The sequence below is a fragment of the Coregonus lavaretus genome (assembly GCF_964263955.1).
Source record: "Coregonus lavaretus genome assembly, contig: HAP1_SCAFFOLD_253, whole genome shotgun sequence".
In the NCBI taxonomy this organism is placed as follows: domain Eukaryota; kingdom Metazoa; phylum Chordata; class Actinopteri; order Salmoniformes; family Salmonidae; genus Coregonus; species Coregonus lavaretus.
The window spans coordinates 1-72,089 of NW_028164325.1; the positions used below are offsets into that span (position 1 = coordinate 1).

Sequence of the window (72,089 nt, forward strand, 5' to 3'; positions counted from 1 at the left end):
TAGGACCAGTAAAGGCTATGGCATTGAGCCACTATTTAGCAATGTGAGTAAGAGTCAGGCCAGACAACAAAGACAACTGAGAAACTAAGATAAAGAGGCCTCCCAATTTAGGGAGGGGAGAAACTGTTATGAAAACATGGTGCAGAATATTGTGAGAACGGCAATAACTGAGTAAAGCAGGGAGTAGGATATGTGTGTGTGTGTGTGTATGTATGTGTGTATGCATGTGTGTATATGTGTGTGTGTGTGAACTGAAGGTCAGTAGAGCAGTTTTAGAGTGGAAAACTACAGCCCGCCTACAGAGGGAAGGGATTTCTTTTTGTATGACGTATTAGTATAAAAGATGGACTCTGAAATTGTGATGGCAGAATTCTCAATGAATAAATATCTCTGACCATGCAGACCGGGACTCTGGCCGTTACTTAAATCCCAAAAGACTTACAACCTTTTGGGAGACGCACAGAGACACTAAAATAGTTTGTTAAATAATTCACTTAACAAAATATCAAGGCAGTTGTCATTAAATGTTACAATATGTTTTATTTATTGTGATTTGTGTAGAGCAAAACATTATATTCTATTCAATTATAAAGCCCTTTGTAAAAAAAATACTGCATTACCTAAAATGGTTACTAACCTATAGAAGTATGAGATACCATGCCCGGTCACAGGGATGGAGAACTCCTTCCTTCTGTCACTACAGATTTAGATGGATAACTCCTTCCTTCTGTCACTACAGATTTAGATGGATAACTCCTTCCTTCTGTCACTACAGATTTAGATGGATAACTCCTTCCTTCTGTCACTACAGATTTAGATGGAGAACTCCTTCCTTCTGTCACTACAGATTTAGATGGAGAACTCCTTCCTTCTGTCACTACAGATTTAGATGGAGAACTCCTTCCTTCTGTCACTACAGATTTAGATGGAGAACTCCTTCCTTCTGTCACTACAGATTTAGATGGATAACTCCTTCCTTCTGTCACTACAGATTTAGATGGAGAACTCCTTCCTTCTGTCACTACAGATTTAGATGGAGAACTCCTTCCTTCTGTCACTACAGATTTAGATGGAGAACTCCTTCCTTCTGTCACTACAGATTTAGATGGAGAACTCCTTCCTTCTGTCACTACAGATTTAGATGGAGAACTCCTTCCTTCTGTCACTACAGATTTAGATGGATAACTCCTTCCTTCTGTCACTACAGATTTAGATGGAGAACTCCTTCCTTCTGTCACTACAGATTTAGATGGAGAACTCCTTCCTTCTGTCACTACAGATTTAGATGGATAACTCCTTCCTTCTGTCACTACAGATTTAGATGGAGAACTCCTTCCTTCTGTCACTACAGATTTCGATGGATAACTCCTTCCTTCTGTCACTACAGATTTAGATGGAGAACTCCTTCCTTCTGTCACTACAGATTTAGATGGAGAACTCCTTCCTTCTGTCACTACAGATTTAGATGGAGAACTCCTTCCTTCTGTCACTACAGATTTAGATGGAGAACTCCTTCCTTCTGTCACTACAGATTTAGATGGAGAACTCCTTCCTTCTGTCACTACAGATTTAGATGGATAACTCCTTCCTTCTGTCACTACAGATTTAGATGGATAACTCCTTCCTTCTGTCACTACAGATTTAGAAGGAGAACTCCTTCCTTCTGTCACTACAGATTTAGATGGAGAACTCCTTCCTTCTGTCACTACAGATTTAGATGGATAACTCCTTCCTTCTGTCACTACAGATTTAGATGGATAACTCCTTCCTTCTGTCACTACAGATTTAGATGGAGAACTCCTTCCTTCTGTCACTACAGATTTAGATGGAGAACTCCTTCCTTCTGTCACTACAGATTTAGATGGATAACTCCTTCCTTCTGTCACTATAGATTTAGATGGAGAACTCCTTCCTTCTGTCACTACAGATTTAGATGGATAACTCCTTCCTTCTGTCACTACAGATTTAGATGGATAACTCCTTCCTTCTGTCACTACAGATTTAGATGGAGAACTCCTTCCTTCTGTCACTACAGATTTAGATGGATAACTCCTTCCTTCTGTCACTACAGATTTAGATGGAGAACTCCTTCCTTCTGTCACTACAGATTTAGATGGAGAACTCCTTCCTTCTGTCACTACAGATTTAGATGGAGAACTCCTTCCTTCTGTCACTACAGATTTAGATGGATAACTCCTTCCTTCTGTCACTATAGATTTAGATGGATAACTCCTTCCTTCTGTCACTACAGATTTAGAAGGAGAACTCCTTCCTTCTGTCACTACAGATTTAGATGGATAACTCCTTCTTTCTGTCACTACAGATTTAGATGGATAACTCCTTCCTTCTGTCACTACAGATTTCGATGGATAACTCCTTCCTTCTGTCACTACAGATTTCGATGGATAACTCCTTCCTTCTGTCACTACAGATTTCGATGGAGAACTCCTTCCTTCTGTCACTACAGATTTAGATGGAGAACTCCTTCCTTCTGTCACTACAGATTTAGATGGATAACTCCTTCCTTCTGTCACTACAGATTTAGATGGATAACTCCTTCCTTCTGTCACTACAGATTTAGATGGATAACTCCTTCCTTCTGTCACTACAGATTTAGATGGATAACTCCTTCCTTCTGTCACTACAGATTTAGAAGGAGAACTCCTTCCTTCTGTCACTACAGATTTAGATGGATAACTCCTTCTTTCTGTCACTACAGATTTAGATGGATAACTCCTTCCTTCTGTCACTACAGATTTCGATGGATAACTCCTTCCTTCTGTCACTACAGATTTCGATGGATAACTCCTTCCTTCTGTCACTACAGATTTCGATGGAGAACTCCTTCCTTCTGTCACTACAGATTTAGATGGAGAACTCCTTCCTTCTGTCACTACAGATTTAGATGGATAACTCCTTCCTTCTGTCACTACAGATTTAGATGGATAACTCCTTCCTTCTGTCACTACAGATTTAGATGGATAACTCCTTCCTTCTGTCACTACAGATTTAGATGGAGAACTCCTTCCTTCTGTCACTACAGATTTAGATGGAGAACTCCTTCCTTCTGTCACTACAGATTTAGATGGATAACTCCTTCCTTCTGTCACTACAGATTTAGATGGATAACTCCTTCCTTCTGTCACTACAGATTTAGATGGATAACTCCTTCCTTCTGTCACTACAGATTTAGATGGATAACTCCTTCCTTCTGTCACTACAGATTTAGATGGATAACTACTTCCTTCTGTCACTACAGATTTAGATGGAGAACTTCCTTCTGTCACTACAGATTTAGATGGAGAACTCCTTCCTTCTGTCACTACAGATTTAGATGGATAACTCCTTCCTTCTGTCACTACAGATTTAGATGGAGAACTCCTTCCTTCTGTCTCTACAGATTTAGATGGATAACTCCTTCCTTCTGTCACTACAGATTTAGATGGATAACTCCTTCCTTCTGTCACTACAGATTTAGATGGATAACTCCTTCCTTCTGTCACTACAGATTTAGATGGAGAACTCCTTCCTTCTGTCACTACAGATTTAGATGGAGAACTCCTTCCTTCTGTCACTACAGATTTAGATGGATAACTCCTTCCTTCTGTCACTACAGATTTAGATGGATAACTCCTTCCTTCTGTCACTACAGATTTAGATGGATAACTCCTTCCTTCTGTCACTACAGATTTAGATGGATAACTCCTTCCTTCTGTCACTACAGATTTAGATGGATAAGTCCTTCCTTCTGTCACTACAGATTTAGATGGAGAACTCCTTCCTTCTGTCACTACAGATTTAGATGGATAACTCCTTCCTTCTGTCACTACAGATTTAGATGGATAACTCCTTCCTTCTGTCACTACAGATTTAGATGGATAACTCCTTCCTTCTGTCACTACAGATTTAGATGGAGAACTCCTTCCTTCTGTCACTACAGATTTAGATGGAGAACTCCTTCCTTCTGTCACTACAGATTTAGATGGATAACTCCTTCCTTCTGTCACTATAGATTTAGATGGAGAACTCCTTCCTTCTGTCACTACAGATTTAGATGGATAACTCCTTCCTTCTGTCACTACAGATTTAGATGGATAACTCCTTCCTTCTGTCACTACAGATTTAGATGGAGAACTCCTTCCTTCTGTCACTACAGATTTAGATGGATAACTCCTTCCTTCTGTCACTACAGATTTAGATGGAGAACTCCTTCCTTCTGTCACTACAGATTTAGATGGAGAACTCCTTCCTTCTGTCACTACAGATTTAGATGGAGAACTCCTTCCTTCTGTCACTACAGATTTAGATGGATAACTCCTTCCTTCTGTCACTATAGATTTAGATGGATAACTCCTTCCTTCTGTCACTACAGATTTAGAAGGAGAACTCCTTCCTTCTGTCACTACAGATTTAGATGGATAACTCCTTCTTTCTGTCACTACAGATTTCGATGGATAACTCCTTCCTTCTGTCACTACAGATTTCGATGGATAACTCCTTCCTTCTGTCACTACAGATTTCGATGGATAACTCCTTCCTTCTGTCACTACAGATTTAGATGGAGAACTCCTTCCTTCTGTCACTACAGATTTAGATGGAGAACTCCTTCCTTCTGTCACTACAGATTTAGATGGATAACTCCTTCCTTCTGTCACTACAGATTTAGATGGATAACTCCTTCCTTCTGTCACTACAGATTTAGATGGATAACTCCTTCCTTCTGTCACTACAGATTTAGATGGAGAACTCCTTCCTTCTGTCACTACAGATTTAGATGGAGAACTCCTTCCTTCTGTCACTACAGATTTAGATGGATAACTCCTTCCTTCTGTCACTACAGATTTAGATGGATAACTCCTTCCTTCTGTCACTACAGATTTAGATGGATAACTCCTTCCTTCTGTCACTACAGATTTAGATGGATAACTCCTTCCTTCTGTCACTACAGATTTAGATGGATAACTACTTCCTTCTGTCACTACAGATTTAGATGGAGAACTTCCTTCTGTCACTACAGATTTAGATGGAGAACTCCTTCCTTCTGTCACTACAGATTTAGATGGATAACTCCTTCCTTCTGTCACTACAGATTTAGATGGATAACTCCTTCCTTCTGTCTCTACAGATTTAGATGGATAACTCCTTCCTTCTGTCACTACAGATTTAGATGGATAACTCCTTCCTTCTGTCACTACAGATTTAGATGGATAACTCCTTCCTTCTGTCACTACAGATTTAGATGGAGAACTCCTTCCTTCTGTCACTACAGATTTAGATGGAGAACTCCTTCCTTCTGTCACTACAGATTTAGATGGATAACTCCTTCCTTCTGTCACTACAGATTTAGATGGATAACTCCTTCCTTCTGTCACTACAGATTTAGATGGATAACTCCTTCCTTCTGTCACTACAGATTTAGATGGATAACTCCTTCCTTCTGTCACTACAGATTTAGATGGATAACTCCTTCCTTCTGTCACTACAGATTTAGATGGATAACTCCTTCCTTCTGTCACTACAGATTTAGATGGATAACTCCTTCCTTCTGTCACTACAGATTTAGATGGATAACTCCTTCCTTCTGTCACAACAGATTTAGATGGAGAACTCCTTCCTTCTGTCACTACATATTTAGATGGATAACTCCTTCCTTCTGTCACTACAGATTTAGATGGATAACTCCTTCCTTCTGTCACTACAGATTTAGATGGATAACTCATTCCTTCTGTCACTACAGATTTAGATGGAGAACTCCTTCCTTCTGTCACTACAGATTTAGATGGATAACTCCTTCCTTCTGTCACTACAGATTTAGATGGAGAACTCCTTCATTCTGTCACTACAGATTTAGATGGATAACTCCTTCCTTCTGTCACTACAGATTTAGATGGAGAACTCCTTCCTTCTGTCACTACAGATTTAGATGGATAAGTCCTTCCTTCTGTCACTACAGATTTAGATGGAGAACTCCTTCCTTCTGTCACTACAGATTTAGATGGATAACTCCTTCCTTCTGTCACTACAGATTTAGATGGAAAACTCCTTCCTTCTGTCACTACAGATTTAGATGGATAACTCCTTCCTTCTGTCACTACAGATTTAGATGGATAACTCCTTCCTTCTGTCACTACAGATTTAGATGGATAACTCCTTCCTTCTGTCACTACAGATTTAGATGGAGAACTCCTTCCTTCTGTCACTACAGATTTAGATGGAGAACTCCTTCCTTCTGTCACTACAGATTTAGATGGATAACTCCTTCCTTCTGTCACTACAGATTTAGATGGATAACTCCTTCCTTCTGTCACTATAGATTTAGATGGAGAACTCCTTCCTTCTGTCACTACAGATTTAGATGGATAACTCCTTCCTTCTGTCACTACAGATTTAGATGGAGAACTTCCTTCTGTCACTACAGATTTAGATGGAGAACTCCTTCCTTCTGTCACTACAGATTTAGATGGATAACTCCTTCCTTCTGTCACTACAGATTTAGATGGAGAACTCCTTCCTTCTGTCACTACAGATTTAGATGGAGAACTCCTTCCTTCTGTCACTACAGATTTAGATGGATAACTCCTTCCTTCTGTCTCTACAGATTTAGATGGATAACTCCTTCCTTCTGTCACTACAGATTTAGATGGATAACTCCTTCCTTCTGTCACTACAGATTTAGATGGATAACTCCTTCCTTCTGTCACTACAGATTTAGATGGATAACTCCTTCCTTCTGTCACTACAGATTTAGATGGATAACTCCTTCCTTCTGTCACTACAGATTTAGATGGATAACTCCTTCCTTCTGTCACTACAGATTTAGATGGATAACTCCTTCCTTCTGTCACTACAGATTTAGATGGATAACTCCTTCCTTCTGTCACTACAGATTTAGATGGATAACTCCTTCCTTCTGTCACTACAGATTTAGATGGATAACTCCTTCCTTCTGTCACTACAGATTTAGATGGATAACTCCTTCCTTCTGTCACTACAGATTTAGATGGATAACTCCTTCCTTCTGTCACTACAGATTTAGATGGAGAACTCCTTCCTTCTGTCACAACAGATTTAGATGGAGAACTCCTTCCTTCTGTCACTACAGATTTAGATGGAGAACTCCTTCCTTCTGTCACTACAGATTTAGATGGATAACTCCTTCCTTCTGTCACTACAGATTTAGATGGAGAACTCCTTCCTTCTGTCACTACAGATTTAGATGGATAAGTCCTTCCTTCTGTCACTACAGATTTAGATGGAGAACTCCTTCCTTCTGTCACTACAGATTTAGATGGATAACTCCTTCCTTCTGTCACTACAGATTTAGATGGATAACTCCTTCCTTCTGTCACTACAGATTTAGATGGAGAACTCCTTCCTTCTGTCACTACAGATTTAGATGGATAACTCCTTCCTTCTGTCACTACAGATTTAGATGGAGAACTCCTTCCTTCTGTCACTACAGATTTAGATGGATAACTCCTTCCTTCTGTCACTACAGATTTAGATGGATAACTCCTTCCTTCTGTCACTATAGATTTAGATGGAGAACTCCTTCCTTCTGTCACTACAGATTTAGATGGATAACTCCTTCCTTCTGTTACTACAGATTTAGATGGATAACTCCTTCCTTCTGTCACTACAGATTTAGATGGAGAACTCCTTCCTTCTGTCACTACATATTTAGATGGATAACTCCTTCCTTCTGTCACTACAGATTTAGATGGAGAACTCCTTCCTTCTGTCACTACAGATTTAGATGGATAACTCCTTCCTTCTGTCACTATAGATTTAGATGGATAACTCCTTCCTTCTGTCACTACAGATTTAGAAGGAGAACTCCTTCCTTCTGTCACTACAGATTTAGATGGATAACTCCTTCTTTCTGTCACTACAGATTTAGATGGATAACTCCTTCCTTCTGTCACTACAGATTTCGATGGATAACTCCTTCCTTCTGTCACTATAGATTTCGATGGAAAACTCCTTCCTTCTGTCACTACAGATTTAGATGGAGAACTCCTTCCTTCTGTCACTACAGATTTAGATGGAGAACTCCTTCCTTCTGTCACTACAGATTTAGATGGATAACTCCTTCCTTCTGTCACTACAGATTTAGATGGATAACTCCTTCCTTCTGTCACTACAGATTTAGATGGATAACTCCTTCCTTCTGTCACTACAGATTTAGATGGAGAACTCCTTCCTTCTGTCACTACAGATTTAGATGGAGAACTCCTTCCTTCTGTCACTACAGATTTAGATGGAGAACTCCTTCCTTCTGTCACTACAGATTTAGATGGATAACTCCTTCCTTCTGTCACTATAGATTTAGATGGAGAACTCCTTCCTTCTGTCACTACAGATTTAGATGGAGAACTCCTTCCTTCTGTCACTACAGATTTAGATGGAGAACTCCTTCCTTCTGTCACTACAGATTTAGATGGAGAACTCCTTCCTTCTGTCACTACAGATTTAGATGGATAACTCCTTCCTTCTGTCACTACAGATTTAGATGGAGAACTCCTTCCTTCTGTCACTACAGATTTAGATGGAGAACTCCTTCCTTCTGTCACTACAGATTTAGATGGAGAACTCCTTCCTTCTGTCACTACAGATTTAGATGGATAACTCCTTCCTTCTGTCACTACAGATTTAGATGGAGAACTCCTTCCTTCTGTCACTACAGATTTAGATGGATAACTCCTTCTAGATAAAATACATTACATGAAGCAATAAAATATATGCCATTACATAAAGCAAAAAACATACACTGAGTATACAAAACATTAAGAACACCTTCCTAATATTGAGTTTCACCTCCCCTCTCTTTTGCCCTCAGAACAGCCTCAACTCTTCGTGGCATGGACTCTACAAGGTGTCGAAAGCGTCCCACAGGGATGCTGGCCCATGTTGACTCCAATGCGTCCCACAGTTGTGTCAAAATGGCTGGATGTCCTTTGGGTAGTGGACCATTCTTGATACACACAGGAAACTTTTGAGCGTGAACAACCCAGCAGCGTTGCAGTTCTTGACAAAAACCTGTGTGCCTGGTACCTACTACCATACCCCGTTCAAAGACACTTAAATATTTTGTCTTGCCTATTCACCATCTGAATGGCACATTTACACAATCCATGTCTCAATTGTCTCAAGGCTTAAAAATCCTTCATTAACCTGTCTCCTCCCCTTCATCTCCACTGATTGAAGTTGATTTAACAAGTTACATAAATAAGAGATCATATCTTTCACCTGGATTCACCTTATCAATCTATGTCATGGAAAAAGCAGGTGTTCATAATGTTTTCAACACTCAGTGTATTAAAATATATTATATAAACAAATAATTGTAAGCAGATGCCTTATAGTATATACTCAGATACACAAAATACATCTGGTTTCAGATCTAGAAGATTCTCCTCTTCAATAGTAATATCAACAATTCTGACCAGTAACTTACCTAGGGTCAAAGGTCACTGGTCCATCACTAAAATGTATAGGATGATTCATAGAGAAGTCACTCTTCATGGACAGATGACTGGGTACTGGAGAGACTGATCTCAGAGTTTGGTTGGAGATTCTGGAAAACATAAATCCCCATGAAACTACATTTTAAAATATATCAAAACTATATTTCAATAGATAAAATACATTACATGAAGCAATAAAATATATGCCATTACATAAAGCAAAAAACATACACTGAGTATACAAAACATTAAGAACACCATCCTAATATTGAGTTGCACCTCCCCTCTCTTTTGCCCTCAGAACAGCCTCAACTCGTCGGGGCATGGACTCTACAAGGTGTCGAAAGCGTCCCACAGGGATGCTGGCCCATGTTGACTCCAATGCGTAACACAGTTGTGTCAAAATGGCTGGATGTCCTTTGGGTAGTGGACCATTTTTGATACACACAGGAAACTTTTGAGCGTGAACAACCCAGCAGCGTTGCAGTTCTTGACAAAAACCTGTGTGCCTGGTACCTACTACCATACCCCGTTCAAAGGTACTTAAATATTTTGTCTTGCCTATTCACCCTCTGAATGGCACATTTACACAATCCATGTCTCAATTGTCTCAAGGCTTAAAAATCCTTCATTAACCTCTCTCCTCCCCTTCATCTCCACTGATTGAAGTTGATTTAACAACTTACATAAATAAGAGATCATATCTTTCACCTGGATTCACCTCATCAATCTATGTCATGGAAAAAGCAGGTGTTCATAATGTTTTGTACACTCAGAATATTAAAATATATGACATAAACAACTAATTATAAGCAGATGCTTTACAGTATATACTCAGATACACAAAATACATCTGGTTTCAGATCTAGAAGATTCTCCTATTCAATAGTAATATCATCAATTCTGACCAGTAACTTACCTGGGGTCAAAGGTCACTGGTCCATCACTAAAATGTATAGGTTGATCCATAGAGAAGTCACTCTTCATTGACAGATGACTGGGTACTGGAGAGACTGATCTCCGGGTTTGGTTGGAGATTCTGGAAAACATAATAAATCCCCATGAAACTACATTTTAAAATATATCAAAACTATATTTCAAGAGATAAAATACATTACATAAAGCAATAAAAGATATGCCATTACATAAAGCAAAAAACATACACTGAGTATACAAAACATTAAGAACACCTTCCTAATATTGAGTTGCTGCCCCCCCCCCTCCCTTTTCGCCCTCAGAACAGTATCAACTCGTCAAGGCATTGACTCTTCAAGGTGTCGAAAGCGTCCAACAGGGATGCTGGCCCATGTTGACTCCTATGATTCCCACAGTTGTGTCAAGTTGGCTGGATGTCCTTTGGGTGGTGGACCATTTTTGAGACACACAGGAAACTGTTTAGCGCGAAAAGCCCAGCAGCGTTGCAGTTCTTGATACAAATCGGTGCGCCTGGCACTGATTGAAATGGATTTAACAAGTGACATCAATAAGAGATCATATCTTCACCTGGATTCACCTGTCAATCTATGTCATGGAAAAAGCAGGTGTTCATAATGTTTTGTACACTCAGTGTATATAAAGCATTTAAATATATGCCATTACATAAAGCAACAAACAAACAGTGTAAAAAACATTAAGAACACCCTCCTAATATTGAGCCTCCTGATTCACTTCCTCATCTCAGTTCCACTTTAATCCTTAAGAGTCTATTCATGCACATACTTTATAATATGTCCATATATAGTTATAATCTGTTCTAGGAACATCTACCCAAAATATTAAACCTTCTTTATTACTTCACCAAACAGACACTACATGATCAAAAGTATGTGGACACCTGCTGGTCCAACATCTCATTACACCTGCTGGCCAACATCTCATTAAACCTGCTGGCCAACATCTCATTACACCTGCTGGTCCAACATCTCATTACACTTGCTGGCCAACATCTCATTACACCTGCTGGTCCAACATCTCATTACACCTGCTGGTCCAACATCTCATTACACCTGCTGGTCCAACATCTCATTACACCTGCTGGTCCAACATCTCATTACACCTGCTGGTCCAACATCTCATTACACCTGCTGGCCAACATCTCATTACACCTGCTGGTCCAACATCTCATTACACCTGCTGGCCAACATCTCATTACACCTCCTGGTCCAACATCTCATTACACCTGCTGGCCAACATCTCATTACACCTGCTGGTCCAACATCTCATTACACCTCCTGGTCCAACATCTCATTACACCTGCTGGCCAACATCTCATTACACCTCCTGGTCCAACATCTCATTACACCTGCTGGTCCAACATCTCATTACACCTGCTGGTCCAACATCTCATTACACCTGCTGGTCCAACATCTCATTACACCTGCTGGTCCAACATCTCATTACACCTGCTGGTCCAACATCTCATTACACCTGCTGCTCCAACATCTCATTACACCTGCTGGTCCAACATCTCATTACACCTCCTGGTCCAACATCTCATTACACCTGCTGGTCCAACATCTCATTACACCTGCTGGTCCAACATCTCATTACACCTGCTGGTGAAACATCTCATTACACCTGCTGGTCCAACATCTCATTACACCTGCTGGTGAAACATCTCATTACACCTCCTGGTCCAACATCTCATTACACCTGCTGGTCCAACATCTCATTACACCTGCTGGTCCAACATCTCATTACACCTGCTGGTGAAACATCTCATTACACCTCCTGGTCCAACATCTCATTACACCTGCTGGTGAAACATCTCATTACACCTGCTGGTCCAACATCTCATTACACCTGCTGGTCCAACATCTCATTACACCTGCTGGTCCAACATCTCATTACACCTGCTGGCCAACATCTCATTACACCTGCTGGTCCAACATCTCATTACACCTGCTGGTCCAACATCTCATTACACCTGCTGGTCCAACATCTCATTACACCTGCTGCTCCAACATCTCATTACACCTGCTGGTCCAACATCTCATTACACCTGCTGGTCCAACATCTCATTACACCTGCTGGTCCAACATCTCATTACACCTCCTGGTCCAACATCTCATTACACCTACTGGTACAACATCTCATTACACCTGCTGCTCCAACATCTCATTACACCTGCTGGTCCAACATCTCATTACACCTGCTGGTCCAACATCTCATTACACCTCCTGGTCCAACATCTCATTCCAAAATCATGGGCATTAATATGGAGTTGGTTCCCCCTTTGCTGCTATACCAGCCTCCACTCTTCTGGGAAGGCTTTCCACTAGATGTTGGAACATTGCTGCGGGGACTTGCTTCCATTCAGCAACAAGAGAATTAGTGAGGTCGGGCACTGATGTTGGGCGATTAGGCCTGGCTCGCAGTAGGCATTCCAAAGGTGTTCGATGGGGTTGAGGTCAGGGCTCTGTGCAGGCCAGTCAAGTTCTTCCAGTTCAAACCATTTCTGTATGGACCTTGCTTTGTGCACAGAATCGTCTAGAATGTCATTGTATGCGGTAGCGTTAAGATTTCCCTTCACTGGAACTAAGGGGCCTAGCCCGAACCACGAAAAACAGCCCCAGACCATTATTCCTCCTCCACCAAACTTTACAGTTGGCACTATGCATTAGGGCAGGTAGCGTTCTCCTGGCATCCGCCAAACCCAGATTGGTCCGTCGGACTGCCAGATGGTGAAGCGTGATCAAGTGTGATCGTGTTTCCACTGCTCCAGAGTCCAATGGCGGCGAGCTTGTTGGAAATGTTGCATCCTATGACCGTGCCACGTTGAAAGTCACTGTGCTCTTCAGTAAAGCCATTCTACTGCTAATGTTTGTCTATGGAGATTGCATGGCGGTGTGCTCGATTTTATACACCTGTCAGCAACGGGTGCGACTGAAATAGCCGAATCCACTAATTTGATGGGGTGTCCACATACTTTTGTATATATAGTGTATGTGTAAAAATAAATACATATATACAGTACCAGTCAAAGGTTTGGACACACCTACTAATTTAAGGGTTTTTCTTTAATTTTTACTATTTTCTACATTGTAGAATAATAGTGAAGACATCAAAACTATGAAATAACACACATGGAATCATGTAGTAACCAAAAAAGTGTTAAACAAATCAAAAAATATTTTATATTTGAGACTCTTCAAAGTAGCCACCCTTTGCCTTGATGACAGCTTTGCACACTCTTGAGCAATTTCCAAACGCCTGAAGGTACCACGTTCATCTGTACAAACAATAGTACGCAAGTATAAACACCATGGGACCACACAGCTGTCATACCGCTCAGGAAGGAGATGAGTCCTGTCTCCTAGAGATGAACGTACTTTGGTGCGAAAAGTGAAAATCAATCCCAGAACAACAGCAAAGGACCTTGTGAAGATGCTGGAGTAAACAGGTACAAAAGTATCTATATCCACAGTAAAACGAGTCCTATATCGACATAACCTGAAAGGCCGCTCAGCAAGGAAGAAGCCACTGCTCCAAAACCGCCATAAAAAAGCCAGACTACGGTTTGCATCTGCACATGGGGACGAAGATCATACTTTTTGGAGAAATGTCCTCTGGTCTGATGAAACAAAAATAGAACTGTTTGGCCATAATGACCATTGTTATGTTTGGAGGAAAAGGGGGGTTGCTTGCAAGCCAAAGAACACCATCCCAACCGTGAAGCACAGGGGTGGCAGCATTATGCTGTTGGGGTGCTTTGCTGCAGGCGGGACTGGTGCACTTCACAAAATAGATGGCATCATGAGGAATGAAAATTATGTGGATGTATTGAAGCAACATCTCAAGACATCAGTCAGGAAGTTAAAGCTTGGTCACAAATGGGTCTTCCAAATGGACAATGACCCCAAGCATACTTCCAAAGTTGCGGCAAAATGGCTTAAGGACAACAAAGTCAAGGTATTGGAGTGGCCATCACAAAGCCCTGACCTCAATCCTATGGAAAATGTGTGGGCAGAACTGAAAAAACGTGTGCGAGCAAGGAGGCCTACAAACCTGACTCAGTTACACCAGCTCTGTCAGGAGGAATGGGCCAAAATTCACCCAACTTACTGTGGGAAGCTTGTGGAAGGCTACCCTAAACGTTTGACCCAAGTTAAACAATTTAAAGGCAACGCTACCAAATACTAATTGAGTGTATGTAAACTTCTGACCCACTGGGAATGTGATGAAAGACATTTCACATTCTTAAAATAAAGTGGTGATCCTAACTGACCTAAGACAGGGTATTCTTACTAGGATTAAATGTCAGGAATTGTGAAAAACTGAGTTTAAATGTATTTGGCTAAGGTGTATGTAAACTTCAGACCAACTGTAGATTGTAATATGTATTTTTCTGGCTTGTCTTCCCCAGTGATTTGACCCACGCACTCCTACTGCTTATTATGTGACTTGTTAAGCGCATTTCTACTCCTGAAACTTTTCAGGCTTGCCATAACAAAGGGGTTGAATACTTACTGATTCAAGACATTTCAGCTTTTTATTTTTAATTACATTTGTAAAGACTTTGTAAAACATAATTCAATTTTGACATTATGGGGTATTGTGTGTAGGCCAGTGACCAAATAAATCTGAATTGTATGCATTTTAAATTCAGGCTTTAACATAACAAAATGTGGAAAAAGTCAAGGGGTGTGAATACTTTCTGAAGGCACTTTATATACCTAAAATCCGGCAAATTGAGAGCTCTCCACTAAAGTTTTACAAACAATAAAAACCTTGGGGCGCCCGAAAATATTATTAAAAAGTTTGGTCCTTGGACACAGAGGGGTTAAACACTAAAGTTACAGTCCATCTAGTGAAGAGAGGAGAACCGGACAGAGGGAGCGTAGGCCAGCATCCGTCAACGAGAGAGGGAGAAGCCCTCCACGGTATTTAACAGGTGGAAGAAACAACCAGGGAGCTCAATCGGTCCACAAGAAATGCAAGCAGCCGGTGATGATGTAGTGGTAGTTGGATAACTAGGATGCTGCTGGTAGAGTAGCTAGCTTAGCTAGCTGTACCGACTAGCTTGGCTAACTAGCAGGTCGTTCGTCTGTCCCTCGAGGATGATGACGAATCCGGTGAACCACACAATTAAACAAGACTAGCGAGTGAAAAGGATCTGGCAACACTCATACTGTCACTGACCATTACGCAAAAAGCAAATTGAACAATAAACTTCGGCGTCTCAACACTGTAACGAACTCCGTCGTTATTCCCCAAGATCACCTCAGACCACTCTGCGCGTAACTGGACAATATGCTTGGCGCCAAACCGTACGTGGACGCGGACAGTTCTGTACGGGGACGCGGACAGTTCCAGAACGCGGACATGAGCAGAGCCACACAATAAACTAAACCCAGTCTTTAAAGTCGGGTACATTAGTAATATTCTTTTTTTATTATGTCAAACAAAAATTATTCGTTTTTTAAAACAATATTTTGAGATCTGGGCACGTATCCAAAAAGTGTCTCAGAGTAGAAAATTGGTCCTCTCTCTCCCCAGACAGACTAATTTTAGACCACTGACCCCTAAACAGAGATACAGCATGTTGGTTGTGGTTAACACAGTGACAACTAATTCTTGAATGTACATCTGCCGCACTCTCAGAGAAATAAGTAGTACTGCTAGGTTTTACACAGTCAAATGTAACAAATAACTACATTTTTTATAAAGAACTGTACACATGATACATTTGTAACATCAATATAAAAAATTGTTTAAAAAAATAAATCCAGCAATATGAGATCTGTATGTAAAACATTTACCTTTGAATTTAGCAGATGTTTTTGTCCAGGGCCTGGTATCCCAAAAGCATCGTAAGGCTAAGTTAATCGTTAGAACCTTCGTAGGAGCATTGTTAAATCTCTGAGCTGTTTCCCAAAACCATCGTTATTAACGTTGCACTTGAAAACGCTCATATTCTAACACCTGCCTCAGACCACTTGTAGAACAGCCAAGTGCCTCGTTAGATGCTTTTTTGCCCTCCCGCGTCACTTTATACACAGAAGATCTCCGCTAAACATAGAACCACATGGTTTATCCGTCTCTTTGTGACCGCAGATAAATTCAGAACAAAGTTGACTACAAATACAAAGTTGCAAATGTCTTTGCAATTGATGCAAACAAGCGACGTATAAAATTATGCTTAGTTCAAATTGATTAGTTCAAATTGACAGATTAATTTATTTAACTAATTTTAAGGTAGGAAGTGCTTCTGTTACCAAGTAACCTGCTGGAATAGGCTACTGAGAATGGGGTCATAATTTCAATCAATGAATCAAATATTAATAATATGGATATGAACTGATTAGGACAATGCTTGTCAACAACAGCCAGGTAATTTCTTTTTTACCTGTTGCCTAATCTCTCTCTCTCTCTTACCTGTTGCCTTCTCTCTCTCTCTCTCTCTCTCTCTCTCTCTCTCTCTCTCTTACCTGTTGCCTTCTCTCTCTCTCTCTGTCTCACACACACACACACACACACACACACACACACACACACACACACACACACACACACACACACACACCTGCTGTCTCAACCTCTGAATGATCGACTATGAAAAGGCAAATGACATTTACTCCTGAGGTGCTGACCTGTTGCAACCTCTATAACCACTGTGATTATTATTTGACCTTGCTGGTCATCTATGAACATTTGAACATCTTGAAGAATGATCTGGCCTTAATGGCCATGTACTCTTATAATCTCCCCCCAGCACAGCCATAAGAGGACTGGCCTCCCCTCAGAGCCTGGTTCCTCTCTAGGTTTCTTCCTAGGTTCCTGCTTTTCTAGGGAGTTTTTCCTAGCCACAGTGCTTCAACATCTGAACATGCGCTGTTCGGCACGAGACGACCGTTAGAGCCAATGACCTTCAAATCAAATTGTATTTCTCACATGCGCTGAAAACAACAGCTGTACACTTTACCGTGAAATGCTTACTAACGAGCCCTTTCCCAACAATGCAGTTAAAACGTAAGAAAAATTAGCTAAATAAAAAAAGGAAATAGTAACATAATGATATAACAATAATGAGGCTATAAGGAGTACCAGTACTGAGTCAATGTGCAGGGTACCAGGTAGTTGAGGTAATAACTAGACTATATACAATGAGTACCAGTACTGAGTCAATGTGCAGGGGTACCAAGTAGTTGAGGTAATAACTAGACTATATACAAGGAGTACCAGTACTGAGTCAATGTGCAGGGGTACCAGGTAGTTGAGGTAATAACTAGACTATATACAAGGAGTACCAGTACTGAGTCTATGTGCAGGGGTACCAGGTAGTTGAGGTAATAACTAGACTATATACAAGGAGTACCAGTACTGAGTCTATGTGCAGGGTACCAGGTAGTTGAGGTAATAACTAGACTATATACAAGGAGTACCAGTACTGAGTCAATGTGCAGGGTACCAGGTAGTTGAGGTAATAACTCGACTATATACAAGGAGTACCAGTACTGAGTCAATGTGCAGGGTACCAGGTAGTTGAGGTAATAACTAGACTATATACAAGGAGTACCAGTACTGAGTCAATGTGCAGGGGTACCAGGTAGTTGAGTTAATAACTAGACTATATACAAGGAGTACCAGTACTGAGTCAATGTGCAGGGGTACCAGGTAGTTGAGTTAATAACTAGACTATATATAAGGAGTACCAGTACTGAGTCAATGTGCAGGGGTACCAGGTAGTTGAGTTAATAACTAGACTATATACAAGGAGTACCAGTACTGAGTCAATGTGCAGGGGTACCAGGTAGTTGAGGTAATATGTACATGTAGGTAGCAGTAAAAGTGACTAGGCAATCAGGATAGAGATTACATCTCCTCATCCAGGGAGTGCACACACACACACACACACACACACACACACACACACACACACACACACACACACACACACACACACACACACACACACACAGGGAGGGAATGTAGTGTTTGTTTAATATTGTTTCAGGACTATGAAAATGGAAAAAAGGATTAGCCTATGGATTATGAAAACAACAAAAATAAATGGGAAAATGGGACAGGAGAAATGACTAGAGACAGTGTTGTTTAACTCACTGACCATGACCCATGAGTTCTTCTTACCTTTGTTCACTAGAAGAGTCTCCCTCTCTAAACAGTATAGGAAAGTCCATAGACTGGTCACTCTTCATGGACACACAGCTGGGTACAGGGGAGGCTGGTCTCTCCTGCTTGATTGGACTTCAACACAACAGAGACAAACATTACGTCTCTCATCTACTCTGAGCTCAGATGGGGAAACAAGAGTTTCATTCCAAAACGCTATATATCCATTTTCAGAAATGTTGGTCAATTAGCTATTATTGTTTAAAGAAATTATTAAACCACTACAAGGCTTTATAAAGGCGTCTAAAGTGTGTAATTTCCACTTTAAAATGTCAGACTTGATTTTCCCTGAGGAAAACTGTATGAACCCCTACAGAAAATATCCCTTAATTATAATCCACCTAAAAATACACATTTGCTATTGCTGCAGGATTATGTTCCTGCTGTGAGAAACAGGGTCAAATTAAGATATGGCATCTGTAAATGCATTCATCTTAAGGTAGCTAGGTGAGACAACCACGTATCACAGTCAAATATACAGGATACGAACATTACATTCCAGCTAAACAATGGTTTTAAATCACATCTCAAATCTACAATAGTTACATTGAAGGTACCTATTAGTAATCATTTCTGATGAAAAAACACAAATGTGATTTTCTTTTCTCCTATATAGCATTTTGTAATATAAATTCTTAAACAATATTGTCAGCTCACCTCTTAGCTTTGGTGTCATGTTCCCCAGAGAGACTCATTTTAGAGGCAGGGCCCCCCTCCTCTCTCTCCCCAGAGAGACTCATTTTAGACCACTGACCCCTAAACATGAGATCAAGCATGTTGGTTGTGGTGAACACAGTGACAACTAATTATTGAATGTCAATTGTTCTCTTTTATTCATTATTTCTCAGAAATAAAACATTAACTAACAGACACATCCAAACAGTCAGGTGATTTAATGCAATTACTTTTCTAGCCCAATGACTCCTCAAAACCCACCAACAAGGCCTGAAAACTAGGCCAAAACATAGCCCCTGATAGGCCTACATCTTATTTTAGATAGCCTCCAGTAGCCTGGGCAAGATGTAGGCAAGATGTAAGCTGAATGATTTAGCAGCTTGCTTAGTTCAAATTGACAGACTAATTTATTTAACATGAATAGCAAGGCGATGTTGAGGTAGGAAGTGCTTCTGTTGCCCAGTAGTCTGCTGGAATAGGCTACTGAGGATGGGGTCGTAATTTCAATCAATGAATCAAATATTAATAAATTGGATATGAACTAAATAGGCCCATGCTTGTCAACAATAGCCAGGTAAATTTTTTTTTACACCTCTCTCTCTCTCTCTCTCTCTCTCTCTCTCTCTCTCTCTCTCTCTCTCTCTCTCTCTCTCTCTCTCTCTCTCTCTCTCTCTCTCTCTCTCTCTCTCTCTCTCTCTCTCTCTCTCTCTCTCTCTCTCTCTCTCTCTCTCTCTCTCTCTCTCTCTCTCTCTCTCTCTCTCTCTCTCTCTCTCTCTCTCTCTCTCTCTCACCTGCTGTCTCGACATCTGAATGCTCGACTATGAAAAGCCAACTGACATTTACTCCTGAGATGCTGACCTGTTGCAACCACTATAACCACTGTGATTATTATTTGACCCTGCTGGTTATCTATGAACATTTGAAAATCTTGAAGAACGATCTGGCCTTAATGGCCATGTACTGTTATAATCTCCAACCGGCACAGCCAGAAGAGGACTGGCCACCCCTCAGAGCCTGGTTCCTCTCTAGGTTTCTTCCTAGGTTCCTGCCTTTCTAGGGTGTTTTTCCTAGCCACAGTGCTTCAACATCCGAGCATGCGCTGTTCGGCACGAGATGACCGTTAGAGCCAATTACGTGTTTCTGCCAATGACCTTCAAATCAAATTCTATTTCTCACATGCGCTGAATACAACAGGTGTACACTTTACCGTGAAATGCTGACTAACGAGCCCTTTCCCAACAATGCAGTTAAAAAGTAAGAAAAATTAGCTAAATACAATAGGAAATAGTAACACAATGAAATAACAATAATGAGGCTATAAGAAGTACCAGTACTGAGTCAATGTGCAGGGTACCAGGTAGTTGAGGTAATAACTAGACTATATATAAGGAGTACCAGTACTGAGTCAATGTGCAGGGGTACCAGGTAGTTGAGGTAATAACTAGACTATATACAAGGAGTACCAGTACTGAGTCAATGTGCAGGGGTACCAGGTAGTTGAGGTATTAACTAGACTATATACAAGGAGTACCAGTACTGAGTCAATGTGCAGGGGTACCAGGTAGTTGAGGTAATAACTAGACTATATATAAGGAGTACCAGTACTGAGTCAATGTGCAGGGTACCAGGTAGTTGAGGTAATAACTAGACTATATATAAGGAGTACCAGTACTGAGTCAATGTGCAGGGGTACCAGGTAGTTGAGGTAATAACTAGACTATATACAAGGAGTACCAGTACTGAGTCAATGTGCAGGGGTACCAGGTAGTTGAGGTAATAACTAGACTATATATAAGGAGTACCAGTACTGAGTCAATGTGCAGGGGTACCAGGTAGTTGAGGTAGTAATGAGCCTATAAGGAGTCCCCCAAAAAATTGTAAAGTGGTTATCCCACTGGCTATAGGGTGAATGCACCAATTTGTGAGTCGCTCTGGATAAGAGCGTCTGCTAAATGACGTAAATGCGCCCTTGAGCAAGGCACTTAACCCTAATTGCTCCTGTAAGTCGCTCTGGATAAGAGCGTCTGCTAAATGACTAAAATGTAAATGTAAAATGAGTACCAGTACTGAGTCAATGTGCAGGGGTACCAGGTAGTTGAGGTAATAACTAGACTATATATAAATCAAATCAAATCATCAAATCAAATTTTATTGGTCACATGCGCCGAATACAACAGGTGCAGACATTACAGTGAAATGCTTACTTACAGCCCTTAACCAACAGTGCATTTATTTTAAACAAAAAAAGTAAGAATAAAACAACAACAAAAAAGTGTTGAGAAAAAAAAGAGCAGAAGTAAAAAATAAAGTGACAGTAGGGAGGCTATATATACAATAGAATAAAGTGACAGTAGGGAGGCTATATATACAGGGGGGTACCGTTGCATAGTCAATGTGCGGGGGCACCGGCTAGTTGAGGTAATATGTACATGTGGGTAGAGTTAAAGTGACTATGCATAAATACTTAACAGAGTAGCAGCAGCGTAAAAAGGATGGGGTGGGGGGGCAGTGCAAATAGTCCGGGTAGCCATGATTAGCTGTTCAGGAGTCTTATGGCTTGGGGGTAGAAGCTGTTGAGAAGTCTTTTGGACCTAGACTTGGCACTCCGGTACCGCTTGCCGTGCGGTAGCAGAGAGAACAGTCTATGACTAGGGTGACTGGAGTCTTTGACAATTTTGAGGGCCTTCCTCTGACACCGCCTGGTATAGAGGTCCTGGATGGCAGGGAGCTTTGCCCCAGTGATGTACTGGGCCGTACGCACTACCCTCTGTAGTGCCTTGCGGTCAGAGGCCAAGCAGTTGCCATACCAGGCGGTGATGCAACCAGTCAGGATGCTCTCGATGGTGCAGCTGTAGAATTTTTTGAGGATCTGAGGACCCATGCCAAATCTTTTTAGTCTCCTGAGGGGGAATAGGCTTTGTCGTGCCCTCTTCACGACTGTCTTGGTGTGTTTGGACCATGATAGTTCGTTGGTGATGTGGACACCAAGGAACTTGAAGCTCTCAACCTGTTCCACTACAGCCCCGTCGATGAGAATGGGGGCGTGCTCAGTCCTCTTTTTTTTCCTGTAGTCCACAATCATCTCCTTTGTCTTGGTCACGTTGAGGGAGAGGTTGTTGTCCTGGCACCACACGGCCAGATCTCTGACCTCCTCCCTATAGGCTGTCTCATCGTTGTCGGTGATCAGGCCTACCACTGTTGTGTCGTCGGCAAACTTAATGATGGTGTTGGAGTCGTGCCTGGCCATGCAGTCATGGGTGAACAGAGAGTACAGGAGGGGACTGAGCACGCACCCCTGAGGGGCCCCCGTGTTGAGGATCAGTGTGGCAGATGTGTTGTTACCTACCCTTACCACCTGGGGGCGGCCCGTCAGGAAGTCCAGGATCCAGTTGCAGAGGGAGGTGTTTAGTCCCAGGATCCTTAGCTTAGTGATGAGCTTTGAGGGCACTATGGTGTTGAATGCTGAGCTGTAGTCAATGAATAGCATTCTCACGTAGGTGTTCCTCTTGTCCAGGTGGGAAAGGGCAGTGTGGAGTGCGATAGAGATTGCATCATCTGTGGATCTGTTGGGGCGGTATGCAAATTGGAGTGGGTCTAGGGTTTCTGGGATTATGCTGTTGATGTGAGCCATGACCAGTCTTTCAAAGCACTTCATGGCTACAGACGTCAGTGCCACGGGTCGGTAGTCATTTAGGCAGGTTATCTTAGAGTTCTTGGGCACGGGGACTATGGTGGTCTGCTTGAAACATGTTGGTATTACAGACTCAGTCAGGGACATGTTGAAAATGTCAGTGAAGACACTTGCCAGTTGGTCAGCACATGCTCGGAGTACACGTCCTGGTAATCCGTCTGGCCCTGCGGCCTTGTGAATGTTGACCTGCTTAAAAGTCTTACTCACATCGGCTACGGAGAGCGTGATCACATAGTCGTCCGGAACAGCTGGTGCTCTCATGCATGCTTCAGTGTTGCTTGCCTCGAAGCGAGCATAGAAGTGGTTTAGCTCGTCTGGTAGGCTTGTGTCACTGGGCAGCTCGCGGCTGTGCTTCCCTTTGTAGTCTGTAATAGTTTTCAAGCCCTGCCACATCCGACGAGCGTCAGAGCCAGTGTAGTATGATTCAATCTTAGACCTGTATTGACTCTTTGCCTGTTTGATGGTTCGTCGGAGGTCATAGCGGGATTTCTTATAAGCGTCCGGGTTAGAGTCCCGTTCCTTGAAAGCGGCAGCTCTACCCTTTAGCTCAGTGCGGATGTTTCCTGTAATCCATGGCTTCTGGTTGGGGTATGTACGTACGGTCACTGTGGGGACGACATCATCGATGCACTTATTGATGAAGCCAGTGACTGATGTGGTGTACTCCTCAATGCTGTCTGAAGAATCCCTGAACATGTTCCAGTCTGTGCTAGCAAAACAGTCCTGTAGCTTAGCATCTGCGACATCTGACCACTTTTTTATTAGCCGAGTCACTGGTGCTTCCTGCTTCAGTTTTTGCTTATAAGCAGGAATCAGGAGGATAGAGTTATGGTCAGATTTGCCAAATGGAGGGCGAGGGAGAGCTTTGTATGCGTCTCTGTGTGTGGAGTAAAGGTGGTCTAGAGTTTTTTCCCCTCTGGTTGCACATTTAACATGCTGGTAGAAATGAGGTAGAACGGATTTAAGTTTCCCTGCATTAAAGTCCCCTGCTACTAGGAGCGCTGCATCTGGATGAGCGTTTTCCTGTTGATTAATGGCCTTGTACAACTCATTCAGTGCAATCTTAATGCCAGCATTGGTTTGTGGTGGTAAATAGACAGCTATGAAAAGTATAGATGAAAACTCTCTTGGTAAATAGTGTGGTCTACAGCTTATCATAAGATACTCTACCTCAGGCGAGCAAAACCTTGAGACTTCCTTAGTATTTGATTTTGTGCACCAGCTGTTGTTTACAAAAATACAGAGACCGCCACCCCTCGTCTTACCCGAGTCTGCCGTTCTGTCCTGCCGATGTAGCGTATAGCCTGCTAGCTGAATGTTGTCATTGTTGTCATTCAGCCACGACTCCGTGAAACATAAGATATTACAGTTTTTAATGTCCCGTTGGTAGGATAACCGTAATCTTAAATCGTCCATTTTATTATCCAAAGCTTGAACGTTGGCTAATAGGATTGATGGGAGAGGCAGTTTACTCGTTCGCCGTCGGATCTTTACAAGGCACCCCGACCTACGTCCACGGTATCTCCGTCTCTTCCTCACGCGAATGACGGGGATCTGGGCCTTGTCTGGAGTCTGTAGAATATCCTTCGCGAACGCCTCGTTGAAAAAAAAGTGTTCGTCCAACGCGAGGTGAGTAATCGCTGTCCTGATATCCAGAAGCTCTCTTTGGTTATAAGAGACGATGGCATAAACATTATGTACAAAATAAATTACAAATAACGCGGAAAAACACACATAATAGTACAATTGGTTAGAGGGCTGTAAAACGGCAGCCATCTTCTTCCGGCGCTGTTCCAGTACTGAGTCAATGTGCAGGGTACCAGGAAGTTGAGGTAATAACTAGACTATATACAAGGAGTACCAGTACTGAGTCAATGTGCAGGGGTACCAGGTAGTTGAGGTAATAACTAGACTATATACAAGGAGTACCAGTACTGAGTCAATGTCCAGGGGTACCAGGTAGTTGACGTAATAACTAGACTATATACAAGGAGTACCAGTACTGAGTCAATGTCCAGGGGTACCAGGTAGTTGAGGTAATAACTAGACTATATACAAGGAGTACCAGTACTGAGTCAATGTGCAGGGGTACCAGGTAGTTGAGGTAATAACTAGACTATATACAAGGAGTACCAGTACCGAGTCAATGTGCAGGGGTACCTGGTAGTTGAGGTAATATGTACATGTAGGCAGGGGTAAAAGTGACTAGGCAATCAGGATAGAGATTACATCTCCTCATCCAGGGAGTGCACACACACACACACACACACACACACACACACACACACACACACACACACACACACACACACACAGGGAGGGAATGTTGTGTTTGTTTAATATTGTTTCAGGACTATGAAAATGGAAAAAAGGTTTAGCCTATGGATTATGAAAACAACAATATTAAATGGGAAAATGGGAGAGGAGAAATGACTAGAGACAGTGTTGTTTAACTCACTGACCATGACCCATGAGTTCTTCTTACCTTTGTTCACTAGAAAAGTCTCCCTCTCTAAAGTTTAGAGGTGGATTCATTGACCAGTCACTCTTCATGGACACACAGCTGGGTACAGGGGAGGCTGGTCTCTCCTGCTTGATTGGGCTTCAACACAACAGAGACAAACATTACATCGCTCATCTACTCTGAGCTCAGATGGGGAAACAAGAGTTTCATTCCAAAACGCTATATATCCATTTTCAGAAATGTTGGTAAATTAGCTTTTAATGTTTAAAGAAATTATTAAACCACTACAAGGCTTTATAAAGGTGTCTAAAGTGTGTAATTTCCACTTTAAAATGTCAGACTTGATTTTCCCTGATGTAAAATGTATGAACCCCTACAGAAAATATCCCTTAATTATAATCCACCTAAAAATACACATTTGCTATTGCTGCAGGATTATGTTCCTGCTGTGAGAAACAGGGTCAAATGAAGATATGGCATCTGTAAATGCATTCATCTTAAGGTAGCTAGGTGAGACGACCACGTATCACAGTCAAATATACAGGATACGAACATTACATTCCAGCTAAACAATGGTTTTAAACCACATCTCAAATCTACAATAGTTACATTGAAGGTAGCCATTAGTAATCATTTCTGATGAAAAATCACAAATGTGATTTTCTTTTCTCCTATATAGCATTTTCTAATATAAATTCTTAAACAATATTTTCAGCTCACCTCTTAGTTTTGGTGTCATGTTCCCCAGAGAGACTCATTTTAGAGGCAGGGCCCCCCTCCTCTCTCAATCCAGAGTGACCCATTTTAGACCACTGACCCCTAAACATGAGATCAAGCATGTTGGTTGTGGTGAACACAGTGACAACTAATTATTGAATGTACATTATTCTCTTTTACTCATTATCTCTCAGAAATAAAACATTAACTAACAGACACATCCAAACAGTCAGGTGATTTAATGCAATTACTTTTTCTAGCCCAATGACTACTCAAAACCCGCCCACAAGGCCTGAAAACTAGGCCAAAACATAGCCCCTGATAGGCCTACATCTTATTTCAGATAGCCTCCAGTAGCCTGGGCAAGATGTAGTCTAGATGTAAGCGGAATGATTTAGCAGCTTGCTTAGTTCAAATTGACAGATTCATTTATTTAACATGAACAGCAAGGCGATGTTGAGGTAGGAAGTGCTTCTGTTGCCCAGTAGCCTGCTGGAATAGGCTACTGAGGATGGGGTCGTAATCTCAATCTGTATTAAATATTAAAAATATGGATATGAACTGAATAGGCCTGTGCTTGTCAACAACAGCCAGGTTATTTTTATACCTGTAGCCTAATCTGGCTGACTGTTACCTTCAATCTAATGCATTCTAACATCTGAATTGCAATAGAACTGTGACCATGGTGACAATTGATAACTTCCAATGGAATTAACTAAACACGGCCATTATTAATTGTATAATAACACAAGGCTACAACAACAATAAACTGAAGTTAAAGGCTATTTATTACATCTGTTTGCCAGCTCCAGGTTGGCTACACAAGTGGCACAAAATGATTTGCAACGACTCCAGTCATTTCAACATATTTATAGTATAAAATGGCAGGCTACAGTAGCCTAGACAGGCATAACAATTAATAGGCTACTTGATGGCCAACAGATCTATCATTCTCCACATTTAATGTCAGTTTCATTGTGGAATTTTCTCATAACAGAAGCACATGAGGAAGTTCCATAACTTTCATTTCAAATTTCCACTCGAGAGACCCAACAACTGAGCATGTGTAAAAACCTTCGCATGATATGGTTTTCCATAAGCAAAGTCGACATTAGATTTCAGTTTAAACCACCTCCGACAGAATGTATCTAACGTGCTCTAGAGCGCCTAAAGTAGTTTTCCTGTGATTTGTCACCTTATTTCTTGATGCGCATCAGTTCTACAGCGTTAATATGTTGGTTGTAAAATAGGTGTCTCCTTAATGACAATCTAAATAACATGTAGGCCTACTGATTAGTTTCCACTTTGAAAACTGCTGTCTGTCAGCAACATAGCTCAAGTGGCAGTTCTACTAACTAGTAATATCGCATTCCAGGTATTCACTCACATACTCTGTCCTTTAAAACAGATTATTGTTCAGCAATACTTAGAAATACTCACTTTATTTTTTTGTTCTCTCCATATAGTGTTTTCTGCTCTGTCGTCTCAAAATGGATCCTGTACAAAAGAACACATTTACTTTCTGTTTCACTCAGCAGTCTCCACACCCTGATAATAAAGTGGTTTATTGGTATCTTCCACTAGATGGCAGTAAACACCTGCTGTAACTAGACTTTACAACAGTAAGTGTTATGTTTCTTGGTCCTGGTGACTCCTGGGAAGTGTCTCAGAGGAGGAGTGCTGACCTAGGATCAGGTCCCCCTGTCCATGTAATCTTATTCATTATGATTGTTTTGTCTCATGTCTCTTTATATTAATATAGCCTGGGGACCATGTAGCTGGATTGAAATCACCTTGTTTTATAACCTTCTTTGTTGCTCAGTGGTACTTCAATTGGCCGGACCATGCCCAATTATTTCACACAGTAATGCTCCAGCATCCACTCAGAGCTTATGCATCTAATGCATTCCTCAAATACTGCAGAGTTGTTAAGCAAGTCCCATCTTCATCCACATGTATTTGCTTATTTGTAAGATGAAACCTGAGGGGATCACTGTAGTGTGTCATAAATGCATCAAAAATGGTTCTGAGGTCCTCAACAATGCTATTCTGTACCGTAACTGGGATGCAGTGTTCTTTCCTGATTTCCAAAATCAAAAAATAGATATTCTTTTTGAGACCTTCAATTAGCTGCTCAGTGTTGATCTCTGTGGCTTGAACATATTCAGCCTCTGGCAGACTCTCTACATCGCTCATGTCATCTTCAATGGGATCAGTCCCCGTCTCAAATTCATCATGAGGGCAATTCTCATCTAAGTTGGGGCTTAAAAGCTCTGTGGTTTTGGTAGATGTGTGACCGATAGGCGCTAAAACATCTATTTGCTTTCCCACACCCATTAATTCCACAGGTAATTAGAAAATGTGGTTCATGCTGGTGATAGAGGCCAATATGTGTGAGTCGTCTGGACACAAAGACAGTATGCTCGTTGCAAAGTGGACAATTGAAGAGAGTTGGCATTCTTCAGAAAGATTGTGAACCTTGGAATGATGGGATGGAATCATGGAGATCATTGGTACTCAGCCACTTGCAGACATCATCAAGGGACCAGTCTTCCACAGCCACACTCAAATTCAAGTTGACACATAGCGCAAAAGTGAAATGTATTAGTGTTGAGGCTAAAACAAAACCTATCCCACTCTTTCCAGACAACCACCTTTCCTCCTAAAATGCATTTATGGTTGTTCCATAAAGAAGCAGAGCTTGTCAGGAAAGGTGAAGATGTCTGTCTCTTATTTATCTGACGCCATATTTCTTAGTATGGGACATTATGGGATTCTGCAGTCCCACATTTAAGTGTTGACTCAGATAATATGATGCTCCAAATGGGGCATTAAGTTATTCTTCCATGTCAACCCAAATTGGCCTATTAGAGTTCTCAATAAAGAGCCTATTTGGGCAGTTATAAAGGCTTCTTGCTATAATTACATGTTAGGGAGCTTTAATCCTCCCTTCTAAGTCTTTACCTGTAATCTAGCTTGGTTCATCCTCGCCCTTTTAATAGTCCAAATGAATCATTTTGTCTATGGTGTTAAAGGTGTAGGCAGGTATGGACAGTGGAAACATGCTGATGATGTAATTCCGTTTAGGAGCTTTAACCATCGTTATAACATGTGGCCTACCCCACAATGAGATTTGTAGCTTGTCCCAGTTCTTCAACTGGAGTTGAATTTTGTTCAAACACTGTATTGATTGATTGATTGATTGATTGACTGCAAATACATTCATTCACCATTCAGTTAGTGTTGGAAAAGACGAAGGAATTACACAGAACACACTATAATCACACTGTATTGATTGATTGAATCACTGTAAATACATTCATTCACTATTCAGTTAGTATTGGAAAAGATGAAGGAATTACACAGAACACACTATAATCAAACTGTATTGATTGATTGATTCACTATTCAGTTAGTATTGGATAGACAAAGGAGTAACACAGAACACACTATAATCACACTTCAAATACATCCAAATACTTTATAGAGGCTAACCTGTTAGTAGATCCATAGCGAGCTTTAAACATTGTCTTGCTTTGGTCTGAAATACAGAGGACAGAACAATCCGCCCCAATACACCAACCTGAAAGACATCAATTAGACACAAACACAACATAAACAACATGAGTATTCAATATCAAATGCATCTAACTAATCTGATCTGTTTTATGTATTCTTCTTTTTGTCAAGTCGAACATAATCTACATTGGGTCATCTGTGTGTGTGTGTGTGTGTGTGTGTGTGTGTGTGTTACCTGTTCGTGGTGGTTGATACATTTCTCTATCCGAGCTCACAGCTTCCAAACTCTCCACCACTTAACTGGACAGGGGCAGGATAAGCCAGGTACTAAAGGGAGGAGGATGGAAGGAGATGGTGAGAAAGTATATCATGGGTTTAAATGACTACAATTTCTCAATATTGAGTCTAGCTAGCTAAAGTTAGCTAACGTTACAGTAACTTTAACTAGCTAGCTACTGTAGCTAACGTTAGCTAAAACGTACCAACATTTATACAACAATTACCAGCTAACATTACAGGCTATGTAGCTTGGCTAGCTGATGAAAAACCAAGAGTACAATACATAATGTATTGTTTTTTAGTAATTTGATAGTAGTTTGATGAATTATTATCTTAGCTAAGCGAATAGCTAAGGTATCACTCACCTTTCACGTCAATCCGATGCAAGTCATCTCTTACTGGTCGCGTCTCTCCAACCATCCGCGCGCTTCCCGCTTCCAGTTGTCTTTTGACCAACGGTCTCAATTTGAATTCTACGCTCGAGCGCCCTTTACTCACGAGGGCGCTGCTGGTTCCAAAACGAACCCCTCTTTTGAAAAGGCTTCTTCAAAGAACCCCTGAAGTCTTCAATGGTTCAACAACGAGCTGATGGCAGAGTATAGGCTTGGAAATTAATCTTAAGGTAAATTTTTTAACCTTATATTATCCTAAAGGATCCTACAGGAAGCTTTTCTTTTAAGAGTGTAGTTCACGTTTACTCATTTATCTGCAAAACCATGCCTTCCGAGTTGTAAAGGGGTGGCCAGCCACATAATTAGTTTTAAAAGTCTACCATGACAACAACTATCCCATTGACTATATCCAGTAATAGTTTCTTATTGCTCTAGTTAAGATCTCACAACACAGTTACGCTGCTACAATTAAGGCATAAGCCATAAGTATATATCATTTGAAAATGCAAACAAAATTGGCTTGAATTTGTCGTGTAATAACAATTTTGAAAAACACCAAAAAGGTCAATACTAATAATTCATCATAAAATGTTTGTCCTCTGTAGTTGCGAGTCTTAATTTTTTTGCTGAAATCCATACTTTTTCATTAAACGTTAATCAAATACAAACACCAACATTTTCCTCCTTTTTGTTTCTCGAAGGTGGAAACTGAGTGCATGTGTCAATTGAATATCCAATTATGTAGACCAAGGGCTCCAAATACTTGTTGTCCAATCAAATCACACAATCTACAGATGGGGCGTCAACCAAAGAAAACTTTATTGATTGGCACATTTTCTGTCCAGGGACACTGAGAAAAAACAACCAGGAAAGATAAATCATAGAAATATATTTTACAATAATTGTATAGCCTAGGTTTCATTTACGAACAGACACATTCACTACATTTGTTTAATTATTCACTTAATTACTTATTATTTTCAGTAAACTCTTATTCTATAACATTTATTGTTTTAACATTTACACTTCTAGTTTTAAACTTTATATTATATATATGTCATTTATATAAATATAATATATAATGATCAATATATAACCATTTAATAGATATATAATGTACTATATATACACACACACACACACACACACACACACACACACACACAGCTAAGGAGAAGAAGGTGAGATTGGCTGTTACACCAGCTAAGGAGAAGAAGGTGAGATTGGCTTGAACACCAGCTAAGGAGAAGAAGGTGAGATTGGCTGTTACACCAGCTAAGGAGGAGAAGGTGAGATTGGCTTGAACACCAGCTAAGGTGAAGAAGGTGAGATTGTCTGTTACACCAGCTAAGGAGAAGAAGGTGAGATTGGCTGTTACACCAGCTAAGGAGGAGAAGGTGAGATTGGCTGTTACACCAGCTAAGGAGAAGAAGGTGAGATTGGCTGTTACACCAGCTAAGGAGAAGAAGGTGAGATTGGCTGTTACACCAGCTAAGGAGAAGAAGGTGAGATTGTCTGTTACACCAGCTAAGGAGAAGAAGGTGAGATTGGCTGTTACACCAGCTAAGGTGAAGAAGGTGGGATTGGCTGTTACACCAGCTAAGGTGAAGAAGGTGAGATTGGCTGTTACACCAGCTAAGGTGAAGAAGGTGAGATTGGCTGTTACACCAGCTAAGGTGAAGAAGGTGAGATTGGCTGTTACACCAGCTAAGGTGAAGAAGGTGAGATTGGCTGTTACACCAGCTAAGGAGGAAAAGGTGAGATTGTCTGGAAGACCAACAAAGTCCCCTGTCCCCGAGGTGAAGAGGACACCTCCAGTCTATGGGTCTGGTCCCCTTGCCAGGGCCAGATATTACCTGGATTGCCATCAATACCTCCATGCTTTGTTTATGAGGTCACACGTGAAGAAGTACAAAGAGGACATCATCAAGAGGTAAGGTAGTAGAAGTATGTGATAAGAGTGATTGTTTTTTAGACTTGAGATTATAATTCAGTTGATATGCCATACCATACATCTACAATGTAGGATCATAGGTTTGTGTGATTTCTATGTACTTTCAGAGAATGGAGTTAGTGCAGGAAAAAGATGGTCCCTTGTCCCAACCGGTGGAGACAGAGGTCTTTCAGACCTTTTCCTGGAGTGAGACTCTGGCGTGGGGCAGAGGAGAAGGCACCTTTGATGACCACCTGTTAGAGGGCAACCCTTCCCCAGGCCAGAAACCTCAAAGTAGACCTCATCAAAGGTAGAGAAATCACCACAATGTGAGGATTAACCCAATATCATGTTCACACTAGATGTCCAATATCAATCATTTCACAATTGACATGTTGTATATAGTTGTACCGTTTCTACAAGTCAATTAGTAAAGTAAGTACAACTCTGACATGTAAGCCTTGTCCGAGACAAAAGACAAAACTAAGAGAAGAAACCTTCTAATGTCTCCTCTTTTCAGAGACGACTTTCAACGTAAGAAGCAGGACCTCCATGACAGAGGGACATGGATGGTGCTGTCAATGGCCTTGTTCACCAGCAGGCAAAATAAAATGAAGTTTGTACCAACATGCCTGGAGATGGAGCTGTGGAGGAAAGGATGCTGTGAGAAGATATTCTTCACTCTGAACTCCATGGCCATCTGCCTATGTTCTGATGCCACTAGAGGACATGTTAACAGGTTGAGGGTCGGCAATGATACCCAGATCATGAAGTGGAAGAAACAGGCTGAGGTAAGTGTGAGTCTTAAACATATGTAAACACAATTTGATTCATTGATTCATTGATTCAACACAACAATTTCATAATTCTATTATTTCATTGAATTTCTCATCTCAGTCAGGATGCTCTCGAATAGGCTTTGTCGTGCCCTCTCCACATCTTATACTTTTCTCATATTTTGTGTGTTCTTTCTTCCATATGGGAATGAATGCTGACAAATAAATGCTCATATTATTTTATTGATGAAGTATTCCACTAAATGAAAGAAGATAGAAATGAACTTTTGACCAATGCTAGCTGATAATATTTACTCTTCCATATGCGTTGTGTTCTTACATCTTCTTCAGTATGAGGTCTGGGATGTACACCATGTGATTTTCTTTGCCATATGCCTTTTTCAACAGCTTTTCTCTTTCTTTCTCCCTCTGTTTCTTTTCGTTATAGTTCCTTGCCACCTCGTCCAGGTGGGCTTTCACCCTCTCCTTATTCTTCCTCACTTCTTCCTTACTCTCTGCTTTTCTAGCTCTGAGCAGTTCTTTTACTTTGTTCTTCTCCAACAAGTCTCTTTCTTTCCTCTCCTTTTTCTCCTGCTTTGCCCTGACTCTCTGGGCGCGTTTAGTTTCCATCTGAAAGAGAAAGTCCATACATGTTGGTCAGTGATCTGAAATATTATTATTACTCCTTCTCTAGCATGCAGTCAACTTAATCTGTTGAATCTGATAGTATAACCATTAGGAGGTGACTTATGACCTCCCTGAACTGTGACTGGTTAAATGGAGTACTGTACCTGTGCCTGCTCTTGCTCTCTGAACCTCAGGACAGTCTGCATCTGGTACAGCTTTATGTACGCCTCCTTCATCCTCTCCACCACATCCCTCTTCTCTATTGCCCATCTCTCTTTGTCCCTTTGCATTTTCTCAATTTCACTACTCTTTCTCTCCCGCTCCTCTGTAATCTTCCAGTTCTCCTTCTCCATCTCTCTCTTTTCCATCTCCCATCCCTTCTTCTCTTGTCCATTCAGGCACAGAATCCTCATCTTTTCTCTTTCCAGAGCCTCTATCGCTCTCTCCTTCTCTCTCAGCTCAATTATCCACTCCTCTGCTGCCTGCGTGCTCCTCCTCTTAATCTCCTCCTTCTCCTTCATCCATCTTTCCCCCCGTTGATCCAAGAGGCTTCGTAGGCCAGCCTTGGCCTTGGCCCATCTCCCCCTGTCCTCCTTCCAGGCTACTAGGGTCTGATTCCTCTCCTGGTCTGCTTTGGCCAAAGCTGTCTCCAAACCATTTCTTATGAGGTTCCATCCATTCCTCTCTCTCACCCTCTCCTTCCCCACCCTTTCATTCTCAGCTAACAGTCTCTTCTTGTTCTCCACTGTCACCTTCCATAACTTGGCCAAGGACATCTTCACCTTTGATATCTTGTCCACCATTGTTTGTTTGTCGGTCGCTGCGCTTTCTCTCTGTTTGTCCATCACCTCTCTCACCCTTTCATTCTCAGCTGACAGCCTCGTGTTCTCCACGGTCAACTTCCCTATCTTGGCCAAGTGCAGTATGTTCTGCACCTTCAGCTTTGCCATCTTGAGCTCCATATTTTTTCTGTCTGACACTGCACTTTCTCTCTGTTTCTCAAACAACTCTCTCTCCAGCTTCCATTGGTAGCAGTTTACCTCAATAGAAGCCTCAGTCTCCCTTATCTGTCTCAGCAACTCTTCAATTAGCCTTTCTCTTTCTTGCTCTGGTTCCACCCTCACCTTGTTGACTTCCTCCAACACCTCTCTCTGCAGCTTCCACCGGTAGTGGTCTACCTTGTTACAAGTCTCAATCTCCTTTCTCATTCTCAGCAGCCCCTCCATTTCTCTTTGTCTTTCTATCTCTCGTTCCCCCCTCATCTTGTTGCCTTTCTCCATCTCCTCACTTTCAGTCATCTCTTTCTCCATCTCAATGACTTCTCTCTGCATCAATATGTATGGAGAAACATGTATTCCTTATTTTTTTTATTTTGTGTGAATCTTTTCCATGTCATTTTCTTAAAACTGTCTGGCCATGCCAGTTTTCCAACTTCAGTTACCTTCAGGCTAACTGGTATAATTTATTAAATGGTAATAAGTAGGCCTACCTTCACTGATTTCCTTAGAAGTCAAACACTTTTACACATTATTATGTTCTAACTCACCTCTCCTCCGCGATGTCTGTCCACTTATGAAGATTTAAAAAGATATACACTTGAGTAGTTATGGTGTGGTGAATGGACATGCTGGTTGTTTTCTTTGGTTTGGAACTTGTTGTAGCCAAGTTCTAATTCCAAATTCTATGGTTGTAGCCTAGCTTAATTGTTGAGTCATAATGAGATTGGAATGTTGTTTTGAATTCTGTATTATGGACAAAAATCTCAGAATTCTGAAGATTTTAGAATTATATTTAAAAATTATTGTTTGTCATACATTCTATATACATCATTCTAGCCCTTGGATGCTCTCTCGGAGTTATAAGTCTTATATTCTCAGCCCAAAAGAAATTTGGTCTATTTCAAAAATATTCAAAATAAGGATTACTTTGTAAGTATTGGTTGTCATGGTGCCGTGAGGAAGCCTAGGCAGAGAGCTCTGTTAATATGTGACCGACCCCCCCCCCCCCCCACACACACACACACACACACTCACTTAAAGACCTTGAAGTTTGGTTTGGAAACAACATCACTATTTGTCCTGGCAATGAAGGTCTGTCTTCTGGAACACTCATGAAAAAAGAGAATGGTTTTCGTTTAAGTTGTCCACTTTAAAAACCCTTCAGCTTCTTCTCGCTGAGTTGCTTGAGGACACGGTAGCGCTGTGGCGAGGAGGCACAAGATAGGTCCTTAAAATAACATAACTAAGGCTACTTAACACTGTAGAAACTCTGGAATCACACTTTGTTGGCATAAAGACACCCACAATCTCTCCTTCTATCTCGGTACATTCTGTGTTGCACCAACGAGTGTTCAGTCCTTGCACACCATATAATGGAGGGTGTCATTCCAAAATACCCCTTCGCTGCATTGAACCTGCTAATTACCGAGACAGTTCAACGCTAAAATGATTGAGAATGACTTTCACCACTAAATAAACTTCCACAGTTTGACAAAGACACATCAGGGGAAAACAGCTACTCGTATTAAAAACCTTTCATTATGGCGATAGCTATTTGCTGCAGTGACTGAGAGCCAATTGAGGCCCAGTATTCTCAGTGCTTCTGGGGCCTGTGCAGTGCAGGTGAATGGTGTGCGTGTGTGTATGTGTGAAATGTAGGATTGTCTGAGCACAAACAGAGCTACTTATTTTGGCAACGCATGAAGCAGAGTTAGCAAACAGCTTGAGTGATGAATGACAGGCTGCTAGGAGAGGCAGAGAACCCAAAGATCCTTCCTCACTCACACTCCCAGAAAAAGCTTTTGAGTTGCTGTGGATCCAGTGGTTTGTGTGTGTGTGTGTGTGTGTGTGTGTGTGTGTGTGTGTGTGTGTGTGTGTGTGTGTGTGTGTGTGTGTGTGTGTGTGTGTGTGTGTGTGTGCGCACGAGGCAGGCTGCCTCTGCCAACTCCTAATGAAAGTGTTGCTGAGGAGGAGAGTGATAACTCTAAGACAGATGTGCCTCAGCTCACCTGTGTGTTTGTATGTGTGTGTGTGTGTGTGTGTGTGTGTGTGTGTGTGTGTGTGTGTGTGTGTGTGTGTGAGGGGGGGGGGGGGGGGGGGGGGGGTTGGTGTGGAGGAGGGATGGGAGGGGGGTATGATGAACACATGACATCTGTCTGTGACACAGGTGAGAGCTCCAGCCTCTAGCCCAGCCAAACTAGAAAACACTCATCTGAAATTGGACAATAAACTACAGTTTGTAATGAAATACAGGAATGTGTCTTTACCGGTTACTGCCACATCACTGAGCTTTCTACATCTGAATGAGTTTTCTACAGAGATGAAGCACAGTGGTCAAACAGCAGTGTTGACACTGTGACTATGGTGGGGCTGTTAAGCATGAAACACACTGAGAATCTCACTGCCGATATACTGCCGATGAGTACTTACTTTACATTACTGACTTTATTGTCCCCATGGGGACATTTTGTTGCACTATCATGCACATTTTTAAAGTGGCGTTTATACAGTAGACAACAAATTGACAATACAAAATTCATAACAGTTACATACAGTATATATCAATGAAAGAGACTAGCCTGCTGGCCTTACTGGTGATAGGAACATTAGCCCAAGCTGTTTAGGAGGGATATCACACCTGGCACAAATGTTTGTCTAGTTCTGTTTTTCCTGCCGGGGGGTGCCCTATACCTGCACCCAGAGGGGAGTAGTTCAAAGTTCAGGTACGGGGGTGGCTTGGGTCTAAAATGTTTTTGTGAGCCTTGCTGAGGGCTCTGAACTTAAAGATCTCATCACCTTGCTTGCTGTGGTGATAATCCTTCTCAGCATATTTTTCTGTCTGACAGTGGCATTGCCAAACCAACAAACAATGCAAAAAGTTTAAATACTAAGATTTGTAAAACACAGTCAGTATAGTACAGTTAACATTAAAAGATCCCAGCTTTTTGAGAAAGTACAGTCTCTGTTGACTCTTTTTGTAAATCAGGTCTGTAGATTTACTCTACTGAAGCTTATTGTCTAAGTGGACAGTCAGATATTTGTATTCCTCTACAATCTCTATGTTCTGACCTCTGATAGATGTTGCAGAGGTGGGTGTTGTTCGCTTCCTGAAGTCTATCTATGCACATCTCTTTGATCTTGTTGGTATTGAGGACCAAGTGTGATTCATCACACCATCCTACAAAGTCATTTAGTACTGGGCCATGACAGAGGGAGGCCGTTCCTTCTCTTGCTAGAACAAAAATGGTACCTGCTGCGTGCCGACCCAGTAGCAACGAACCTACCGATTCTACTTGTAGAATAGCAATGCTTGTCAGTGGCCAATAACTTGACTTTGAGCCAGTCAGAGAGCACGAAACCCCATGTGGGGGAGCCAGAAATTATTTATTTTTAAAGAGGGCATTTTCTGCGTACATCCACAGATGAGCCAGTCACACTTCATATGCAATGTAGGCTATGGGATGGTAGCTAGATAAGTGCACAGACGCAATGCACACAACACTAAATACTTCCTCCAAGACAGCTAACCACTGTAGTTAGTATTGCCATTATAATTAAATCACAATGGATTAGATAGTTTCCATTAAACAGCTGCCTGTGTTAGCTGCCTAGTTAGTGCAATGTCCTTAGCTAGCTAGCTATGTTGTGCTAGCTAGCGAATATGCTAACATTAACTAGTTAGCTAAACATTTGGCTATGGGCTGGCACTGGCAATATGGGATTATGGAGAGTGCCTTAAATTGTTTCTTCATCATCTTGCTAGGTAGTTATCTAGTAGTGGCCATCTGGCTAGTATCAACAAGGGCTTTGTACAAAATAACGACATTAGCGCAGATAACTTGGAATCTAGACCATAAGCAATACGCACATATATGCATTGTCAAACAACGCTACTACCACCTTCTGGTTTGGAGTATTTTAACAAGGCTGAGTGGCTGACGACTTCCAAGGTCTTTGCTGTGTGAACAAAAACAGTGTGAATACATTAGTGAATACATAAAATATGTATTCACTAACTGTAAGTCGCTCTGGATAAGAGTGTCTGCTAAATGACTAAAATGTAAATGTAAATGAACACATAAGAGATTGACTGCCGACACTGTTCAGAGGTGCTAAGTACTAAATAAAGGTGAAATAAAAATAAATAAAAAACTGTCGGCAGGCAAACGTTTGACAATCCAACCGGTGTGTCTGAGCTTTTAGAGGAGGGGAGACACCCTTCTGTGCGTCTGTCACAGCTGAAGACTAACACAGAGGAAGAGGGCTGTTGGTCTGAGAGGAGGAGTGAAAAGGAAGGTAGGGGGAGAGATCAGGGCCTAAAGTGCTTAACAGTCCAGAGAGAGGAGTGTGAGAAAGCCATCAAGGAGACCACACCTCTGTTAAAATGAAGAAGCACCAGTAACTACAACCACAACCCCCTCTGCTTCCTCCCCTGGCCCCTCTCTACTATCCCCTCATTACCACTGGTGGTCCTGGAGGTAGAGCTCAGTGTTGCCAGATTGGGTAGTTTCACACCTAAAAGAAATGCGATGCAAGAAACATACAAATCCCGCCCACCCAGCTCACAGAGAAATCTGTTAAAATGTGGCTACTTTTTAGTGGATTGGGCAGGATTTTGGTTCTGATTGTGCTAGAAAGTGGCAATAGAATCTGGCAACACTGGTAGAGCTATACCGGCCTTGGGGTGGGGAAGAAAGCCTCCGAGCAGCCTCCAAGTATGCTTTTATATTTTCCTTTAAGGGGAAAACATCAGATTTGTTCATGTTTAGCCTCTGGAAGACTATACATAGACTGAAAACTCAGAATGGATCCTGCTGAACAACTAGCAGTGAGTAATGATAGGATGTGTCAACAGAACACTGAGGGATAGAGAGCAACTGGACATGCCTAGCTCTGGAACACAGTCCTAGTGGTGCTAGGCTTCTTCACTGGTTTATTTAGCTCTTAATGAAAGAAGAGAGAAGACAACGGAGGGAAAGACAAACAGAGAGGAAAGAGAAGGGGAAGCTGCTGGTACTTTGGGAGACGATGATGAGTTTGCTGAGGTGCCAAGATAATTCACTGTAGAACAGTAGAGGACTCCCACATACTCCCGCATAACTGACAGATCTCTGCTGCTAAGAGAGGCCCACACTCTCATACAGAGTACACACATAGAGCGTGATTTACCATTTGGAGTCTTGCACCGTATACCCTGACTGCACATGTACATATGCACGCACGCACATACACACGCACACACACAGACAGAACTGATTTACTGGCTCCCTGAAGGCCTGATAAAACACTGTCTGCATGACCTCACTTCCTGTTGCTGCAGCCAGCGGGAGGATGGATAGACATTAACCCGCAGAGATGAGGACACATACACACACATTTCCACTCAGGGTGTTTTACTGGCTGGGAATCTGCCCCCCTGACCTTTCCCGTGTCATGCTTTAGGGGAGGTGGTCTGATCCTGACCTGTGACCCCCACATTGGCCCTCGAACAAGTTAAATCAATTTGTCCTTGGGGGTTAATAATGTTTTCCATCCTATCTATCTATATACAAATTATAAAACTGAACCTCAACTCTCAGTATCAATTACAGTTCCAGCAAGTTTAAGAGTGATGTCTGACGTGATGACATCATGAGGTTTTCCAACTTCTATCCCTCGTCGCTTAAATCATCCTTCAATTTGAATTCATCTTAAATAATTGTTTGCCCGCTGATGTCTGCCTTTAAATTATAGTATGGCTATATAGGAAATGCCTTTTTGGAAGTGAACCCCATCACTCAAGCTTGTGGCGTAAAGCGAGTTTTAGAAGATACATTTTCAGTGGACAACTTTCTTCTTTAATCGGTGCAATGTGCCGAGGAGTGAGGAAATACCTGGCCACAATTCCTGGCAAGCCCTGGGAGAATCTACTTCCATATGGACCATGACTTCAGATCAGTCCTTAGCAAAGCTGCACTGTTGAAAATGGTCAGACGGTAATTACTACGAATGGCTTCTTCAAACAGGTAAGATGACAGAGGTACCGGGAGTCCAAGGCCAGACTCAGCGAGATGACGGAGCACGTGGCACCCTATTCACATTGAACTACTTTTGACCAGTGCATTATATAGAGAATAGGGGGTTGTAGGAGCTATTCATCATGTTTGTGTTCTATTGATTTAATCCCTATATTTACCTGTTTAGCACCTGACTGCCCCGCTGATTTACATTTCCCCCCCATTGAATATATAAAAGGCTGCCAGGTGAATGAGAAAATTAGCTGCAATTTTTAAAGGAACCGGTTGACTTTGTCTTTTAGCTAGCTAGGTCTTTTAAATTTGCAAAAATAAAAATAAAAAGACACAATTGATGAAGGACGATGATTATGAAGACTAAATACATAAAATGTAAATGTTTGAGGACAGGGTTTTGTTCTTTCTGGATTCCACTAGAATGACGCTATTAGAGATCTCGCACATGAAGCCCTACCTAGACTGCAAGTGCCGGCATTTTTTCCTCTGGTCTAAAATAAAATATCGCAATGCCCCAGGGCAGTGATTGGGGACATTGCCCTGTGTAGGGTGGCGTCTTTCGGATGGGATGTTAAATGGGTGTCCTGACTCTCTGTGGTCACTAAAGATCCCATGGCACTTATTGTAAGAGTAGGGGTGTTAACCCCGGTGTCCTGGCTAAATTCCCAATCTGGACCCTCATACAATCATGGACACCTAATTAATATTAATAATAATAATATGCCATTTAGCAGACGCTTTTATCCAAAGCGACTTACAGTCATGCGTGCATAATTTTTTTTGTGTATGGGTGGTCCCGGGGATCGAACCCACTACCTTGGCGTTACAAGCGCCGTGCTCTACCAGCTGAGCTACAGAGGACCACATCCCCCGCTTCCAATTGGCTCATTCATCCCGCCTCCTCTCCCCTGTAACTATTCCCCAAGTCGTTGCTGTAAATTAGAATGTGTTCTCAGTCAACTTACCTGGTAAAATAAGGGTAAAATAAAAAATAAATTAAAATTGTGTGGGTGGGAGCTAGTGTGCCTGAGAGCACAGACAATTTTCAACCGTTTCATATCGTACTCTTTCTGTTAGTGACAATGATTTAAGAAAATAACGAAAATAAATGGACTAAAATTATTGGATTTCTCTCTTTTATTGGATTGTGTGCAATGGAATTATCCCCAGGTCACTAGTAAGTGGCATCAATAACTTTTTGTATTTGCCACTACAAACTGGTGAGATGACAGAGAGGTACCGGGAGGCCCAGGTCAAGGCCAGACTCAGTGTAATAATTGATGGAGGAGTGGGAGCAGGAGAGGTGGCCAGAGAGGTGTCCAGAGAGGGATGGATGAGAGGGGGCAGGAGAGTGGGCCAGAGAGGGATGGAGGAGAGGGGGAAGGAGAATAGGCCAGAGAGGGATGGAGGAGAGGGATGGAGGAGTGGGAGCAGGAGAGGTGGCCAGAGAGGTGTCCAGAGAGGGATGGATGAGAGGGGGCAGGAGAGTGGGCCAGAGAGGGATGGAGGAGAGGGGGCAGGAGAATAGGCCAGAGAGGGATGGAGGAGAGGGATGGAGGAGTGGGAGCAGGAGAGGTGGCCAGAGAGGGATGGAGGAGAGGGGCCAGGAGAGTGGGCCAGAGAGGGATGGAGGAGAGGGGGCAGGAGAGTGTGCCAGAGAGGGATGGAGGAGTTGGAGCAGGAGAGGTGGCCAGAGACGGATGGAGGAGAGGGGGCAGGAGACAGCCACTGATGGGGGATGAGGGGGTAAGAGCAGTGTTGCTCATCGGAGGCGTGTACCACTGACACATACACACACACACCAGAGGAGGCTGGTAGGAGGAGCTATAGGAGGATGGGCATATTGGAATGGCTGGAATGGAATAAATGGAACGGTATCAAACACATCAAACATATGGAAACTCTTCCATTTATTCCATTCCAGCCATTACAATGAGCCTGTCCTCCTATACCTCCTCCCACCAGCCTCCTCTGACACACACGTATACATAAACACACTAGGCATTCATGCACCTAAGGGTATTCTGTTGATGCCTCTCTCTCTCTCTCTCGTTGCATCCAATGGCAGTGTACGCGATAAGCTAATGCAAGGAGCTGCTTGTGGATTTGCCATCTCTAACGCAGTTCCACCTCCGATTTGATAGAATCTAGCCCTTCACATTGCATTATCCAGTAACCACATCAACCTTTAATCCACATCTTATACTTTTCTCATATTTTGTGTGTTCTTTCTTCCATATGGGAATGAATGCTGACAAATAAATGCTCATATTATTTTATTGATGAAGTATTCCACTAAATGAAAGAAGATAGAAATGAACTTTTGACCAATGCTAGCTGATAATATTTACTCTTCCATATGCGTTGTGTTCTTACATCTTCTTCAGTATGAGGTCTGGGATGTACACCATGTGATTTTCTTTGCCATATGCCTTTTTCAACAGCTTTTCTCTTTCTTTCTCCCTCTGTTTCTTTTCGTTATAGTTCCTTGCCACCTCGTCCAGGTGGGCTTTCACCCTCTCCTTATTCTTCCTCACTTCTTCCTTACTCTCTGCTTTTCTAGCTCTGAGCAGTTCTTTTACTTTGTTCTTCTCCAACAAGTCTCTTTCTTTCCTCTCCTTTTTCTCCTGCTTTGCCCTGACTCTCTGGGCGCGTTTAGTTTCCATCTGAAAGAGAAAGTCCATACATGTTGGTCAGTGATCTGAAATATTATTATTACTCCTTCTCTAGCATGCAGTCAACTTAATCTGTTGAATCTGATAGTATAACCATTAGGAGGTGACTTATGACCTCCCTGAACTGTGACTGGTTAAATGGAGTACTGTACCTGTGCCTGCTCTTGCTCTCTGAACCTCAGGACAGTCTGCATCTGGTACAGCTTTATGTACGCCTCCTTCATCCTCTCCACCACATCCCTCTTCTCTATTGCCCATCTCTCTTTGTCCCTTTGCATTTTCTCAATTTCACTACTCTTTCTCTCCCGCTCCTCTGTAATCTTCCAGTTCTCCTTCTCCATCTCTCTCTTTTCCATCTCCCATCCCTTCTTCTCTTGTCCATTCAGGCACAGAATCCTCATCTTTTCTCTTTCCAGAGCCTCTATTGCTCTCTCCTTCTCTCTCAGCTCAATTATCCACTCCTCTGCTGCCTGCGTGCTCCTCCTCTTAATCTCCTCCTTCTCCTTCATCCATCTTTCCCCCCGTTGATCCAAGAGGCTTCGTAGGCCAGCCTTGGCCTTGGCCCATCTCCCCCTGTCCTCCTTCCAGGCTACTAGGGTCTGATTCCTCTCCTGGTCTGCTTTGGCCAAAGCTGTCTCCAAACCATTTCTTATGAGGTTCCATCCATTCCTCTCTCTCACCCTCTCCTTCCCCACCCTTTCATTCTCAGCTAACAGTCTCTTCTTGTTCTCCACTGTCACCTTCCATAACTTGGCCAAGGACATCTTCACCTTTGATATCTTGTCCACCATTGTGTGTTTGTCGGTCGCTGCGCTTTCTCTCTGTTTGTCCATCACCTCTCGCTGCCTTTCATTCTCAGCTAACAGCCTCATGTTCTCCACGGTCAACTTCCCTATCTTGGCCAAGTGCAGTATGTTCTGCACCTTCAGCTTTGCCATCTTGAGCTCCATATTTTTTCTGTCTGACACTGCGCTTTCTCTCTGTTTGTCCGACACCTCTCTCACCCTTTCATTCTCAGCTGACAGCCTCGTGTTCTCCACGGTCAACTTCCCTATCTTGGCCAAGTGCAGTATGTTCTGCACCTTCAGCTTTGCCATCTTGAGCTCCATATTTTTTCTGTCTGACACTGCACTTTCTCTCTGTTTCTCAAACAACTCTCTCTCCAGCTTCCATTGGTAGCAGTTTACCTCAATAGAAGCCTCAGTCTCCCTTATCTGTCTCAGCAACTCTTCAATTAGCCTTTCTCTTTCTTGCTCTGGTTCCACCCTCACCTTGTTGACTTCCTCCAACACCTCTCTCTGCAGCTTCCACCGGTAGTGGTCTACCTTGTTACAAGTCTCAATCTCCTTTCTCATTCTCAGCAGCCCCTCCATTTCTCTTTGTCTTTCTATCTCTCGTTCCCCCCTCATCTTGTTGCCTTTCTCCATCTCCTCACTTTCAGTCATCTCTTTCTCCATCTCAATGACTTCTCTCTGCATCAATATGTATGGAGAAACATGTATTCCTTATTTTTTTTATATTGTGTGAATCTATTCCATGTCATTTTCTTAAAACTGTCTGGCCATGCCAGTTTTCCAACTTCAGTTACCTTCAGGCTAACTGGTATAATTTATTAAATGGTAATAAGTAGGCCTACCTTCACTGATTTCCTTAGAAGTCAAACACTTTTACACATTATTATGTTCTAACTCACCTCTCCTCCGCGATGTCTGTCCACTTATGAAGATTTAAAAAGATATACACTTGAGTAGTTATGGTGTGGTGAATGGATATGCTGGTTGTTTTCTTTGGTTTGGAACTTGTTGTAGCCAAGTTCTAATTCCAAATTCTATGGTTGTAGCCTAGCTTAATTGTTGAGTCATAATGAGATTGGAATGTTGGCTTGAATTCTGTATTATGGACAAAAATCTAAGAATTCTGAAGATTTTAGAATTATATTTAAAAATTATTGTTTGTCATACATTCTATATACATCATTCTAGCCCTTGGATGCTCTCTCAGAGTTATAAGTCTTATATTCTCAGCCCAAAAGAAATTTGGTCTATTTCAAAAATATTCAAAATAAGGATTACTTTGTAAGTATTGGTTGTCATGGTGCTCACTTAAAGACCTTGAAGTTTGGTTTGGAAACAACATCACTATTTGTCCTGGCAATGAAGGTCTGTCTTCTGGAACACTCATGAAAAAAGAGAATGGTTTTCGTTTAAGTTGTCCACTTTAAAAACCCTTCAGCTTCTTCTCGCTGAGTTGCTTGAGGACACGGTAGCGCTGTGGCGAGGAGGCACAAGATAGGTCCTTAAAATAACATAACTAAGGCTACTTAACACTGTAGAAACTCTGGAATCACACTTTGTTGGCATAAAGACACCCACAATCTCTCCTTCTATCTCGGTACATTCTGTGTTGCACCAACGAGTGTTCAGTCCTTGCACACCATATAATGGAGGGTGTCATTCCAAAATACCCCTTCGCTGCATTGAACCTGCTAATTACCGAGACAGTTGAACGTTAAAATGATTGAGAATGACTTTCACCACTAAATAAACTTCCACAGTTTGACAAAGACACATCAGGGGAAAACAGCTACTCGTATTAAAAACCTTTCATTATGGCGATAGCTATTTGCTGCAGTGACTGAGAGCCAATTGAGGCCCAGTATTCTCAGTGCTTCTGGGGCCTGTGCAGTGCAGGTGAATGGTGTGCGTGTGTGTATGTGTGAAATGTAGGATTGTCTGAGCACAAACAGAGCTACTTATTTTGGCAACGCATGAAGCAGAGTTAGCAAACAGCTTGAGTGATGAATGACAGGCTGCTAGGAGAGGCAGAGAACCCAAAGATCCTTCCTCACTCACACTCCCAGAAAAAGCTTTTGAGTTGCTGTGGATCCAGTGGTTTGTGTGTGTGTGTGTGTGTGTGTGTGTGTGTGTGTGTCCAGTGTGTGTGTGTGTGTGTGTGTGTGTGTGTCCAGTGTGTGTCCTGTGTGTGTGTGTGTCCAGTGTGTGTATGTGTGTGTGTCCGGTGTGTGTGTGTGTGTATCCTGTGTGTATGTGTGTGTGTGTCCAATGTGTGTGTCCAGTGTGTGTGTGTGTGTGTGTGTGTGCAGTGTGTGTGTCCAGTGTTTGTGTCGTGTTTGTGTCCTGTGTGTGTGTGTGTCCAGTGTGTGTGTGTGTGTGTGTGTGTCCAGTGTGTGTGTGTGTCCAGTATGTGTGTGTGTGTGTGTGTGTGTGTCCAGTGTGTATGTCTGTGTGTGTCCAGTGTGTGTGTATATGTGTGTTTGTCCGGTGTGTGTGTGTGTGTGTGTGTGTGTGTGTGTGTCTAGTGTGTGTGTCAAGTGCGTGTGTGTCCAGGGTGAGTGTGTGTTCAGTTTGTGGAAACACAAACACACACACACACACACTGGACACACACACACACTGGACACACACACAAACACACTGGACACACACACAGGACACACTCACACACTAGACACACACAATGGACACACACACTGCACACACACACTGCACACACACACACACACACATACACACACACCAGAGACACACACACACACACACACACACACACACTGGACACACACTGGACACACACAGGGCACACACACACTGGACACACACACACACAGAAACACACACACACACACACAAGACACACACACACACACACACACACACACACAAGACACACACACACACACACTGGACATACACACACACACTGGACACACACACAAACTGGACACACACACACAAACTGGACACACACAGTGGACACACAGGACACACACACACACAGGACACCCACACAGGCACTGGACACACAGACACACACACACACACACACACACACTGGACACACACACACATACTGGACACACACACACACTGGACACACACACACACTGGACACACACACACACACACACACTGGACACACACACACTGGACACTCGACAAACACACACACACACAAGTCACACACAGACTAGACACACACACACACACACACTCGACACACACACACACGTACTGGACACACACACACACACTGGACACACACACAGACAAGCATTCTTACCACTGCTTGGACAAAGTTATATGCTGACTGTGTGTGTGTGTGTGTGTCCAGTGTGTGTGTGTGTGTGTGTGTGAGTTCAGGTGTTTCCCTCAATGACTGTCTGTTCTTCTGCTTACCGCTACAGTGTGGAACATGGTGGAGAGAACAGAATGAAACCTGGACTTAGAAAATGTGAGTGTTGACTGCTGTGAAGAATATGACTAAGAATAAGTCTTGATTCAAGTGAAGTCAAAGTCAAAGACCACCATCATTACTTACTTGGTCATATTAAATATCAGCTGTAGTTCTACAGAAGCACAAATCAGGAAAGTTTACAAAGAGTTGCTTTGACAATGTGTGTGTCTGTGTTTGTGTGTGGCATGTTCGTCTTAAGTTAGAAATGTGTGTGTGTGTGTGTTCAGAAAGTGTATGTGTGTCCATTGTGTGTGTGTGTGTGTGTGTTCAGGATGTGTGTGTTTGTGTCTGTGTGTGTTCAGTGTGTGTGTGTGTGTGTGTGTGTGTGTGTGTTCAGGATGTGTGTGTGTTCAATGTGTGTGTGTGTGTAATTAATGGGAATAAGTGTGTTTTATTTTACCATACAGTATAACATATGATCAGAACTGATCTGATGAGAACAGAAAGGTGACATGGAGGAGAGAGAAGCAGCCGTATCCTGATCACCCAGAGAGATTTGAGGACTGGAAACAGGTGCTGTGTAGAGAAGGTCTGACTGGGCGCTGTTACTGGGAGGTAGAGTGGAGTGGGAGATGGGTTGATATAGGAGTGACATATAAAGGAATCAGCAGGAGAGGAAGGGGTAATGACTGTAGGATTGGATGGAATGACAAGTCCTGGAGTCTGTTCTGCTCTGACAACAGTTACTCTGCCTGGCACAATAATAAGTCCACTACCATAGACGTCCCCTCCTCCAGCTCCCACAGAGTAGGAGTGTATCTGGACTGGCCAGCCGGCACTCTGTCCTTCTACAGAGTCTCCTCTGACACACTGACCCACCTGTACACATTCCACTCCACATTCACTGAGCCCCTCTATCCAGGGTTTAGGGTTTATGTTGACTCCTCAGTGTCCCTGTAAATAATAACCATGGTAACACTGACACACACACACACACACTGGACACACACACACACTGGCCACACACACACATACACTGGACACACACACACATTGGACACACATACTGGACACACACACACTGGACACACACACACACACTGGACACACACACACTGGACACACACACACACTGGCCACACACACACACACACTGGACACACACACACACTGGACACACACACACTGGACACACACACACACACACACACACACACACACACTAGATTCACACACACACACACTGGACACACACACACACTGGACACACACAAACACTGGACACACACACACACACACACACACACACACACACACACACACACACACACACACACACACACACACACTGGACACACACACACATACTGAACACACACACACACTGGACTCACAATGACACACACTGGAAACACAAACACACTTGATACACACACACTGTACACACTCACACACATACACTGAACACACACACACCGGACAAACACACACTGGATACACACACACACACACAGGACACACACACACTGATCACACACACACACACTGGACACACACAGGACAAACACACCCACACACTGGACACACACACACACAATGGACACACACACACTCTGGACACACACACACACTGGACACACACACACACACACTGGACACACACACACTGGACACACACACTGGACACATACACACACACACACACACACACACACACACACTGGACAAACACACACACACACACACAGGACACACACTCATACACACTGGACACACACTCATACACACTGGACACACACACATACACACTGGAAACACACACAGGACACACACATACACACTGGACACACACACACACCTGACACACACACACACACACAGGACACACACACACACACACACACTGGACACACACACTCACACACACTGGACACAAACACACACACCTGACACACACACACACACACACAGGACACACACACACACTGGACACACACACACACACACACACTGGACACTCACACTCACACACACTGGACAAACACACACACACCTGACACACACACAGGACACACACACACACACACTGGACACACACACTAGACACACACACACACACACACACTGGACACACACACTGGACACACACAAACACTGGACACACACACTGGACACACACACATACGCTGGACACACACACACACTCACACATGGACCCACACACATACACACTGGACACACACACACACTGGACACACACACACACACTGAACACACACACACACACACACAGGACACACACAAACACAATGGACACACACACACACACACACACACACACACTGGACACACACACTCACACACACTGGACACACACACATACACACTTACACACACACACACTCACACACACTGGACACACACACACACACTGGACACACACACACTGGACACACACACTCACACACACTGGACACACACACATACGCTGGACACACTCACACATACACACACACTGGACACACACACTCACACACACTGGACACACACACACACTGGACACACACACATACACACTTACACACACACACACACACACACACTGGACACACACTCACACACACTGGACACACACAAACACATACACACACTGGACGCACACACTGGACAAAAACACATACGCTGGACACACACACACTGGACACACACACACACTCACACTGGACCCACACACATACACACTGGACACACACACACACGACACACACACATACACACTGGACACACACACCTGACACACACACACACAGGACACACACACTGGACACACACACACACACACACACACACACACTGGACACAAACTCACACACTGGACACACACACTCACACACACTGGACACACACTGGACACACACACACACACACACACACTGGACACATTTCCATGTGTTGGATTTTGATGAAAGGAAATCCCATATAGCCTACTGGACAGGACTTTGCTATGGCATCTTCTGTTTGGGTGTCTCAGGTCAGGTCTGAGCCATGATCAGAATGTGTCTCTGTGTCTATTTCCAGCCCTGCCATTTCTACCTGTCCTGATCTAGTGTTTCACCCCTGACCTCCTCACACCGTCTCACCGTCCATGTCTGCTTTTAGCTCCCACCTCTACTTCACTGTGTTATAATGGACCTTATGCTTGTTATGTCACCTCTGTAACCAGTTATCAAATATACTGACCTCTCTGACCCTATCCCATGGCCCTACTTTCTACAACTGAACATTTAAATTCCTCTATGAGTTTTGTTTAGTGTCCATTTACTTATCTATGTATTTGTTGTATATTGGGGTTGTGCTGCAGAGCATCATGGGGGTTTGTATGTGTTGAGATGATCACGTTCCAGATAAATGGTTAAACTGATTCCTGTCTCCTGTCTCATCATTATTGAATTGTTATACAGACGTGGTTATGAAACCCACGAGACATAACAAAAGATTGGCGATGAGTAAGTCTGAATCTACAGGAACTATTCTGTCTGGAAGAAGTGGGTTTTTACAACTGTTTAAAAATGTTATTTTCTGTGGTACAGTCTAGGCTAATGTTAGCACAGTGTATTGCTAGCAGAGGCAAGTGCATAGTCCAGCTAGCTAAGAGAGAGTTAACCAGTGGTGTAAAGTACTTAAGTAAAATACTTTAAAGTACTACTTAAGTAGTTTTTTTGGGGTATATGTACTTGACTTTACTATTCATATTTTTGACTACTTTTACTTTCACTTCACTACATTCCTAAAGAAAATAATGTACTTTTTACTCCATACACGTTCCCTGACACCCAAAAGTACTCGTTACATTTTGAATGCTTAGCAGGACAGAAAATGGTCCAATTCACGCACTTATCAAGAGAACAACCCTACTGCCTCTGATCTGGCAGACTCACTAAACACAAATGCTTTGTTTGTAAATTGTCTGAGTGTTGGAGTGTGCCTCTGGCTGAACGTACATTTTAAAAACAAGAAAATCGTCTGGTTTGCTTTATGTAAGGAATTTGAAATGATTTATACTTGTACTTTTACTTTTGATACTTTAGTATATTTTAGCAATTACATTTACTTTTGATACTTAAGTATATTTAAAACCAAATACTTTTAGACTTTTACTCAAGTAGTATTTTACTGGGTGACTTTCACTTTTAGTTGAGTCATTTTCTGTTAAGGTATCTTTACTTTTACTCAAGTATGACAATTGGGTACTTTTTCCACCACTGGAGTTAACATCGTCATGGACGGCAGAAAAGGACTCGAGACGGACATCGGAGTGGGAAAAAACATGATTAAAGGAAAGGACATTTATTCAACTGTGAAGACAAACCTTTTATTTAAAACTGCTAAATTAGCGAACTTAGGAGGAAACGTCAGTGAGTGAAGTGAATGAAGATCACGTGACTGAGGAAAATATTGCTTTGGTTGAGGACAATATTGAAGTGAGTGACAATCAGGAGCTTATTGAGAAACAAAAAATTATTGGAATTGTTGGAAACATTGGACAGTTTGATGAAAGTATTGAGCAGTGGAGCTCATATACAGAACGGTTTTGTCACGACCTGGCTCTGGGGACTCTTTATGTTGAGCCAGGGTGTTAGTTTCTATGTTTAGTTTTCTATGTTTCTATTCTAGATCGTGTTTTCTATGTTGGCCGGTTGGTTCCCAATCAGAGGCAGCTGTAGCTCGTTGTCTCTGATTGGTCACCATACTTAGGCAGCCTGTTTGGCACAGTTATTGGTGGGATCTTGTTCCGTGTAGGTTTGTGTTTGTTAACCGAGGACTTCACGTTTCGTTTCGTTTTGTTGTGTTGTAGTAAGTACTCATTAAAAGTATGTACGCATATCACGCTGTGCCTTGGTCCACTTATTACGACGATCGTGACAGAAGATCCCACCAAAGCAGGACCAAGCAGCGTTTCCAGGAGCAAACGCCGGAGGTAACATTGGTAGATGTCCTCCTTGGTTGGGGGAGGATAACGGAGGAGGAGGCCATCCGTTACCGGAGGGCGATGAAGGGGGAGTCCCAGGCAGGAGAGGAGAAGCGGCGCCAACCGGGCTGTGGTCGGACAGGCGAGAGGCAACCCCAATAATCTTTTTTGGGGGGGCACACGGCATGGACGACGGGGCTGCTGGAGGCAGCTACAGGGCGATATTGTGGACTAGGAGAGAAGTGGAGAAGTGGCACCACCAGGTTACGGGGGCCATTGGTCAGGAGGGAAGGAGAGTGTAGAGGCACGGCGAGAGGTACTGGGGTGTGTTACCAGTCCGGTCTGGCCCGTTCCTGATCCCCGCACAAGGCCAGTGGTGTGTGTTCCCAGTACGGTCCAACCTGTTCCTGTCCCTCGCACCAAGCCTGTGGTGCGCGTCGCCAGCCCGGCCCGGCCTGTTCCTGCCCCTCGCACCAAGCCTGTGGTGCGCGTCGCCAGCCCGGCCCGGCCTGTTACTGCCCCTCGCACCAAGCCTAGGGTGCGCGTCGCCAGCCCGGCCCGGCCTGTTCCTGCTCCCCGCATCAAGCCTGTGGTGCGCGTCGCCAGCCCGGTCCGGCCTGTTCCTGCTCCCTGCACCAAGCCAGTGGTGCGCGTCGTCAGCCCGGTCCGGCCCATTCCTGCTCCCCGCACCAAGCCAGTGGTGCGCGTCGTCAGTCCGGCACAGCCCGTGCCTGCTTCACCGGTGCTTGGTCAGGTACCGGTCAGCTGCTCCACACCGGAGCCTAAGCAATCCGCTCCACCGATGTCCAGTCCAGCTCCAGCCAGCGGGACCAGACCAGGGGCACTACGGGGGGGTAGCTAGAGAGTGGTGGTCACGCCCGGAGCCAGATCCGCCTCCGAGGCGGAATGCCCACCCGGCCCCTCCACTGTTGGGTTTAGTTGTCGCAGTCCGCGCCTTTGTGGGGGGGGTACTGTCACGCCCTGGCTCTGGGGACTCTTTATGTTGAGCCAGGGTGTTTAGTTTCTATGTTTAGTTTTCTAGGTTTCTATTCTAGATTGTGTTTTCTATGTTGGCCGGTTGGTTCCCAATCAGAGGCAGCTGTAGCTCGTTGTCTCTGATTGGGACCATACTTAGGCAGCCTGTTTGGCACAGTTATTGGTGGGATCTTGTTCCGTGTAGGTTTGTGTTTGTTAACCAGGGACTTCACGTTTCGTTTTGTTGTGTTGTAGTAAGTACTCATTAAAAGTATGTACGCATATCACGCTGTGCCTTGGTCCACTTATTACGAAGATCGTGACAGGTTTGAATAGTTTGTTCTTGTAAATGACATGGATGAGGACAACATTGTGCCTACATGTTTTAGTGTAATGGGGCCAAAGACATTTAATTTACTAGGCAGCCTGCTACAGCCAGTCAGAACAGGTAATAAGACGTATGGGGATATTGTGGAGATACTTAATGGACATTTTTCACCAGAACCACTAGTTAATGCTGAAAGGTTCAGGTTCCACAGGAGACATCAGGAAGAGGGAGAATCAGTAACAATGTTTGCTGCTGCATTAAAGAAACTACCAGAACACTGAGTTTAATGCTGTTCTAAATGACATCATTAGAGACAGACTAGTATGTGGGCTACGGAGTGAAGCTACACAAAAGAGACTGTTGACTGAAAGTCATCTGACCTTGGCAAAGGACATTGAAATCAGTGTGTCCATGGAACTAGCTGCTAAAGAGGCTCACCAGTTGAGTTCATCAGGAACTTAGTGGGTTCATCTAACAATCCTAATCACCAGCTGATACATTTTAATCTCATACACAGGGTATACCTTCCACCTAGAAAACATAGTTTAATGAACATATTAACCTCTCTTCTGTGTGATCTATGTAATCAATGTAAGGTTCTGTATTTATTTTTCTCAGTTCACCTTGTGTTCTTGAACGTAGCCCTGTTTCTTTGTGTTCTTGAACATAGCCCTGTTTCTTTGTGTTCTTGAACGTAGCCCTGTTTCTTTGTGTTCTTGAACATAGCCCTGTTTCTTTGTGTTCTTGAACGTAGCCCTGTTTCTTTGTGTTCTTGAACGTAGCCCTGTCTTTCATTTTTGTTCATTGACATGGATGAGGACAACATTGTACCTACATGTTTTAGTGTAATGGGGCCAAATACATTTAATTTACTAGGCAGCCTGCTACAGCCAGTCAGAACAGGTAATAAGACGTATGGGGATATTGTGGAGATACTTAAAGGACATTTTTCACCAGAACCACTAGTTACTAAGACTTTTCCTAGCTCGTTTTTGAGAACCAGTTTAAGTCTTCAGTCCTAGTTTTGTTTCACCTGCCTGTTTGCCTACCTGTGTATGACCATTGCCTGCCTGTGACCACAATTCCTGTCTTCTGTAAAGGCGTAATACACACCTGCTGCGCTCTGCGCGTGAATCTACACCTTTTTCTCCCTGAGTATTCATTACAGTACCCTAATGTTAAGTGTCATAAATGTATAGTTATTAGGAGCAGACATCTTTAAAGATAATAAGAAAGAGGGAAAAAGATATAAACTAAATGAAATGATGAAAGTATAAAATAGTAACCATCTGGTGAGCTAATACCCTGACCCTACCACAAACCCACCAACCCCCTCCCCAACTGAGGGAGTTAATAAACCATACCCTTAGACGCTAGTCTTTAAGCTAGATGTACCTGCTATGCATAGCATCGCCCCAAAGTGGTTCATTCTAAATTATATGTATATGGCATTAGAAGTGCATTGACTGTTCCCTGTAACATGAATATATTGTTAGTCGAGTCACAAAATACAATTTGAATCAAAGCGACAAACATCGGCAACAATAATGACTGGACTATTTATCCCCACTTGAGCATGTTTCAACAACAACAACAACAACAACAACAACAGAGGATGCATTCATAGTCACCAACAGCGCCTACCCGCACACACAAATGTCAACCAATCAGCATTTTTATTTATTTTATTTTTATTTCACCTTTATTTAACCAGGTAAGAAGCCAGTTGAGAACAAGTTCTCATTCACAACTGTGACCTGGCCAAGATAAAGCACCAAGGCGCCCTGAAACCTGCGCCGCGAAACAAACGCGCCCAAGCAGCACAGGAAAAAAGACATCAAGCTATGATGAATAAATGGAAACCTTTACCAGACGATAACTATTATCCCTCAAATATAAAATAGAGACAATTAGTTAAACAATCACCATCCTCCTGAGTTCACCCTCCCAACCCCCCCATTATATATATTTATATACACATGTACACACACACACAACTGTACAGCTATCAGCTAGCTGGCAATTAGGTGTCCAGCCAGTGAGTAGCTTCTCCCTGCCTCGGTATCACTAACGCTAGCATACATCTCTAACAAGAAACAAGCCAGCAAACGTAATAGTAGCTCAAATTCCCTGAAGTAATATAAACTACATAGTTAGGCTTGAAACCCAGTCAAAAGCCACATCACTATTTAACCAAACCCCACTGGACCTCTATGGGTAAAATAAAAGTATCCAGAAAGAAAATGTAACTTTTTTTTTTATTCTTTTTTTTATTTCACCTTTATTTAACCAGGTAAACCAGTTGAGAACAAGTTCTCATTTACAACTGCGACCTGGCCAAGATAAAGCAAAGCAGTGCGATAAAAACAACAACACAGAGTTACATATGGGGTAAAACAAAACAAAGTCAAAAATACAACAGAAATACAATTAATATACAGTGTGCAAATTTAGCAAGTTATGGAGGTAAGGCAATAAAATAGGCTATAGTGCAAAATAATTACAATTTAGTATTAACACTGGAATGATGTGCAAGAGATGATGTGCAAATAGAGATACTGGGGTACAAATGAGCAAAATAAATAACAATATAGGGATGAGGTAGTTGGGCGGGCTAATTTCAGATGGGCTGTGTACAGGTGCAGTGATCGGTAAGGTGCTCTGACAACTGATGCTTAAAGTTAGTGAGGGAGATAAGTGTCTCCAGCTTCAGAGATTTTTGCAATTTCTTCCAGTCATTGGCAGCAGAAAACTGGAAGGAATTGCGGCCAAAGGAGGTGTTGGCTTTGGGGATGACCAGGGAGATATACCCGCTGGAGCGCAGACTACGGGTGGGTGTTGCTATGGTGACCAACGAGCTAAGATAAGGCGGGGATTTGCCTAGCAGTGATTTATAGATGGCCTGGAGCCAGTGGGTTTGGCGACGAATATGTAGTGAGGACCAGCCAACAAGAGCGTACAGGTCACAGTGGTGGGTATTATATGGGGCTTTGGAGACAAAACGGATGGCACTGTGATAGACAACATCCAATTTGCTGAGTAGAGTGTTGGAGGCTATTTTGTAAATGACATCGCCGAAGTCAAGGATCGGTAGGATAGTCAGTTTTACGAGGGCATGTTTGGCAGCATGAGTGAAGGAGGCTTTGTTGCGAAATAGGAAACCGATTCTAGATTTAACTTTGGATTGGAGATTCTTAATGTGAGTCTGGAAGGAGAGTTTACAGTCTAACCAGACACCTAGATATTTGTAGTTGTCCACATACTCTAGGTCAGACCCGTCTAGAGTAGTGATTCTAGTCGGGTGGGCGGGTGCAAGCAGCGTTCGGTTGAAGATCATGCATTTAGTTTTACTAGTGTTTAAGAGCAGTTGGAGGCTACTGAAGGAGTGTTGTATGGAATTGAAGCTCGTTTGGAGGTTTGTTAACACAGTGTCCAATGAAGGGCCAGATGTATACAAAATGGTGTCGTCTGCGTAGAGGTGGATCTGAGAGTCACCAGCAGCAAGAGCGACGTCATTGATATACACAGAGAAAAGAGTTGGCCCAAGAATTGAACCCTGTGGCACCCCCATAGAGACTGCCATAGGTCCAGACAACAGGCCCTCCGATTTGACACATTGACTCTATCTGAGAAGTAGTTGGTGAACCAGGCGAGGCAGTCATTTGAGAAACCAAGGCTATTTAGTCTGCCAATAAGAATGCGGTGGTTGACAGAGTCGAAAGCCTTGGCCAGGTCAATGAAAACGGCTGCACAGTACTGTCTATTATCGATCGCGGTTATAATATCATTTAGGACCTTGAGCATGGCTGAAGTGCACCCATGACCAGCTCGGAAACCGGATTGCATAGCGGAGAAGGTACGGTGGGATTCGAAATGGTCGGTGATCTGTTTGTTGACTTGGCTTTCAAAAACTTTTGAAAGGCAGGGCAGGATGGATATGGGTCTGTAACAGTTTGGATCTAGAGTGTCACCCACTTTGAAGAGGGGGATGACCGCGGCAGCTTTCCAATCTCTGGGGATCTCAGACGTTACGAAAGAGAGGTTGAACAGGCTAGTAATAGGGGTTGCGACAATTTCGGCGGCTAGTTTTAGAAAGAAAGGGTCCAGATTGTCTAGCCCAGATGATTTGTAGGGGTCCAGATTTTGCAGCTCTTTTAGAACATCAGCTGTCTGGATTTGTGTGAAGGAGAAGCGGGGGGGGCATGGGCAAGTTGCAGCGGAGGGTGCAGAGCTGGTGGCCGGGGTAGTGGTAGCCAGGTGGAAAGCATGGCCAGCCGTAGCAAAATGCTTGTTGAAATTCTCGATTATTGTAGATTTATCGGTGGTGATAGTGTTTCCTAGCCTCAGTGCAGTGGGCAGCTGGGAGGAAGTGCTCTTATTTTCCATGGACTTTACAGTGTCCCAAAACTTTTTGGAGTTAGTGCTACAGGATGCAAATTTCTGTTTGAAAAAGTTAGCCTTTGCTTTCCTAACTGCTTGTGTATATTGGTTCCTAACTTCCCTGAAAAGTTGCATATCACGGGGGCTATTTGATGCTAATGCAGTACGCCACAGGATGTTTTTGTGCTGGTCAAGGGCAGTCAAGTCTGAGGAGAACCAGGGGCTATATCTGTTCTTAGTTCTGTATTTTTTGAATGGGGCATGTCTATTTAAGATTGAGAGGAAATTACTTTTAAAGAACAACCAGGCATCCTCTACTGACGGAATGAGATCTATATCCATCCAGGATACCTGGGCCAGGTCAATTAGGAAGGCCTGCTCGCTGAAGTGTTTTTGGGAGCGTTTGACAGTGATGAGGGGTGGTCGTTTGACCGCGGACCCGTTACGGACGCAGGCAATAAGGCAGTGATCGCTGAGATCCTGGTTGAAGACAGCGGAGGTGTATTTAGAGGGTAAGTTAGTCAGGATGATATCTATGAGGGTACCCATGTTTACGGATTTAGGGTTGTACCTGGTAGGTTCGTTGATAATTTGTGTGAGATTGAGGGCATCTAGTTTAGATTGTAGGATGGCCGGGGTGTTAAGCATATCCCAATTTAGGTCACCAAGCAGTACGAACTCTGAGGATAGATGGGGGGCAATCAATTCACATATGGTGTCCAGGGCACAGCTGGGGGCTGAGGGGGGTCTGTAGCAAGCGGCAACAGTGAGAGATTTATTTCTGGAAAGGTGGATTTTTAGAAGTAGAAGCTCAAACTGTTTGGGCACAGACCTGGATAGTATGATGGAGCTCTGCAGGCTATCTCTACAGCAGATTGCAACTCCACCCCCTTTGGCAGTTCTATCTAGACGGAAAATGTTATAGTTGGGGATGGAAATTTCAGAATTTTTGGTGGCCTTCCTAAGCCAGGATTCAGACACTGCTAGAACATCAGGGTTGGCGGAGTGTGCTAACGCAGTGAATAACTCAAACTTAGGAAGGAGGCTTCTGATATTTATGTGCAGAAAACCAAGACTTTTACGGTTACAGAAGTCAACAAATGATAGCTCCTGGGGAGTAGGAGTGATACTGGGGGCTGCAGGGCCTGGGTTAGCCTCTACATCACCAGAGGAACAGAGGAGGACTAGAATAAGGATATGACTAAAGGCTTTAAGAACAGGTCTTCTAGTGCGTTGGGTACATAGAATAAAGGGGGCAGTTCTCCGGGCGTTGTAGAAAAGATTCAGGGCATTATGTAGAGAAAAGGATATGGAAGGATATGAGTACAGTTCAGGTAACCCTAAGCGTTGGGTAACAATGAAAGAGATAGCGTCATTGGAGGCATCGATTGAGCCGGTCTCGGCGTGTATGGGGGGAGGAACAAAGGAACTATATGAGGCAGTTTGAGAGGGACTAGGGGTTCTACATTGAAATTGTATAATAAGAACTAACCGAAACAGCAATAGGCAAGGCATAATTGACATGGGAGAGAGGCATAAAGCAGTCACGTGTTATTAGAGAGAGCTAAGACACAACTGGAAATAGCGATAACGTTTGGGCTAAGACTAAACAGAGTAAACAGGACAGAGTACCGTGTAAAGGAACAGTCCAGCAGGCATCAGCTGTGCAGCTGAGTGATCATAAGGTCCAGTGAACAGCAATATGTGAGTCCGAGAGCAGTTCAAATTGGTGCTTCAGCACAGCTAGCAGGGAGCACAGTTGTGGTTTGCGTGTGCTAGCGGGCCGGGGCTGGCAGATGGATCTTCGTGGTCGTCGCAACGGGAAGCCTGTTGAAACCACATCAGACTATTTCGTCGGCAAACCAGTCGTGTTGGATCGGCGGGGCTCAGTGTCAACACTAGGAGGTCCCGTCCGGTTGACAGAGAGGTAGATAGCCGGGAGATGGGCCTGAGGCTAGCTCAAGGCTAACTGGTGCTTGCTATAGGGCAATGGTAATGGTAATCAGCCAACAACAGGTTGCAGCTAGCTAGCTGGTTGTGATGATCCGGCGCTAGGGTCCAGTGATTCCGGCAGAAAGTCCAATAAGCTCTGGGTCGATAGCACGCTGGGTCGATAGCACGCTGTGCAGACTGGCCGACGAATTGTCCAGGCTAGCTAGAGCTGGCTGGTGGATAGTGTAGGCCACGGACAATGGTGAAGACGCTAACGGTGACTAATAACAGGTAGCCACTATTTTCAGCTTACGGTTCTTGATGAAAGTTATAAAGAAATAATAGAATCCTTTCCACGTTGGGGTGAGGCGGGTTGCAGGAAAGTATATTTAGTTAAAGAATGAAAGTAAAAAATTTGAGAAATATAGACAAAAAAACAAGAAACGGGATATTTACACAGGACGAAAAATAAAAGCGACCGCACTGCTACGCCATCTTGGAAAAACATCTGGCATAGTGTGGCTGTAGCTATAGTAACACCCTGGTAAACTTAGCGAGCTGGCTAAATAGCGCAGTCAACATTAGCTATGATACACCTTTACCTGGCCTGTCATTATGGTGCTAGCCATCTAGCCAGCCAGCCTGTCAACATTATCTATGATCCAACTTTACCTGGCCTGTCATTATGGCGCTAGCCATCTAGCCAGCCAGCCAGTCAACATTAGCTATGATCCAACTTTACCTGGCCTGTCATTATGGCGCTAGCCATCTAGCCAGCCAGCCAGTCAACATTAGCTATGATCCAACTTTACCTGGCCTGTCATTAAGGCGCTAGCCATCTAGCCAGCCAGCCAGCCGATCCTATGAGTCATTTGGTTGTATCCTCATGTTCTAACAGTTCACTATCCACTGTATCCAAGTTCAAAAGACAGTTCCTCCTGATGTAGTAGACGTAGTAATAAATAATAGTCAGATGTACAACAATAGTAAAATCAGACTCTGTTTTTTGATACGCCTGTCTCAGAGACTGGATTGGATTCAAAATTGGGTTTTAACAACTGGAAGAAGGCAACTTACAAAGAGGGGGGATTTGCAATTCATGCAATGGCTCAATCAGAAAGCTGTAAAAAGTAATGCAACACTGGTAAATGCCCTAAACAAGGAACACAACAAACAGGTTCAAGAAAATGGGGACTATATTAAAACAATAGGATAAGTACTACTACTTACAGCCACACAAAACATTGCACAAAGAGGACACGATGAGTCTGCAGAGTCTGATAATAAAGGGAACTTCATGGCAATCCTAGAAACAATAGCTAAGCATGACACAACTGTGGAAAAAAGGTTGACTTCCATTCATAATGCAAAATACACAAGCAAAGGGATTCAGAATGAGGTTCTGAGTTGTTTGGCAGACATGGTTCCAACAGAGATGATAGAAGAAGTGGAAGACAGTGAGGTCTTCAGCATAACGGCAGACGGAAAACAAAAGATGTTAAAAACAAAAGGATCAGATATCTCCAGTACTCAGGTACTATTTCAGTGGAGCTGTCCATGAGAGCTGTCTCCACTTTGAATCGGCTGATCCACTAGATGCAGCAGGGGTTACTGACTAAATCATACACATATTAGAAAGTCATGGTCTTGAATACAAAAACAACCTAGTAGGCCAAGCATATGACGGTGCTTCAGTTATGAGTGGCAGCATTCAGGCGTCCAGGCAACGCATTAAAGAACAAGCAAAGCCTTTTACCTCCACTGCAGTGCACACTGTCTACACTTAGTTTTAGTGGATACAGTCAAAGCTGTCCCTGAGGTAGGACAGTTCTTCTCCTTACTAGAAAGACTGTATGTCTTCACATCGGGGTAATATGTGCATCAAAAATCCAGAGTGGCATGCAGAGACCCTCCAGTGTAGTAGAGATAGCATTATTCATTCAGCCTTATAAAGAAAGTTTTCTTTCAGCTCTTTAAACTGTGCAGAATAGCTGTTTCAATCCCTGTTAGTACCGCTTCTTGTGAACAGAGTTTTTCTGCACTAAAGCTGGTGAAAACGTATCTTAGGTCCACAATGTCAGATGAGAGATTAAGCAATTTAGGTGTATTAAGGTTTGAGTCAAGGAAGGCAAAGGCCTTAAATCCAGATGCATTTGCGGATCTTTTTGCAAGAAACCACAAAAACCGTAGAATACAGTTGATGTACCTGATAGTGAATATGTAATGCAAATGTCAAAATGTAAATGCAAATAATAAATAGTTTAATGATTATAAACATGGTCATTTGTCTATTGATGTCTGCAATGCAGTGAAGAAAATGACTTGACAACAATAATGTGTGATGTAACTGGCCCCTCTAACAGTACAACTGGCCCCAGCCTGGCCCCTCCCACTGGGAATGTTCTAGAACCACTATTTCTGAAAGATATCAAGTAATTTAGGATTTGAAGTCAATTCTTGCGTGGGAAACTGCAGTCTGGTTTGTTTGTCTGAGTGAACAGAGCAGTTGGGGGAAGGGAATACACATACAATGTTTCAATCTCCAACTGTCTTGTTTCACAGACTCCTGTGAGAGAGAATATAGTAGACGGTTGCTGTCAAAAAGTGATTGGTGAGTTTTCCTGTGTCCTGTGTTTATGACCTTTTAAGGACATCCTGTCCGGACGTTCTCTTCACTATTTAGGGTGTGCTTATGTAACTTGATAGTGCAGCTGTTTCTTTGAAGTAAAGCACATTGATGGGGAATATATGATCTATTATGCTGTGAGAGAAAGAGCATTTTTGTAGTGAACTTATGGAGCTGCTGTGTAGTGAACTTGTGACCCCTTGTAGAATGAAACAGTAATTTCTGGGTAGGTCTGCCTGAGTATAAGTAAGTGTTAGACTTGTCCTGTGAACACTACGAGCGACAAGAAACCTCAAGAGAGATCAACCACAGAAAACTCCAGAAAACACGTCTCCTAGACCAATTCTAGGTGTATTGTGTCCTTCATGTCTGGGCCACAAGGACAAAACCATCGATGCCATTCTTTGTGATGCACCTGATTGTTTTAATGGTGGGATTGATATGAGTGGAGGCCAACCGGACGATTCAACAGTGAAGATTTTCACACACAGCTGTCTCAACAACCTTTTTCAGCCAATAACCGGGAGTTTTTCTCCTGCGTTTCGCATGAGGGAATGTCTTAAGATAAGACTTGCTCTATGTCAGATCTAAAAGGCCCTGAATGGAACATCCCTGCCTGGGTACGCACTGGAAGAGGAAGTCTGTTGGCCAGATGATTTGAAAGTCATACGAATCTCTTCAGTAGCGTATAGTCCAGACTCCAAAGTGACAATTTTAGGTTGTTCTGAATTCAATAGCGCAAATGCCACCCAATCTGTTAGTTCATATGTATTTTCAAACGCTTGCACAGAGGTCAACTATTTTGTGCATGTCTTTAGCTTCAAGTGGCGAGATTGGTTTAAGGTGCTTGATATGATGAAACAAGTGCAACAGTTTTTCCACCATCGTGAACATTTACGAAGATGGTCCCTTCTGTCCTCAAGACAAAACTTGGGCTTATCGGCAAGAAGGTTGATCTATCATGGAAAAGAAAACATACAAAACCTTGAAGGCCATGGAGAGCCTGGTGGAAGAGGCAACGTCTGAGTCCCTCACAGCTTGAAGACGGGGATTTGGAGACTGATGGGGGTGTCGGGTAACAAAACGCCCCTGAAAAGGAGAAAAATTATGATTATTATAATAATTATACATTTAAACATGTATTGTTTAGTAAGGTGTAGTATTGTATAATAATACAGTTTATTATCAATATATAGGTTTAGTAGTAAACTTTAGTGTCATAGTTTAATATTCAATATTGTATAGTGAACTTTAATCACTTGTATATAAATGCTTCCATTTCTGTAGCAACATTTTAGAAGAAAATAGAAGGTTTGAAAGAAAATTGTATTTACCTTCAATGAATTACAGCTCTCTCTCACTTTCTCCCCCCCCCTCTCTCTCTCTCTCTACTCGGGAATTTTCGGGAGGCGTCCGAGGATGGAATGTCCAGTGGATGTCTCAGTCAATTAAAAACAAATAAGGTAATTGTATTCTTAAAGATGTCCCGTTTTACTGCTGACCTAAACAGATCCTTTTGACCCCTTAAAAGAGCGTCCGTCGGATGTCTCAGTCAACCCAGAAAAAAGACCCAGAGCACCAGAAGGCCTGAAGACATACATCTTAAAGAGACTCCTTGAATCATTTATTCCTCATGGAGCATTTTGAAGGTGAGTTGAATTTTCAATATTATGAAGGCTTTTATATATAACTATGCATATATATATTATTTATGTTGTATATTATAAATGAATGTTTTTAATAATGTATTGTATAAAATGATATAGTATATAATGAATGAGATGTTGTGTTATTGATTTTTTTAAACGAGAATGGACTCTACCTACATATGTATATATCCTACTGTTTATACCAAACAAATGTCAATTTTATGTGACATGTCTCAAGGTGTCTCAGAACCCATGAAAATGCATGCCAAACCAAGTCTCTACTGAAGTGTGGACCACTGGCTCCACCAAGTGGATGTTCAGTTATATCACAGTTGTATAAAAAAATTACCTATCACGATATTATACTATTCTATATCCCTCTCTCAATGGATAACAATTCACTCAATGTATAACAATGGTTTTTTAAATATTTAACATTATTTCAATATTTGGTTTTTGCAGACATTTTAAGACTGGATGACATACAATTTTCAGGTAATTAATATTATTTTATTTATTTGTTTTTTTTAATGGGGTAGATCAGCTTAATATTTCAGATAGATTGTAACTTCAATCAATGTAATTGTCTGCATCACTTCCAATCCCCCATGTTTTTTATATACACACACACACACACACATATTTACATTTACGTCATTTAGCAGACGCTCTTATCCAGAGTGAGTGAGTGCATACATTATTTAATTTTTTTCTCCATACTGGCCCCCCGTGGGAATCGAACCCACAACCCTGGCGTTGCAAACGCCATGCTCTACCAACTGAGCTACATCCCTGCCGGCCATTCCCTCCCCTACCCTGGACGACGCTGGGCCAATTGTGAGCCGCCCCATGGGTCTCCCAGTCGCGGCCGGCTATGACAGAGCCTGGATTTGAACCAGGATCTCTAGTAGACCACTGCGCCACTCGGGAGATAATACACATACACATACATATACACACATATATATATACATATATATACATATACATATATATATACATATATACACACATATATACACACATACAGTGAGGGAAAAAGGTATTTGATCCCCTGCTGATTTTGTGATTGACAGTTATTTTGTGTTTCTTCCATTTGCGAATAATCGCAGCAACTGTTGTTACCTTCTCATCAAGCTGCTTGGCGATGGTCTTGTAGACCATTCCAGCCTTGTGTAGGTCTACAATCTTGTCCCTGACATCTGTGGGGATTTATTATTCTCATAAATGGATGGGATGACTAACTTAGAAAGAATGCATTAATGATTAAAGCATAAAAGGTCTGTACTGTACTGATATGAATTGTTTCACCTAACAAGCTGTGATTAATGTGAGGAGCTGTTTTAGGGAGTAAGGGGAGATAAGAACTTGTCTCATAATACCCGAACACTCTCTCTTTGTTGTCTGTGAACCGTCCTTGAAACGTAGGTACAGCAAAATGGTGTCTTTTGGGTGCTAACCCCACAGGTTATTATGATAGCAACTTATGCCTGGGAACGGTGGAGCGCCAAGGGGTTGGGACCAGCCCGTGCGCCAACGGATTGGCTGAGTAAGTCTAAACCATGCTCAGTCTCTACTCTGATTGGCCAGCAGAGAGTGGGAACTATCTCTGTCAGAGTAATTGAAGAAGAACCTGTAACAATGGATCAGTTCTCTGTCTGCCCTGCGAGGTTTTTCAGTGAGCCTGTATACAAACCAACATACTTATCATACATACATTTTGCATATAATAAATTTAGCTTGGATTGAATATCTCTTGATTATGTTTTCTCTTATTCCAATACCAGATTTGAATTACGCCATTTCTAACACATCCTTGGAGAGCTCTTTGGTCTTGGCCATGGTGGAGAGTTTGGAATCTGATTGATTGATTGCTTCTGTGGACAGGTGTCTTTTATACAGGTAACAAACTGAGAATGTGTACTTCCTAATATAAAAACCTTATCAGGACTGGTAAGAAGACAGGATGATGTAGCATGCTGTGTCTCAACTAACAATGTTATGCAGACTTTCTTTAGAAAAGGTGAAGGCTTCTCTGCCAGACCTACCAGGAGAATCTGGACATTTTCTGCGACTTGGAGACTATGTGGTGGTAAAGGATTAAAGAAGTAATTGATGGACAACACCCAAGTGGGAAGGTTAGTAATAGGTGCTGATGGCTACCTTGATGGAGGGCCAAGTAAGAGAGAGAGATTCCTAGATCTATATGTACCATTGTAGGACTTTTCTAACGCAGAGGAGGAAGGTGGCACCGCTTCGGCGGAGCATTGTTTTGTTTTGTCTGTGTGTTTTTGCAGCAGAGACTATTGGTACGCTGATAGAAGGATACTCTACACAGAGAGATGGTGATAAATGGAGAAGGACTCTGCATGATCATAGAACTAGTGAAGGAAGAAGGTTCATGCATCGTCACACAGTCTACACCAACGGAGGTATGGATAGAGAGGAGATTGAACAGGTATCAGGTCAACCAATGCTACAGATGGCTACGAGGAAACTGGCGATCTGGAGATGATAGTAGGTATATACACTGCTAAAGTGATAGTATTGAGAATGCATTGAGATAATGATCTGTATTTATTTTCAGGATGAGGAAAGTCATAATTGAATTATGAATGTTTATAATGTATGTTAATATAGGTATACATTCTGAAAGTTGTAATGGGTGATTAAGTTGGGAGTTTTTTCATTTTCAGTGATAAGGATAAAGTGAATAAGAATTGTCATTTACACAAGTAATTTGGTTGGTTATAATTTATAAGATTAATGAGTGATTTAAGTGAATTATTAGTATGTATAAGCATATCAATGTTTTCTATAGATATTAGGGGTTTAAACAGTGATACATTAAGGTCATGTCTTAGGATACATTTATATGATTTATTGAATAGACATTGTTGAATCATACTGTTTGAAACATGGAAGTTAAGGTGAGGATTGTGAATGAAATCATGAACATGTTGATTAATTGGGTTAAAGTATTAACATATTAGTAATGATATAGATTTGAAGTATGGGGTGATATTGATATGGATGTTTAGAGTGGTAAATATATATGTTGATAGGCAAGTACTTAATTGGTTCCTATCATGGGGTTATGATATTTTCATATGATGTGATTTTGGTTGAATTATTAAAGCAGGAATAGTCTAGGGATGTGATGATGTAACAGGGAGTGATAATAGAGTGTTATAATGTGTATGTTATAACAGGTATATTAGGAGGACAAAGGCGGAGGTGAATATTGTATATTTTAACAATCATGAATTTTTAAGAATTGGGTCTGAGATGTTAATCATTAGAATGTGTAATTGATAATCACATAGCATTGGATGCTATTATATTACAATTAGGAGGATATGGTAATTTGAATGCTGTTGAAGTCTTTTCAAAGTTTTTTTTAGTGGTAATTCCATAGGAACATGGATGGCAAGTATTATATGTCCTCTAGTGGCAATAGTACTTACTGTAGCTATAGTTATGGGGTGTTGTTTCCAATTTTTCGGGGATTGATTTTAAGATCTGTACAAACGATTACTAACATGCCTGTGATTACAGTTAGAGATGTGTCAGTTAATGGTAATACAAGGAGGGAGAGGACTAATTATTATTATTCTACATCATCATATTGCAGTTTAGAGTCCATTAATAATGTTGATTGAGGAATGGGAATGTTAAGTTGGAAATGTATACCATGGCATTTAAGGTTTACAGGATCGAAGATGGATATCTCAGTGGATCAGATAGAGCCCCTTGTGACCAGTGATAAGCTTGGGGTTCCTCTGACTGCGCGTGGATGAAGTAGACGGATGTTTTGGTTATTTTTATATTCATGTGTTCAGATTATAATATCCATGTAAGTACAAAGTGTCATGGATCTTTGTATTTGTAGTGATGATGTTAGGATGGTCACAATTTCGTTGATGTATGTTTTCTTGGTAGCATGAATAAGAAATGGGTATATTTCAAAATGAAGTATATAAAAAGGGGTTATTTTAAAAGGGGGGAAGATGTCTATGTGGGATTTTTCCTTATATATAAAAATAAGGTTTTGACTACATAGATTATTAGCATGAATATATAGTAGTTAATTATCTGTTTATCATTTACTCTGACTGAGTTTATAGAGGTTTGAGAGGTTTGATATCGCATAAGATAGATGACTGAGAATTTATATCTTTGTTTGATTAGATATATGAAGAATTGAGTTGGATTCAGGTACAGAAGGTGGAAGGGATCAATTCTCAGTTATCTAGCATAGTTTAGGATCTAGTCAGATATATATGTGATACTGAGTAGAGAATATTGTATTTTATATCAAGTTATATGTGAATTGTTGAGGTTAAGTCATGTCACTTATCACAAAAAAAAAAGAAAAAAAAAAGAAAAGAGTGGATTGATATGATGTTTTTATTGTATAATGATGTCATGTCATAGTGTTGTGGGCACCAGGGAAGAGTTATTGGATAAGTGGTTAGGAGACAGAAAGTCTACATTCTATTATGTCAAAGGAGATTACTGATGTTTAGGATAGCATGATGGATGGACAGGATACTGACTTTGGGGTAAAGAGTGATGAACATCAAAGACAGGGAGTGCCCATGGAGACTTGCCAGATGTATGCCAGGAAGATGGTAATAAAGGGTATATAAGGTAGAGGGTTTCCGTTGTGAAGTAGTTCAACTGACAAAGGGCAAAGCCACGTCCGTTGGTTAGATGAACCCACGAGCTCGTGATTCAATAAATACTTGGTATGAAATCTCCACAGAATGTCTAAGTATAACCTTGCATCCTTGATTCTTTGAGCACCCTAGAAACTCATCATACCAGTTGGTACCGTTAAAAATCCCTTAGCCACCTCCTCTATATAACAAGTATATAACACCTGGAATCACCCCTTTCTGTTTATGTAGTAATAAAGGGTATATAAGGTAGAGTATTCTTTGTTCAAGATAGTTCGTAACATCAAGGGCAAAGCTCTGGTCATTGTTGTAACGAACCCGGTACCGATCATTAAACATTTGCATTAACTGTCTACAAAGTGTCTCAGTATATCCTTGCATCCTCGATTCTTTGATACCCGAGAAACTCATCATAACGGTCCCTTAATACAAGGTTTGGTTTACTGTCTCAGTGTTAGGTCCATTAATACAAGGTTTGGTTTACTGTCTCAATGTTAGGTCCCTTAATACAAGGGTTGGTTTACTGTCTCAATGTTATGTCCATTAATACAAGGGTTGGTTTACTGTCTCAATGTTAGGTCCATTAATACAAGGTTTGGTTTACTGTCTCAATGTTAGGTCCATTAATACAAGGTTTGGTTTACTGTCTCAATATTAGGTCCATTAATACAAGGTTTGGTTTACTGTCTCAATGTTAGGTCCCTTAATACAAGGGTTGGTTTACTGTCTCTAAAAAATAAGTGTATTTTGAACAGAAAAGGATTTAATCCCTATGATAAGGTCCAAAAATACACAAACCTCTTTGCAAAGGTATTTGGCCTTGGTAAAACAAGGTGAGAGAGAGACCAACCATTTATCGCTTTCTCTACCGGAACTCTTAAAGGAGGAAGAGCATAGAGAGAGGCCTGCCCTGGTAATGCCTGGACCGGAGACCTTACAGGTTGAAGATCAAATACATGTTGAAGATAATGTTCTGCATGACATGTTGACACATGTTCCAGCACGTAACCGGAGAAATGTTAGATACATTATGAACAAAATAAAAGACCCAGTCGTGGGGTCTATGTCTTCCATAGAAGCTCCAGCAGTATCCTCCAGTCCTTTGTTTCCACCAGTCGTGGGGTCTATGTCTTCCATAGAAGCTCCAGCAGTATCCTCCAGTCCTTTGTTTCCACCAGTCGTGGGGTCTATGTCTTCCATAGAAGCTCCAGCAGTATCCTTGCTTAACAGCCCAGCGCTGAACTGTGTCTTCAAAATGTCTTCGGGGTAGTTTAGTAAACATTCCAGGATAGCCCTGTAAGGATAGGTGGCACTGCTTTGACTGATAAGGCGTTCACCCAAAGTCACATCCACTTGGGAGAAGATGGTAGCCAAGGGGTAATTAATGAGGCTCACCTTGGCATCATTTGCAATATTGGTCCCATCTCTTTAGGCCACTCTGAGACGCAAAGGTAATAAGGTGTTGTTGAGGTCCAGGTAGTTGTCACCATGGCCTGGGATGGACAACTCTATAGGTCCATTGTCTGTGTTGTTGAGGTCCAGGTAGTTGTCACCATGGCCTGGGGTGAACAACTCTATAGGTCCATTGTCTGTGTTGTTGAGGTCCAGGTAGTGGTCACCATGGCCTGGGATGGACAACTCTATAGGTCCATTGTCTGTGTTGTTGAGGTCCAGGTAGTTGTCACCATGGCCTGGGATGGACAACTCTACAGGTCCATTGTCTGTGTTGTTGAGGTCCAGGTAGTTGTCACCATGGCCTGGGATGAACAACTCTATAGGTCCATTGTCTGTGTTGTTGAGGTCCAGGTAGTTGTCACCATGGCCTGGGGTAAACAACTCTATAGGTCCATTGTCTGTGTTGTTGAGGTCCAGGTAGTTGTCACCATGGCCTGTGATGAACAACTCTATAGGTCCATTGTCTGTTGTTGAGGTCCAGGTAGTTGTCACTATGGCCTGGGATGAACAACTCTATAGGTCCATTGTCTGTGTTGTTGAGGTCCAGGTAGTTGTCACCATGGCCTGGGATGAACAACTTTATAGGTCCATTGTCTGTGTTGTTGAGGTCCAGGTAGTTGTCACCATGGCCTGGGGTGAACAACTCTATAGGTCCATTGTCTGTGTTGTTGAGGTCCAGGAAGTTGTCACCATGGCCTGGGATGAACAACTCTATAGGTCCATTGTCTGTGTTGTTGAGGTCCAGGAAGTTGTCACCATGGCCTGGGATGAACAACTCTATAGGTCCATTGTCTGTGTTGTTGAGGTCCAGGTAGTTGTCACCATGGCCTGGGATGAACAACTCTATAGGTCCATTGTCTGTGTTGTTGAGGTCCAGGTAGTTGTCACCATGGCCTGGGATGGACAACTCTATAGGTCCATTGTCTGTGTTGTTGAGGTCCAGGTAGTTGTCACCATGGCCTGGGATGAACAACTCTATAGGTCCATTGTCTGTGTTGTTGAGGTCCAGGTAGTTGTCACCATGGCCTGGGGTGAACAACTCTATAGGTCCATTGTCTGTGTTGTTGAGGTCCAGGTAGTTGTCACCATGGCCTGGGATGGACAACTCTATAGGTCCATTGTCTGTGTTGTTGAGGTCCAGGTAGTTGTCACCATGGCCTGGGATGAACAACTCAATAGGTCCATTGTCTGTGTTGTTGAGGTCCAGGTAGTTGTCACCATGGCCTGGGATGAACAACTCTATAGGTCCATTGTCTGTAATGGCAGAGAGTGGGGCTATCTCCACATAACAGGACCTATCTATTGGAAACTGGGTTAAGGGGGCCGTGAAAAGATGTAGCTCTGTCTTTAGAGCTTCAGAGGACATGCGGTGTAAAAGAGACATGTTGATTGTTCTTTTAGAAAACGCTTCTGAGTATATATTTTAGCAGTTTTTGGTCGAGACCTCCTCACTTTACGTCATCTTTGACTTACTGACTTTCTTCCAGCGGTTAACCTCCGCTTTTTAAGGGTGGGCATACGTCTTCTACCCAGAGGTCTCTTT

The 72,089-nt window shown here is 42.5% G+C and overlaps 1 protein-coding gene and 1 long non-coding RNA gene across 2 annotated transcripts; one reads left to right on the plus strand and one right to left on the minus strand.

The window, feature by feature from the left end:
- Nucleotides 1–9,409: 9,409 nt before the first annotated feature.
- Nucleotides 9,410–27,648, minus strand: LOC311117153 (uncharacterized protein). Its single transcript, XM_084192138.1, has 7 exons — nucleotides 27,587–27,648; nucleotides 26,150–26,248; nucleotides 25,451–25,567; nucleotides 19,257–19,355; nucleotides 18,558–18,674; nucleotides 10,387–10,506; nucleotides 9,410–9,577 (listed from the first exon to the last, which is right to left on the minus strand). Exons 2-7 carry the CDS (start codon nucleotides 26,230–26,232, stop codon nucleotides 9,454–9,456), a joined length of 660 nt encoding a protein of 219 aa, XP_084048264.1. The 5' UTR covers nucleotides 26,233–26,248; nucleotides 27,587–27,648; the 3' UTR covers nucleotides 9,410–9,453.
- Nucleotides 27,649–32,931: 5,283 nt separating this feature from the next.
- On the plus strand, nucleotides 32,932–48,040 carry LOC311117155. Its single transcript, XR_014611571.1, has 3 exons — nucleotides 32,932–33,060; nucleotides 47,561–47,607; nucleotides 48,018–48,040. It is a non-coding gene; the product is annotated as an uncharacterized lncRNA (long non-coding RNA).
- Nucleotides 48,041–72,089: the final 24,049 nt, after the last annotated feature.

Excerpts from the sequence above, each read along its gene's own strand:
- LOC311117153 (XM_084192138.1), bottom strand. The coding sequence starts at position 26,232 with ATGGGTCACTCTGGATTGAGAGAGGAGGGGGGCCCTGCCTCTAAAATG. Across the intron at positions 25,568-26,149 it reads CATGACACCAAAACTAAGAG|CCCAATCAAGCAGGAGAGAC; the intron begins GTGAGCTGAAAA and ends GTTGTGTTGAAG. Across the intron at positions 9,578-10,386 it reads CCAGTGACCTTTGACCCCAG|AATCTCCAACCAAACTCTGA; the intron begins GTAAGTTACTGG and ends TATGTTTTCCAG.